The following is a 60,948-nucleotide window of genomic DNA, read 5'->3' as shown; positions in this document are numbered from 1 at the left end:
TCTCTTTTGAAAGCTAAAGGAGAATAACCAACTATATAATCAAAACTTTCTTTTCTTGACATTGTTTATATTAGGAAGGTGTTACAATCACAGAGTATAGTATTAATGCATGCCTGTACTCTTATTTCTGAGAAGTTTTATGCTCATTTGTTTGGAAGTCTGGGGAAGAATTCAAGAGTTTGATAATTCTCAGAAAAAAAATACCTTTTATTTATATCCTAAAAGAAAATCTCTCTTGCAATGAATTAAAGCACAGATACAGAAATAATTTTAAGAGCTATTTAAAAAACTATCTTTTCACAATTTTTATGTCGAATCCAGTTCCCACTACCTCCCCTCCTTCTTCTCCTTCACCTTCCCTCCATCTTACCCCCATCCTTCCCCCCATTCACTCCTTAGAGGGGGTAAGGCTTCCCATAAGGAGCCGAAACATCTAGCACATTGCTTTGAGGCAGCACCAAGTCCCTCCCACTAAATCTAGGCTGAACAAGGTATCTATCCAGAGAGAATGGGTTCCAAAATGCCAGAACAGTCTTCCCCAGCCTTACCACTGACACCCACACTCAGAGGGCCTAATTTGGTCCTATGCTGGTTCCCTCACTGTCAGGCCAGAGTTGGTAGACCCCATTAGCTCAGGAAATATTTCTTTTTTAAAATTCAAAATAATGGTAGAGAAGGCTGAATTGTTATTTGGAAGGGATGAAAATAAAAGAACACTGCTATATATTCTAAATACACTTGGTAAAATACTGCACACTCTGGAGCAGAGTCTTCATGATTTTCTACCAACAATAAAACATTTGTACTAAGAATTTACAGAAGACTAAAATTGGAAAGTGTATTAGAAATATGCTGTTTCAAAACCCTGAAAGATTAATATTCAGGAGGATGCCTGTATGTTTTTCTTTGGGTTCTCCTTCTTATTTAGCTTCGCTAGGATCACTAATTATAGGCTCAATGTCTTTTATTTATGGCTAGAAACCAAATATGAGTGAGTACATCCCATGTTCCTCTTTTTGGGTCTGGCTTACCTCACTCAGGATAGTGTTTTCTATTTCCATCCATTTGCATGCAAAATTCAAGAAGTCCTTGTTTTTTACTGCTGAGTAGTACACTAATATGTATATATTTCATACTTTCTTCATCCATTCTTCCATTGAAGGGCATCTAGGTTGTTTCCAGGTTCTGGCTATTACAAACAATGCTGCTATGAACATAGTTGAGCATATACTTTTGTTGTATGATAGGGCATCTCTTGGGTATATACCTACATTGGAGCACCAGATAGAAATCTCAAGGTCCAAATCAGGAGCAGAAGGAGAGAGAGCACGAGCAAGGAACTCAGGACCGCGAGGGGTGCACCCACACACTGAGACAGTGGGGATGTTCTATTGGGAACTCAAAAAGGCCAGCTGGCCTGGGTCTGAAAAAGCCTGGGATAAAACCGGACTCGGTGAATATAGCGGACAATGAGGACTACTGAGAACTCACGAACAATGGCGATGGGTTTCGATCCTACTGCACGTACTGGCTTTGTGGGAGCCTAGGCAGTTTGGAGGCTCACCTTACTGGACCTGGATGGAGGTGGGGGTTCCTTGGACTTCCCACAGGCAGGGATCCCTGATTGCTCTTTGGGATGAGGAGGGAGGGGGACTTGATTGGGAGAGGGGGAGGGAAATGGGAGGCGGTGGTAGGGAAGAGACAGAAATCTTTAATAAATAAATAAATTTGTTAAAAAAAAGAAAAGAGATTTATATATTTAAACCAATGAAATAAATCACTGGTTGGTTACAAGAAAAAAAAAAAAGAATGTAATGGTGGGTCCGAATAAATAGCGAGGGGACCGAAGAACACTGCTCCTCAGGGCTCTGCGTTCGAGCTAGGTATTGTGTCGTCTATAAGTTCCACGGGTTAGTGGTCCAGCCACAACGATTGAGGTCGTTTGCAATGACCATCTAGGGAAGAAAGTCCGCTTCAAGTGCAACACCGATGACACCATCGGGGACTTGAAGAAACTGATAGTGGCCCAAAGTGGCACCCGTTGAACAAAGATCGTCCTGAAAAAGTGGTACACGATTTTTAAGGACCACGTGTCTCTGGAAGATTATGAAATCCATGATGGGATGAACCTGGAGCTTTATTACCAGTAGACGGGAATTCCTTCTCCTTGCCTACTGTGCCTTCCTCTCCCACCCTCATTTGACACTAGTATAGATGTCCATTTTTAACATCCACATGAATTAAAAAACTTCAGTGCTGCTTTGTTCCTGTCCAAAAAGGAAAAAAGAAAAAGAAAAAAGAACACTTCTCCTTTGCTTGCTCCACAAACAGGAAGCCAATATGTCGGAACGGAAAATTCTAAACAAATACTACCCACCTGACTTCGACCCATCAAAAATCCCGAAACTCAAGCTACCCAAGGACCGGCAGTACGTGGTTCGACTGATGGTCCCCTTCAACATGAGGTGTAAGACATGTGGAGAATACATCTACAAGGGGAAGAAGTTCAATGCACGCAAGGAAATTGTCCAGAACGAGGCCTACCTGGACCTGCCTATCTTCCGCTTCTATATCAAGTGCACGCACTGCTTGGCCGAGATCACCTTCAAGACAGACCCTGAGAACACGAGCTACACTGTGGAGCATGGAGCCACAAGCAACTTCCAGGCAGAGAAGCTCCTGGAGGAGGAGGAAAAGCGTGTGCAAAAGGAGCTGAACAACCCCATGAAGGTCCTAGAGAAAAGCACAAAAGACTGGAAGCTGGAGATGGAGGTGCTGGAAAATCTGCAGGAGCTGAAGGACCTGAACCAGAGGCAGGCACACGTGGACTTTGAGGCCATGTTGCTGCAGCACCGCCTGTCACAGGAACAGCAGCGACAGCAGGAGGAGGAGGAAGATGAGCGTGAGATTGCAGCCTTGCTGGAGGAGGCTCGCCACCGCAGGCTTCTGGAGGATTCTGACTCAGAAGATGAAGCTCCGCCTTCCCGACCAAGCTCAGCAGCAAAACCCAACCCCACAGCCATCCTGGTCGAGTCACCGAAGGCCAAGAGGAAGGCAGAGGCAGCGCGCAGCAGGGCACAGCTGGCCGGATTGGTGGTGCCAAAGAAGGTGAAGGCGGGAGCCAACAGGGGCTCAGAGCAGCTCCAGATGCCTGCCGTGGGTGCCCCCGAGAGCAGGAAGACAGCCAACCTTGCACCCCAGACACCCGGGGCCTCCTCCCTGAGCCAGCTGAGTGCATATGGGGACAGCGAGGACAGTGACTGCTGAGCCCCTACAGCTACATCACAGACCCAAGAAACCAGAGGAGGAGATGGGATCAAGGAAGGCACCTTCAGCAAGTTCCTCTTGACCATGACTCTATTGGTCCCAACATTCTTGCTTCCGTTTCTGCAGTGAGAGAAGTCCTCTGCAAGGTCAGCAGCCTCTCACTGAGCCCTACTCCTGAGACTTTTATCTACATAAAAATCTACTTAATCTCCGTGCTGTTCTGTGTATCTGCCGCCTTTACTTTGTCTCTCTCTCCAGGAAGCCTCGGGATGCTATTCCTTTCTGTAGCTCAGGATGGTACATCGCCCACAATGCTTGCATCCTTACGTTTTTTCCCTATAGAACTCCCATTAGTCCATACATAATTAAAATTGATTTCCCCCATCAAAAAAAAAAAAAAAGAATGTAATGGTGGATCTGAGAGGAGTTACTGGAGGGATAAATATCAAAACGCATTGTGTAGAATTCTCAAAGAATTAATAAAATATTTAAAATGCACATATTTCATATATAAAATATTTCTAGATTCTAGAATATGTCAAACAGCACAAAGGCTTAAGTAAGAATCATCAAATTCATAAAATATTCACCACTAACAGGTTGTAGTAGCTTGATCTTAGCTGGCTACTGTGATCAATATTATAATAGACCTGTATGATGTTGACTAGACAGAAGTAGTGCTAGCACCTCAGAAATTTTTTCTGCATCATTTCAGCACAAATCTGTCTTGGAGGATTTGCCTCCCATTACTGGTAGCTAATCTACAGGCCGAACAAGGAAGTCTAATTACAAAGTCCTTCTTCTAGATGTCTCTTTGCCAAGACAGCCTGTCTTAATTTCTCCTTCATCTCCCTGTTGTTCTTATTTTGATGTCTGTCTTTTTCTCAGTATCTTTTTCTGACTCAAACATAAATTGTTAGTTTTATCTCTTTTGAAAGCTAAAGGAGAATAACCAACTATATAATCAAAACTTTCTTTTCTTGACATTGTTTATATTAGGAAGGTGTTACAATCACAGAGTATAGTATTAATGCATGCCTGTACTCTTATTTCTGAGAAGTTTTATGCTCATTTGTTTGGAAGTCTGGGGAAGAATTCAAGAGTTTGATAATTCTCAGAAAAAAAATACCTTTTATTTATATCCTAAAAGAAAATCTCTCTTGCAATGAATTAAAGCACAGATACAGAAATAATTTTAAGAGCTATTTAAAAAACTATCTTTTCACAATTTTTATGTCGAATCCAGTTCCCACTACCTCCCCTCCTTCTTCTCCTTCACCTTCCCTCCATCTTACCCCCATCCTTCCCCCCATTCACTCCTTAGAGGGGGTAAGGCTTCCCATAAGGAGCCGAAACATCTAGCACATTGCTTTGAGGCAGCACCAAGTCCCTCCCACTAAATCTAGGCTGAACAAGGTATCTATCCAGAGAGAATGGGTTCCAAAATGCCAGAACAGTCTTCCCCAGCCTTACCACTGACACCCACACTCAGAGGGCCTAATTTGGTCCTATGCTGGTTCCCTCACTGTCAGGCCAGAGTTGGTAGACCCCATTAGCTCAGGAAATATTTCTTTTTTAAAATTCAAAATAATGGTAGAGAAGGCTGAATTGTTATTTGGAAGGGATGAAAATAAAAGAACACTGCTATATATTCTAAATACACTTGGTAAAATACTGCACACTCTGGAGCAGAGTCTTCATGATTTTCTACCAACAATAAAACATTTGTACTAAGAATTTACAGAAGACTAAAATTGGAAAGTGTATTAGAAATATGCTGTTTCAAAACCCTGAAAGATTAATATTCAGGAGGATGCCTGTATGTTTTTCTTTGGGTTCTCCTTCTTATTTAGCTTCGCTAGGATCACTAATTATAGGCTCAATGTCTTTTATTTATGGCTAGAAACCAAATATGAGTGAGTACATCCCATGTTCCTCTTTTTGGGTCTGGCTTACCTCACTCAGGATAGTGTTTTCTATTTCCATCCATTTGCATGCAAAATTCAAGAAGTCCTTGTTTTTTACTGCTGAGTAGTACACTAATATGTATATATTTCATACTTTCTTCATCCATTCTTCCATTGAAGGGCATCTAGGTTGTTTCCAGGTTCTGGCTATTACAAACAATGCTGCTATGAACATAGTTGAGCATATACTTTTGTTGTATGATAGGGCATCTCTTGGGTATATACCTACATTGGAGCACCAGATAGAAATCTCAAGGTCCAAATCAGGAGCAGAAGGAGAGAGAGCACGAGCAAGGAACTCAGGACCGCGAGGGGTGCACCCACACACTGAGACAGTGGGGATGTTCTATTGGGAACTCAAAAAGGCCAGCTGGCCTGGGTCTGAAAAAGCCTGGGATAAAACCGGACTCGGTGAATATAGCGGACAATGAGGACTACTGAGAACTCACGAACAATGGCGATGGGTTTCGATCCTACTGCACGTACTGGCTTTGTGGGAGCCTAGGCAGTTTGGAGGCTCACCTTACTGGACCTGGATGGAGGTGGGGGTTCCTTGGACTTCCCACAGGCAGGGATCCCTGATTGCTCTTTGGGATGAGGAGGGAGGGGGACTTGATTGGGAGAGGGGGAGGGAAATGGGAGGCGGTGGTAGGGAAGAGACAGAAATCTTTAATAAATAAATAAATTTGTTAAAAAAAAGAAAAGAGATTTATATATTTAAACCAATGAAATAAATCACTGGTTGGTTACAAGAAAAAAAAAAAAGAATGTAATGGTGGGTCCGAATAAATAGCGAGGGGACCGAAGAACACTGCTCCTCAGGGCTCTGCGTTCGAGCTAGGTATTGTGTCGTCTATAAGTTCCACGGGTTAGTGGTCCAGCCACAACGATTGAGGTCGTTTGCAATGACCATCTAGGGAAGAAAGTCCGCTTCAAGTGCAACACCGATGACACCATCGGGGACTTGAAGAAACTGATAGTGGCCCAAAGTGGCACCCGTTGAACAAAGATCGTCCTGAAAAAGTGGTACACGATTTTTAAGGACCACGTGTCTCTGGAAGATTATGAAATCCATGATGGGATGAACCTGGAGCTTTATTACCAGTAGACGGGAATTCCTTCTCCTTGCCTACTGTGCCTTCCTCTCCCACCCTCATTTGACACTAGTATAGATGTCCATTTTTAACATCCACATGAATTAAAAAACTTCAGTGCTGCTTTGTTCCTGTCCAAAAAGGAAAAAAGAAAAAGAAAAAAGAACACTTCTCCTTTGCTTGCTCCACAAACAGGAAGCCAATATGTCGGAACGGAAAATTCTAAACAAATACTACCCACCTGACTTCGACCCATCAAAAATCCCGAAACTCAAGCTACCCAAGGACCGGCAGTACGTGGTTCGACTGATGGTCCCCTTCAACATGAGGTGTAAGACATGTGGAGAATACATCTACAAGGGGAAGAAGTTCAATGCACGCAAGGAAATTGTCCAGAACGAGGCCTACCTGGACCTGCCTATCTTCCGCTTCTATATCAAGTGCACGCACTGCTTGGCCGAGATCACCTTCAAGACAGACCCTGAGAACACGAGCTACACTGTGGAGCATGGAGCCACAAGCAACTTCCAGGCAGAGAAGCTCCTGGAGGAGGAGGAAAAGCGTGTGCAAAAGGAGCTGAACAACCCCATGAAGGTCCTAGAGAAAAGCACAAAAGACTGGAAGCTGGAGATGGAGGTGCTGGAAAATCTGCAGGAGCTGAAGGACCTGAACCAGAGGCAGGCACACGTGGACTTTGAGGCCATGTTGCTGCAGCACCGCCTGTCACAGGAACAGCAGCGACAGCAGGAGGAGGAGGAAGATGAGCATGAGATTGCAGCCTTGCTGGAGGAGGCTCGCCACCGCAGGCTTCTGGAGGATTCTGACTCAGAAGATGAAGCTCCGCCTTCCCGACCAAGCTCAGCAGCAAAACCCAACCCCACAGCCATCCTGGTCGAGTCACCGAAGGCCAAGAGGAAGGCAGAGGCAGCGCGCAGCAGGGCACAGCTGGCCGGATTGGTGGTGCCAAAGAAGGTGAAGGCGGGAGCCAACAGGGGCTCAGAGCAGCTCCAGATGCCTGCCGTGGGTGCCCCCGAGAGCAGGAAGACAGCCAACCTTGCACCCCAGACACCCGGGGCCTCCTCCCTGAGCCAGCTGAGTGCATATGGGGACAGCGAGGACAGTGACTGCTGAGCCCCTACAGCTACATCACAGACCCAAGAAACCAGAGGAGGAGATGGGATCAAGGAAGGCACCTTCAGCAAGTTCCTCTTGACCATGACTCTATTGGTCCCAACATTCTTGCTTCCGTTTCTGCAGTGAGAGAAGTCCTCTGCAAGGTCAGCAGCCTCTCACTGAGCCCTACTCCTGAGACTTTTATCTACATAAAAATCTACTTAATCTCCGTGCTGTTCTGTGTATCTGCCGCCTTTACTTTGTCTCTCTCTCCAGGAAGCCTCGGGATGCTATTCCTTTCTGTAGCTCAGGATGGTACATCGCCCACAATGCTTGCATCCTTACGTTTTTTCCCTATAGAACTCCCATTAGTCCATACATAATTAAAATTGATTTCCCCCATCAAAAAAAAAAAAAAAGAATGTAATGGTGGATCTGAGAGGAGTTACTGGAGGGATAAATATCAAAACGCATTGTGTAGAATTCTCAAAGAATTAATAAAATATTTAAAATGCACATATTTCATATATAAAATATTTCTAGATTCTAGAATATGTCAAACAGCACAAAGGCTTAAGTAAGAATCATCAAATTCATAAAATATTCACCACTAACAGGTTGTAGTAGCTTGATCTTAGCTGGCTACTGTGATCAATATTATAATAGACCTGTATGATGTTGACTAGACAGAAGTAGTGCTAGCACCTCAGAAATTTTTTCTGCATCATTTCAGCACAAATCTGTCTTGGAGGATTTGCCTCCCATTACTGGTAGCTAATCTACAGGCCGAACAAGGAAGTCTAATTACAAAGTCCTTCTTCTAGATGTCTCTTTGCCAAGACAGCCTGTCTTAATTTCTCCTTCATCTCCCTGTTGTTCTTATTTTGATGTCTGTCTTTTTCTCAGTATCTTTTTCTGACTCAAACATAAATTGTTAGTTTTATCTCTTTTGAAAGCTAAAGGAGAATAACCAACTATATAATCAAAACTTTCTTTTCTTGACATTGTTTATATTAGGAAGGTGTTACAATCACAGAGTATAGTATTAATGCATGCCTGTACTCTTATTTCTGAGAAGTTTTATGCTCATTTGTTTGGAAGTCTGGGGAAGAATTCAAGAGTTTGATAATTCTCAGAAAAAAAATACCTTTTATTTATATCCTAAAAGAAAATCTCTCTTGCAATGAATTAAAGCACAGATACAGAAATAATTTTAAGAGCTATTTAAAAAACTATCTTTTCACAATTTTTATGTCGAATCCAGTTCCCACTACCTCCCCTCCTTCTTCTCCTTCACCTTCCCTCCATCTTACCCCCATCCTTCCCCCCATTCACTCCTTAGAGGGGGTAAGGCTTCCCATAAGGAGCCGAAACATCTAGCACATTGCTTTGAGGCAGCACCAAGTCCCTCCCACTAAATCTAGGCTGAACAAGGTATCTATCCAGAGAGAATGGGTTCCAAAATGCCAGAACAGTCTTCCCCAGCCTTACCACTGACACCCACACTCAGAGGGCCTAATTTGGTCCTATGCTGGTTCCCTCACTGTCAGGCCAGAGTTGGTAGACCCCATTAGCTCAGGAAATATTTCTTTTTTAAAATTCAAAATAATGGTAGAGAAGGCTGAATTGTTATTTGGAAGGGATGAAAATAAAAGAACACTGCTATATATTCTAAATACACTTGGTAAAATACTGCACACTCTGGAGCAGAGTCTTCATGATTTTCTACCAACAATAAAACATTTGTACTAAGAATTTACAGAAGACTAAAATTGGAAAGTGTATTAGAAATATGCTGTTTCAAAACCCTGAAAGATTAATATTCAGGAGGATGCCTGTATGTTTTTCTTTGGGTTCTCCTTCTTATTTAGCTTCGCTAGGATCACTAATTATAGGCTCAATGTCTTTTATTTATGGCTAGAAACCAAATATGAGTGAGTACATCCCATGTTCCTCTTTTTGGGTCTGGCTTACCTCACTCAGGATAGTGTTTTCTATTTCCATCCATTTGCATGCAAAATTCAAGAAGTCCTTGTTTTTTACTGCTGAGTAGTACACTAATATGTATATATTTCATACTTTCTTCATCCATTCTTCCATTGAAGGGCATCTAGGTTGTTTCCAGGTTCTGGCTATTACAAACAATGCTGCTATGAACATAGTTGAGCATATACTTTTGTTGTATGATAGGGCATCTCTTGGGTATATACCTACATTGGAGCACCAGATAGAAATCTCAAGGTCCAAATCAGGAGCAGAAGGAGAGAGAGCACGAGCAAGGAACTCAGGACCGCGAGGGGTGCACCCACACACTGAGACAGTGGGGATGTTCTATTGGGAACTCACCAAGGCCAGCTGGCCTGGGTCTGAAAAAGCCTGGGATAAAACCGGACTCGGTGAATATAGCGGACAATGAGGACTACTGAGAACTCACGAACAATGGCGATGGGTTTCGATCCTACTGCACGTACTGGCTTTGTGGGAGCCTAGGCAGTTTGGAGGCTCACCTTACTGGACCTGGATGGAGGTGGGGGTTCCTTGGACTTCCCACAGGCAGGGATCCCTGATTGCTCTTTGGGATGAGGAGGGAGGGGGACTTGATTGGGGGAGGGGGAGGGAAATGGGAGGCGGTGGTGGGGAAGAGACAGAAATCTTTAATAAATAAATAAATTTGTTAAAAAAAAGAAAAGAGATTTATATATTTAAACCAATGAAATAAATCACTGGTTGGTTACAAGAAAAAAAAAAAAGAATGTAATGGTGGGTCCGAATAAATAGCGAGGGGACCGAAGAACACTGCTCCTCAGGGCTCTGCGTTCGAGCTAGGTATTGTGTCGTCTATAAGTTCCACGGGTTAGAGGTCCAGCCACAACGATTGAGGTCGTTTGCAATGACCATCTAGGGAAGAAAGTCCGCTTCAAGTGCAACACCGATGACACCATCGGGGACTTGAAGAAACTGATAGTGGCCCAAAGTGGCACCCGTTGAACAAAGATCGTCCTGAAAAAGTGGTACACGATTTTTAAGGACCACGTGTCTCTGGAAGATTATGAAATCCATGATGGGATGAACCTGGAGCTTTATTACCAGTAGACGGGAATTCCTTCTCCTTGCCTACTGTGCCTTCCTCTCCCACCCTCATTTGACACTAGTATAGATGTCCATTTTTAACATCCACATGAATTAAAAAACTTCAGTGCTGCTTTGTTCCTGTCCAAAAAGGAAAAAAGAAAAAAGAAAAAAGAACACTGCTCCTTTGCTTGCTCCACAAACAGGAAGCCAATATGTCGGAACGGAAAATTCTAAACAAATACTACCCACCTGACTTCGACCCATCAAAAATCCCGAAACTCAAGCTACCCAAGGACCGGCAGTACGTGGTTCGACTGATGGTCCCCTTCAACATGAGGTGTAAGACATGTGGAGAATACATCTACAAGGGGAAGAAGTTCAATGCACGCAAGGAAATTGTCCAGAACGAGGCCTACCTGGACCTGCCTATCTTCCGCTTCTATATCAAGTGCACGCACTGCTTGGCCGAGATCACCTTCAAGACAGACCCTGAGAACACGAGCTACACTGTGGAGCATGGAGCCACAAGCAACTTCCAGGCAGAGAAGCTCCTGGAGGAGGAGGAAAAGCGTGTGCAAAAGGAGCTGAACAACCCCATGAAGGTCCTAGAGAAAAGCACAAAAGACTGGAAGCTGGAGATGGAGGTGCTGGAAAATCTGCAGGAGCTGAAGGACCTGAACCAGAGGCAGGCACACGTGGACTTTGAGGCCATGTTGCTGCAGCACCGCCTGTCACAGGAACAGCAGCGACAGCAGGAGGAGGAGGAAGATGAGCGTGAGATTGCAGCCTTGCTGGAGGAGGCTCGCCACCGCAGGCTTCTGGAGGATTCTGACTCAGAAGATGAAGCTCCGCCTTCCCGACCAAGCTCAGCAGCAAAACCCAACCCCACAGCCATCCTGGTCCAGTCACCGAAGGCCAAGAGGAAGGCAGAGGCAGCGCGCAGCAGGGCACAGCTGGCCGGATTGGTGGTGCCAAAGAAGGTGAAGGCGGGAGCCAACAGGGGCTCAGAGCAGCTCCAGATGCCTGCCGTGGGTGCCCCCGAGAGCAGGAAGACAGCCAACCTTGCACCCCAGACACCCGGGGCCTCCTCCCTGAGCCAGCTGAGTGCATATGGGGACAGCGAGGACAGTGACTGCTGAGCCCCTACAGCTACATCACAGACCCAAGAAACCAGAGGAGGAGATGGGATCAAGGAAGGCACCTTCAGCAAGTTCCTCTTGACCATGACTCTATTGGTCCCAACATTCTTGCTTCCGTTTCTGCAGTGAGAGAAGTCCTCTGCAAGGTCAGCAGCCTCTCACTGAGCCCTACTCCTGAGACTTTTATCTACATAAAAATCTACTTAATCTCCGTGCTGTTCTGTGTATCTGCCGCCTTTACTTTGTCTCTCTCTCCAGGAAGCCTCGGGATGCTATTCCTTTCTGTAGCTCAGGATGGTACATCGCCCACAATGCTTGCATCCTTACGTTTTTTCCCTATAGAACTCCCATTAGTCCATACATAATTAAAATTGATTTCCCCCATCAAAAAAAAAAAAAAAAAAGAATGTAATGGTGGATCTGAGAGGAGTTACTGGAGGGATAAATATCAAAACGCATTGTGTAGAATTCTCAAAGAATTAATAAAATATTTAAAATGCACATATTTCATATATAAAATATTTCTAGATTCTAGAATATGTCAAACAGCACAAAGGCTTAAGTAAGAATCATCAAATTCATAAAATATTCACCACTAACAGGTTGTAGTAGCTTGATCTTAGCTGGCTACTGTGATCAATATTATAATAGACCTGTATGATGTTGACTAGACAGAAGTAGTGCTAGCACCTCAGAAATTTTTTCTGCATCATTTCAGCACAAATCTGTCTTGGAGGATTTGCCTCCCATTACTGGTAGCTAATCTACAGGCCGAACAAGGAAGTCTAATTACAAAGTCCTTCTTCTAGATGTCTCTTTGCCAAGACAGCCTGTCTTAATTTCTCCTTCATCTCCCTGTTGTTCTTATTTTGATGTCTGTCTTTTTCTCAGTATCTTTTTCTGACTCAAACATAAATTGTTAGTTTTATCTCTTTTGAAAGCTAAAGGAGAATAACCAACTATATAATCAAAACTTTCTTTTCTTGACATTGTTTATATTAGGAAGGTGTTACAATCACAGAGTATAGTATTAATGCATGCCTGTACTCTTATTTCTGAGAAGTTTTATGCTCATTTGTTTGGAAGTCTGGGGAAGAATTCAAGAGTTTGATAATTCTCAGAAAAAAAATACCTTTTATTTATATCCTAAAAGAAAATCTCTCTTGCAATGAATTAAAGCACAGATACAGAAATAATTTTAAGAGCTATTTAAAAAACTATCTTTTCACAATTTTTATGTCGAATCCAGTTCCCACTACCTCCCCTCCTTCTTCTCCTTCACCTTCCCTCCATCTTACCCCCATCCTTCCCCCCATTCACTCCTTAGAGGGGGTAAGGCTTCCCATAAGGAGCCGAAACATCTAGCACATTGCTTTGAGGCAGCACCAAGTCCCTCCCACTAAATCTAGGCTGAACAAGGTATCTATCCAGAGAGAATGGGTTCCAAAATGCCAGAACAGTCTTCCCCAGCCTTACCACTGACACCCACACTCAGAGGGCCTAATTTGGTCCTATGCTGGTTCCCTCACTGTCAGGCCAGAGTTGGTAGACCCCATTAGCTCAGGAAATATTTCTTTTTTAAAATTCAAAATAATGGTAGAGAAGGCTGAATTGTTATTTGGAAGGGATGAAAATAAAAGAACACTGCTATATATTCTAAATACACTTGGTAAAATACTGCACACTCTGGAGCAGAGTCTTCATGATTTTCTACCAACAATAAAACATTTGTACTAAGAATTTACAGAAGACTAAAATTGGAAAGTGTATTAGAAATATGCTGTTTCAAAACCCTGAAAGATTAATATTCAGGAGGATGCCTGTATGTTTTTCTTTGGGTTCTCCTTCTTATTTAGCTTCGCTAGGATCACTAATTATAGGCTCAATGTCTTTTATTTATGGCTAGAAACCAAATATGAGTGAGTACATCCCATGTTCCTCTTTTTGGGTCTGGCTTACCTCACTCAGGATAGTGTTTTCTATTTCCATCCATTTGCATGCAAAATTCAAGAAGTCCTTGTTTTTTACTGCTGAGTAGTACACTAATATGTATATATTTCATACTTTCTTCATCCATTCTTCCATTGAAGGGCATCTAGGTTGTTTCCAGGTTCTGGCTATTACAAACAATGCTGCTATGAACATAGTTGAGCATATACTTTTGTTGTATGATAGGGCATCTCTTGGGTATATACCTACATTGGAGCACCAGATAGAAATCTCAAGGTCCAAATCAGGAGCAGAAGGAGAGAGAGCACGAGCAAGGAACTCAGGACCGCGAGGGGTGCACCCACACACTGAGACAGTGGGGATGTTCTATTGGGAACTCACCAAGGCCAGCTGGCCTGGGTCTGAAAAAGCCTGGGATAAAACCGGACTCGGTGAATATAGCGGACAATGAGGACTACTGAGAACTCACGAACAATGGCGATGGGTTTCGATCCTACTGCACGTACTGGCTTTGTGGGAGCCTAGGCAGTTTGGAGGCTCACCTTACTGGACCTGGATGGAGGTGGGGGTTCCTTGGACTTCCCACAGGCAGGGATCCCTGATTGCTCTTTGGGATGAGGAGGGAGGGGGACTTGATTGGGGGAGGGGGAGGGAAATGGGAGGCGGTGGTGGGGAAGAGACAGAAATCTTTAATAAATAAATAAATTTGTTAAAAAAAAGAAAAGAGATTTATATATTTAAACCAATGAAATAAATCACTGGTTGGTTACAAGAAAAAAAAAAAAGAATGTAATGGTGGGTCCGAATAAATAGCGAGGGGACCGAAGAACACTGCTCCTCAGGGCTCTGCGTTCGAGCTAGGTATTGTGTCGTCTATAAGTTCCACGGGTTAGAGGTCCAGCCACAACGATTGAGGTCGTTTGCAATGACCATCTAGGGAAGAAAGTCCGCTTCAAGTGCAACACCGATGACACCATCGGGGACTTGAAGAAACTGATAGTGGCCCAAAGTGGCACCCGTTGAACAAAGATCGTCCTGAAAAAGTGGTACACGATTTTTAAGGACCACGTGTCTCTGGAAGATTATGAAATCCATGATGGGATGAACCTGGAGCTTTATTACCAGTAGACGGGAATTCCTTCTCCTTGCCTACTGTGCCTTCCTCTCCCACCCTCATTTGACACTAGTATAGATGTCCATTTTTAACATTCACATGAATTAAAAAACTTCAGTGCTGCTTTGTTCCTGTCCAAAAAGGAAAAAAGAAAAAAGAACACTGCTCCTTTGCTTGCTCCACAAACAGGAAGCCAATATGTCGGAACGGAAAATTCTAAACAAATACTACCCACCTGACTTCGACCCATCAAAAATCCCGAAACTCAAGCTACCCAAGGACCGGCAGTACGTGGTTCGACTGATGGTCCCCTTCAACATGAGGTGTAAGACATGTGGAGAATACATCTACAAGGGGAAGAAGTTCAATGCACGCAAGGAAATTGTCCAGAACGAGGCCTACCTGGACCTGCCTATCTTCCGCTTCTATATCAAGTGCACGCACTGCTTGGCCGAGATCACCTTCAAGACAGACCCTGAGAACACGAGCTACACTGTGGAGCATGGAGCCACACGCAACTTCCAGGCAGAGAAGCTCCTGGAGGAGGAGGAAAAGCGTGTGCAAAAGGAGCTGAACAACCCCATGAAGGTCCTAGAGAAAAGCACAAAAGACTGGAAGCTGGAGATGGAGGTGCTGGAAAATCTGCAGGAGCTGAAGGACCTGAACCAGAGGCAGGCACACGTGGACTTTGAGGCCATGTTGCTGCAGCACCGCCTGTCACAGGAACAGCAGCGACAGCAGGAGGAGGAGGAAGATGAGCGTGAGATTGCAGCCTTGCTGGAGGAGGCTCGCCACCGCAGGCTTCTGGAGGATTCTGACTCAGAAGATGAAGCTCCGCCTTCCCGACCAAGCTCAGCAGCAAAACCCAACCCCACAGCCATCCTGGTCGAGTCACCGAAGGCCAAGAGGAAGGCAGAGGCAGCGCGCAGCAGGGCACAGCTGGCCGGATTGGTGGTGCCAAAGAAGGTGAAGGCGGGAGCCAACAGGGGCTCAGAGCAGCTCCAGATGCCTGCCGTGGGTGCCCCCGAGAGCAGGAAGACAGCCAACCTTGCACCCCAGACACCCGGGGCCTCCTCCCTGAGCCAGCTGAGTGCATATGGGGACAGCGAGGACAGTGACTGCTGAGCCCCTACAGCTACATCACAGACCCAAGAAACCAGAGGAGGAGATGGGATCAAGGAAGGCACCTTCAGCAAGTTCCTCTTGACCATGACTCTATTGGTCCCAACATTCTTGCTTCCGTTTCTGCAGTGAGAGAAGTCCTCTGCAAGGTCAGCAGCCTCTCACTGAGCCCTACTCCTGAGACTTTTATCTACATAAAAATCTACTTAATCTCCGTGCTGTTCTGTGTATCTGCCGCCTTTACTTTGTCTCTCTCTCCAGGAAGCCTCGGGATGCTATTCCTTTCTGTAGCTCAGGATGGTACATCGCCCACAATGCTTGCATCCTTACGTTTTTTCCCTATAGAACTCCCATTAGTCCATACATAATTAAAATTGATTTCCCCCATCAAAAAAAAAAAAAGAATGTAATGGTGGATCTGAGAGGAGTTACTGGAGGGATAAATATCAAAACGCATTGTGTAGAATTCTCAAAGAATTAATAAAATATTTAAAATGCACATATTTCATATATAAAATATTTCTAGATTCTAGAATATGTCAAACAGCACAAAGGCTTAAGTAAGAATCATCAAATTCATAAAATATTCACCACTAACAGGTTGTAGTAGCTTGATCTTAGCTGGCTACTGTGATCAATATTATAATAGACCTGTATGATGTTGACTAGACAGAAGTAGTGCTAGCACCTCAGAAATTTTTTCTGCATCATTTCAGCACAAATCTGTCTTGGAGGATTTGCCTCCCATTACTGGTAGCTAATCTACAGGCCGAACAAGGAAGTCTAATTACAAAGTCCTTCTTCTAGATGTCTCTTTGCCAAGACAGCCTGTCTTAATTTCTCCTTCATCTCCCTGTTGTTCTTATTTTGATGTCTGTCTTTTTCTCAGTATCTTTTTCTGACTCAAACATAAATTGTTAGTTTTATCTCTTTTGAAAGCTAAAGGAGAATAACCAACTATATAATCAAAACTTTCTTTTCTTGACATTGTTTATATTAGGAAGGTGTTACAATCACAGAGTATAGTATTAATGCATGCCTGTACTCTTATTTCTGAGAAGTTTTATGCTCATTTGTTTGGAAGTCTGGGGAAGAATTCAAGAGTTTGATAATTCTCAGAAAAAAAATACCTTTTATTTATATCCTAAAAGAAAATCTCTCTTGCAATGAATTAAAGCACAGATACAGAAATAATTTTAAGAGCTATTTAAAAAACTATCTTTTCACAATTTTTATGTCGAATCCAGTTCCCACTACCTCCCCTCCTTCTTCTCCTTCACCTTCCCTCCATCTTACCCCCATCCTTCCCCCCATTCACTCCTTAGAGGGGGTAAGGCTTCCCATAAGGAGCCGAAACATCTAGCACATTGCTTTGAGGCAGCACCAAGTCCCTCCCACTAAATCTAGGCTGAACAAGGTATCTATCCAGAGAGAATGGGTTCCAAAATGCCAGAACAGTCTTCCCCAGCCTTACCACTGACACCCACACTCAGAGGGCCTAATTTGGTCCTATGCTGGTTCCCTCACTGTCAGGCCAGAGTTGGTAGACCCCATTAGCTCAGGAAATATTTCTTTTTTAAAATTCAAAATAATGGTAGAGAAGGCTGAATTGTTATTTGGAAGGGATGAAAATAAAAGAACACTGCTATATATTCTAAATACACTTGGTAAAATACTGCACACTCTGGAGCAGAGTCTTCATGATTTTCTACCAACAATAAAACATTTGTACTAAGAATTTACAGAAGACTAAAATTGGAAAGTGTATTAGAAATATGCTGTTTCAAAACCCTGAAAGATTAATATTCAGGAGGATGCCTGTATGTTTTTCTTTGGGTTCTCCTTCTTATTTAGCTTCGCTAGGATCACTAATTATAGGCTCAATGTCTTTTATTTATGGCTAGAAACCAAATATGAGTGAGTACATCCCATGTTCCTCTTTTTGGGTCTGGCTTACCTCACTCAGGATAGTGTTTTCTATTTCCATCCATTTGCATGCAAAATTCAAGAAGTCCTTGTTTTTTACTGCTGAGTAGTACACTAATATGTATATATTTCATACTTTCTTCATCCATTCTTCCATTGAAGGGCATCTAGGTTGTTTCCAGGTTCTGGCTATTACAAACAATGCTGCTATGAACATAGTTGAGCATATACTTTTGTTGTATGATAGGGCATCTCTTGGGTATATACCTACATTGGAGCACCAGATAGAAATCTCAAGGTCCAAATCAGGAGCAGAAGGAGAGAGAGCACGAGCAAGGAACTCAGGACCGCGAGGGGTGCACCCACACACTGAGACAGTGGGGATGTTCTATTGGGAACTCAAAAAGGCCAGCTGGCCTGGGTCTGAAAAAGCCTGGGATAAAACCGGACTCGGTGAATATAGCGGACAATGAGGACTACTGAGAACTCACGAACAATGGCGATGGGTTTCGATCCTACTGCACGTACTGGCTTTGTGGGAGCCTAGGCAGTTTGGAGGCTCACCTTACTGGACCTGGATGGAGGTGGGGGTTCCTTGGACTTCCCACAGGCAGGGATCCCTGATTGCTCTTTGGGATGAGGAGGGAGGGGGACTTGATTGGGAGAGGGGGAGGGAAATGGGAGGCGGTGGTAGGGAAGAGACAGAAATCTTTAATAAATAAATAAATTTGTTAAAAAAAAGAAAAGAGATTTATATATTTAAACCAATGAAATAAATCACTGGTTGGTTACAAGAAAAAAAAAAAAGAATGTAATGGTGGGTCCGAATAAATAGCGAGGGGACCGAAGAACACTGCTCCTCAGGGCTCTGCGTTCGAGCTAGGTATTGTGTCGTCTATAAGTTCCACGGGTTAGTGGTCCAGCCACAACGATTGAGGTCGTTTGCAATGACCATCTAGGGAAGAAAGTCCGCTTCAAGTGCAACACCGATGACACCATCGGGGACTTGAAGAAACTGATAGTGGCCCAAAGTGGCACCCGTTGAACAAAGATCGTCCTGAAAAAGTGGTACACGATTTTTAAGGACCACGTGTCTCTGGAAGATTATGAAATCCATGATGGGATGAACCTGGAGCTTTATTACCAGTAGACGGGAATTCCTTCTCCTTGCCTACTGTGCCTTCCTCTCCCACCCTCATTTGACACTAGTATAGATGTCCATTTTTAACATCCACATGAATTAAAAAACTTCAGTGCTGCTTTGTTCCTGTCCAAAAAGGAAAAAAGAAAAAGAAAAAAGAACACTTCTCCTTTGCTTGCTCCACAAACAGGAAGCCAATATGTCGGAACGGAAAATTCTAAACAAATACTACCCACCTGACTTCGACCCATCAAAAATCCCGAAACTCAAGCTACCCAAGGACCGGCAGTACGTGGTTCGACTGATGGTCCCCTTCAACATGAGGTGTAAGACATGTGGAGAATACATCTACAAGGGGAAGAAGTTCAATGCACGCAAGGAAATTGTCCAGAACGAGGCCTACCTGGACCTGCCTATCTTCCGCTTCTATATCAAGTGCACGCACTGCTTGGCCGAGATCACCTTCAAGACAGACCCTGAGAACACGAGCTACACTGTGGAGCATGGAGCCACAAGCAACTTCCAGGCAGAGAAGCTCCTGGAGGAGGAGGAAAAGCGTGTGCAAAAGGAGCTGAACAACCCCATGAAGGTCCTAGAGAAAAGCACAAAAGACTGGAAGCTGGAGATGGAGGTGCTGGAAAATCTGCAGGAGCTGAAGGACCTGAACCAGAGGCAGGCACACGTGGACTTTGAGGCCATGTTGCTGCAGCACCGCCTGTCACAGGAACAGCAGCGACAGCAGGAGGAGGAGGAAGATGAGCATGAGATTGCAGCCTTGCTGGAGGAGGCTCGCCACCGCAGGCTTCTGGAGGATTCTGACTCAGAAGATGAAGCTCCGCCTTCCCGACCAAGCTCAGCAGCAAAACCCAACCCCACAGCCATCCTGGTCGAGTCACCGAAGGCCAAGAGGAAGGCAGAGGCAGCGCGCAGCAGGGCACAGCTGGCCGGATTGGTGGTGCCAAAGAAGGTGAAGGCGGGAGCCAACAGGGGCTCAGAGCAGCTCCAGATGCCTGCCGTGGGTGCCCCCGAGAGCAGGAAGACAGCCAACCTTGCACCCCAGACACCCGGGGCCTCCTCCCTGAGCCAGCTGAGTGCATATGGGGACAGCGAGGACAGTGACTGCTGAGCCCCTACAGCTACATCACAGACCCAAGAAACCAGAGGAGGAGATGGGATCAAGGAAGGCACCTTCAGCAAGTTCCTCTTGACCATGACTCTATTGGTCCCAACATTCTTGCTTCCGTTTCTGCAGTGAGAGAAGTCCTCTGCAAGGTCAGCAGCCTCTCACTGAGCCCTACTCCTGAGACTTTTATCTACATAAAAATCTACTTAATCTCCGTGCTGTTCTGTGTATCTGCCGCCTTTACTTTGTCTCTCTCTCCAGGAAGCCTCGGGATGCTATTCCTTTCTGTAGCTCAGGATGGTACATCGCCCACAATGCTTGCATCCTTACGTTTTTTCCCTATAGAACTCCCATTAGTCCATACATAATTAAAATTGATTTCCCCCATCAAAAAAAAAAAAAAAGAATGTAATGGTGGATCTGAGAGGAGTTACTGGAGGGATAAATATCAAAACGCATTGTGTAGAATTCTCAAAGAATTAATAAAATATTTAAAATGCACATATTTCATATATAAAATATTTCTAGATTCTAGAATATGTCAAACAGCACAAAGGCTTAAGTAAGAATCATCAAATTCATAAAATATTCACCACTAACAGGTTGTAGTAGCTTGATCTTAGCTGGCTACTGTGATCAATATTATAATAGACCTGTATGATGTTGACTAGACAGAAGTAGTGCTAGCACCTCAGAAATTTTTTCTGCATCATTTCAGCACAAATCTGTCTTGGAGGATTTGCCTCCCATTACTGGTAGCTAATCTACAGGCCGAACAAGGAAGTCTAATTACAAAGTCCTTCTTCTAGATGTCTCTTTGCCAAGACAGCCTGTCTTAATTTCTCCTTCATCTCCCTGTTGTTCTTATTTTGATGTCTGTCTTTTTCTCAGTATCTTTTTCTGACTCAAACATAAATTGTTAGTTTTATCTCTTTTGAAAGCTAAAGGAGAATAACCAACTATATAATCAAAACTTTCTTTTCTTGACATTGTTTATATTAGGAAGGTGTTACAATCACAGAGTATAGTATTAATGCATGCCTGTACTCTTATTTCTGAGAAGTTTTATGCTCATTTGTTTGGAAGTCTGGGGAAGAATTCAAGAGTTTGATAATTCTCAGAAAAAAAATACCTTTTATTTATATCCTAAAAGAAAATCTCTCTTGCAATGAATTAAAGCACAGATACAGAAATAATTTTAAGAGCTATTTAAAAAACTATCTTTTCACAATTTTTATGTCGAATCCAGTTCCCACTACCTCCCCTCCTTCTTCTCCTTCACCTTCCCTCCATCTTACCCCCATCCTTCCCCCCATTCACTCCTTAGAGGGGGTAAGGCTTCCCATAAGGAGCCGAAACATCTAGCACATTGCTTTGAGGCAGCACCAAGTCCCTCCCACTAAATCTAGGCTGAACAAGGTATCTATCCAGAGAGAATGGGTTCCAAAATGCCAGAACAGTCTTCCCCAGCCTTACCACTGACACCCACACTCAGAGGGCCTAATTTGGTCCTATGCTGGTTCCCTCACTGTCAGGCCAGAGTTGGTAGACCCCATTAGCTCAGGAAATATTTCTTTTTTAAAATTCAAAATAATGGTAGAGAAGGCTGAATTGTTATTTGGAAGGGATGAAAATAAAAGAACACTGCTATATATTCTAAATACACTTGGTAAAATACTGCACACTCTGGAGCAGAGTCTTCATGATTTTCTACCAACAATAAAACATTTGTACTAAGAATTTACAGAAGACTAAAATTGGAAAGTGTATTAGAAATATGCTGTTTCAAAACCCTGAAAGATTAATATTCAGGAGGATGCCTGTATGTTTTTCTTTGGGTTCTCCTTCTTATTTAGCTTCGCTAGGATCACTAATTATAGGCTCAATGTCTTTTATTTATGGCTAGAAACCAAATATGAGTGAGTACATCCCATGTTCCTCTTTTTGGGTCTGGCTTACCTCACTCAGGATAGTGTTTTCTATTTCCATCCATTTGCATGCAAAATTCAAGAAGTCCTTGTTTTTTACTGCTGAGTAGTACACTAATATGTATATATTTCATACTTTCTTCATCCATTCTTCCATTGAAGGGCATCTAGGTTGTTTCCAGGTTCTGGCTATTACAAACAATGCTGCTATGAACATAGTTGAGCATATACTTTTGTTGTATGATAGGGCATCTCTTGGGTATATACCTACATTGGAGCACCAGATAGAAATCTCAAGGTCCAAATCAGGAGCAGAAGGAGAGAGAGCACGAGCAAGGAACTCAGGACCGCGAGGGGTGCACCCACACACTGAGACAGTGGGGATGTTCTATTGGGAACTCACCAAGGCCAGCTGGCCTGGGTCTGAAAAAGCCTGGGATAAAACCGGACTCGGTGAATATAGCGGACAATGAGGACTACTGAGAACTCACGAACAATGGCGATGGGTTTCGATCCTACTGCACGTACTGGCTTTGTGGGAGCCTAGGCAGTTTGGAGGCTCACCTTACTGGACCTGGATGGAGGTGGGGGTTCCTTGGACTTCCCACAGGCAGGGATCCCTGATTGCTCTTTGGGATGAGGAGGGAGGGGGACTTGATTGGGGGAGGGGGAGGGAAATGGGAGGCGGTGGTGGGGAAGAGACAGAAATCTTTAATAAATAAATAAATTTGTTAAAAAAAAGAAAAGAGATTTATATATTTAAACCAATGAAATAAATCACTGGTTGGTTACAAGAAAAAAAAAAAAGAATGTAATGGTGGGTCCGAATAAATAGCGAGGGGACCGAAGAACACTGCTCCTCAGGGCTCTGCGTTCGAGCTAGGTATTGTGTCGTCTATAAGTTCCACGGGTTAGAGGTCCAGCCACAACGATTGAGGTCGTTTGCAATGACCATCTAGGGAAGAAAGTCCGCTTCAAGTGCAACACCGATGACACCATCGGGGACTTGAAGAAACTGATAGTGGCCCAAAGTGGCACCCGTTGAACAAAGATCGTCCTGAAAAAGTGGTACACGATTTTTAAGGACCACGTGTCTCTGGAAGATTATGAAATCCATGATGGGATGAACCTGGAGCTTTATTACCAGTAGACGGGAATTCCTTCTCCTTGCCTACTGTGCCTTCCTCTCCCACCCTCATTTGACACTAGTATAGATGTCCATTTTTAACATTCACATGAATTAAAAAACTTCAGTGCTGCTTTGTTCCTGTCCAAAAAGGAAAAAAGAAAAAAGAACACTGCTCCTTTGCTTGCTCCACAAACAGGAAGCCAATATGTCGGAACGGAAAATTCTAAACAAATACTACCCACCTGACTTCGACCCATCAAAAATCCCGAAACTCAAGCTACCCAAGGACCGGCAGTACGTGGTTCGACTGATGGTCCCCTTCAACATGAGGTGTAAGACATGTGGAGAATACATCTACAAGGGGAAGAAGTTCAATGCACGCAAGGAAATTGTCCAGAACGAGGCCTACCTGGACCTGCCTATCTTCCGCTTCTATATCAAGTGCACGCACTGCTTGGCCGAGATCACCTTCAAGACAGACCCTGAGAACACGAGCTACACTGTGGAGCATGGAGCCACACGCAACTTCCAGGCAGAGAAGCTCCTGGAGGAGGAGGAAAAGCGTGTGCAAAAGGAGCTGAACAACCCCATGAAGGTCCTAGAGAAAAGCACAAAAGACTGGAAGCTGGAGATGGAGGTGCTGGAAAATCTGCAGGAGCTGAAGGACCTGAACCAGAGGCAGGCACACGTGGACTTTGAGGCCATGTTGCTGCAGCACCGCCTGTCACAGGAACAGCAGCGACAGCAGGAGGAGGAGGAAGATGAGCGTGAGATTGCAGCCTTGCTGGAGGAGGCTCGCCACCGCAGGCTTCTGGAGGATTCTGACTCAGAAGATGAAGCTCCGCCTTCCCGACCAAGCTCAGCAGCAAAACCCAACCCCACAGCCATCCTGGTCGAGTCACCGAAGGCCAAGAGGAAGGCAGAGGCAGCGCGCAGCAGGGCACAGCTGGCCGGATTGGTGGTGCCAAAGAAGGTGAAGGCGGGAGCCAACAGGGGCTCAGAGCAGCTCCAGATGCCTGCCGTGGGTGCCCCCGAGAGCAGGAAGACAGCCAACCTTGCACCCCAGACACCCGGGGCCTCCTCCCTGAGCCAGCTGAGTGCATATGGGGACAGCGAGGACAGTGACTGCTGAGCCCCTACAGCTACATCACAGACCCAAGAAACCAGAGGAGGAGATGGGATCAAGGAAGGCACCTTCAGCAAGTTCCTCTTGACCATGACTCTATTGGTCCCAACATTCTTGCTTCCGTTTCTGCAGTGAGAGAAGTCCTCTGCAAGGTCAGCAGCCTCTCACTGAGCCCTACTCCTGAGACTTTTATCTACATAAAAATCTACTTAATCTCCGTGCTGTTCTGTGTATCTGCCGCCTTTACTTTGTCTCTCTCTCCAGGAAGCCTCGGGATGCTATTCCTTTCTGTAGCTCAGGATGGTACATCGCCCACAATGCTTGCATCCTTACGTTTTTTCCCTATAGAACTCCCATTAGTCCATACATAATTAAAATTGATTTCCCCCATCAAAAAAAAAAAAAGAATGTAATGGTGGATCTGAGAGGAGTTACTGGAGGGATAAATATCAAAACGCATTGTGTAGAATTCTCAAAGAATTAATAAAATATTTAAAATGCACATATTTCATATATAAAATATTTCTAGATTCTAGAATATGTCAAACAGCACAAAGGCTTAAGTAAGAATCATCAAATTCATAAAATATTCACCACTAACAGGTTGTAGTAGCTTGATCTTAGCTGGCTACTGTGATCAATATTATAATAGACCTGTATGATGTTGACTAGACAGAAGTAGTGCTAGCACCTCAGAAATTTTTTCTGCATCATTTCAGCACAAATCTGTCTTGGAGGATTTGCCTCCCATTACTGGTAGCTAATCTACAGGCCGAACAAGGAAGTCTAATTACAAAGTCCTTCTTCTAGATGTCTCTTTGCCAAGACAGCCTGTCTTAATTTCTCCTTCATCTCCCTGTTGTTCTTATTTTGATGTCTGTCTTTTTCTCAGTATCTTTTTCTGACTCAAACATAAATTGTTAGTTTTATCTCTTTTGAAAGCTAAAGGAGAATAACCAACTATATAATCAAAACTTTCTTTTCTTGACATTGTTTATATTAGGAAGGTGTTACAATCACAGAGTATAGTATTAATGCATGCCTGTACTCTTATTTCTGAGAAGTTTTATGCTCATTTGTTTGGAAGTCTGGGGAAGAATTCAAGAGTTTGATAATTCTCAGAAAAAAAATACCTTTTATTTATATCCTAAAAGAAAATCTCTCTTGCAATGAATTAAAGCACAGATACAGAAATAATTTTAAGAGCTATTTAAAAAACTATCTTTTCACAATTTTTATGTCGAATCCAGTTCCCACTACCTCCCCTCCTTCTTCTCCTTCACCTTCCCTCCATCTTACCCCCATCCTTCCCCCCATTCACTCCTTAGAGGGGGTAAGGCTTCCCATAAGGAGCCGAAACATCTAGCACATTGCTTTGAGGCAGCACCAAGTCCCTCCCACTAAATCTAGGCTGAACAAGGTATCTATCCAGAGAGAATGGGTTCCAAAATGCCAGAACAGTCTTCCCCAGCCTTACCACTGACACCCACACTCAGAGGGCCTAATTTGGTCCTATGCTGGTTCCCTCACTGTCAGGCCAGAGTTGGTAGACCCCATTAGCTCAGGAAATATTTCTTTTTTAAAATTCAAAATAATGGTAGAGAAGGCTGAATTGTTATTTGGAAGGGATGAAAATAAAAGAACACTGCTATATATTCTAAATACACTTGGTAAAATACTGCACACTCTGGAGCAGAGTCTTCATGATTTTCTACCAACAATAAAACATTTGTACTAAGAATTTACAGAAGACTAAAATTGGAAAGTGTATTAGAAATATGCTGTTTCAAAACCCTGAAAGATTAATATTCAGGAGGATGCCTGTATGTTTTTCTTTGGGTTCTCCTTCTTATTTAGCTTCGCTAGGATCACTAATTATAGGCTCAATGTCTTTTATTTATGGCTAGAAACCAAATATGAGTGAGTACATCCCATGTTCCTCTTTTTGGGTCTGGCTTACCTCACTCAGGATAGTGTTTTCTATTTCCATCCATTTGCATGCAAAATTCAAGAAGTCCTTGTTTTTTACTGCTGAGTAGTACACTAATATGTATATATTTCATACTTTCTTCATCCATTCTTCCATTGAAGGGCATCTAGGTTGTTTCCAGGTTCTGGCTATTACAAACAATGCTGCTATGAACATAGTTGAGCATATACTTTTGTTGTATGATAGGGCATCTCTTGGGTATATACCTACATTGGAGCACCAGATAGAAATCTCAAGGTCCAAATCAGGAGCAGAAGGAGAGAGAGCACGAGCAAGGAACTCAGGACCGCGAGGGGTGCACCCACACACTGAGACAGTGGGGATGTTCTATTGGGAACTCACCAAGGCCAGCTGGCCTGGGTCTGAAAAAGCCTGGGATAAAACCGGACTCGGTGAATATAGCGGACAATGAGGACTACTGAGAACTCACGAACAATGGCGATGGGTTTCGATCCTACTGCACGTACTGGCTTTGTGGGAGCCTAGGCAGTTTGGAGGCTCACCTTACTGGACCTGGATGGAGGTGGGGGTTCCTTGGACTTCCCACAGGCAGGGATCCCTGATTGCTCTTTGGGATGAGGAGGGAGGGGGACTTGATTGGGGGAGGGGGAGGGAAATGGGAGGCGGTGGTGGGGAAGAGACAGAAATCTTTAATAAATAAATAAATTTGTTAAAAAAAAGAAAAGAGATTTATATATTTAAACCAATGAAATAAATCACTGGTTGGTTACAAGAAAAAAAAAAAAAAGAATGTAATGGTGGGTCCGAATAAATAGCGAGGGGACCGAAGAACACTGCTCCTCAGGGCTCTGCGTTCGAGCTAGGTATTGTGTCGTCTATAAGTTCCACGGGTTAGAGGTCCAGCCACAACGATTGAGGTCGTTTGCAATGACCATCTAGGGAAGAAAGTCCGCTTCAAGTGCAACACCGATGACACCATCGGGGACTTGAAGAAACTGATAGTGGCCCAAAGTGGCACCCGTTGAACAAAGATCGTCCTGAAAAAGTGGTACACGATTTTTAAGGACCACGTGTCTCTGGAAGATTATGAAATCCATGATGGGATGAACCTGGAGCTTTATTACCAGTAGACGGGAATTCCTTCTCCTTGCCTACTGTGCCTTCCTCTCCCACCCTCATTTGACACTAGTATAGATGTCCATTTTTAACATTCACATGAATTAAAAAACTTCAGTGCTGCTTTGTTCCTGTCCAAAAAGGAAAAAAGAAAAAGAAAAAAGAACACTGCTCCTTTGCTTGCTCCACAAACAGGAAGCCAATATGTCGGAACGGAAAATTCTAAACAAATACTACCCACCTGACTTCGACCCATCAAAAATCCCGAAACTCAAGCTACCCAAGGACCGGCAGTACATGGTTCGACTGATGGTCCCCTTCAAAACGAGGTGTAAGACATGTGGAGAATACATCTACAAGGGGAAGAAGTTCAATGCACGCAAGGAAATTGTCCAGAACGAGGCCTACCTGGACCTGCCTATCTTCCGCTTCTATATCAAGTGCACGCACTGCTTGGCCGAGATCACCTTCAAGACAGACCCTGAGAACACGAGCTACACTGTGGAGCATGGAGCCACAAGCAACTTCCAGGCAGAGAAGCTCCTGGAGGAGGAGGAAAAGCGTGTGCAAAAGGAGCTGAACAACCCCATGAAGGTCCTAGAGAAAAGCACAAAAGACTGGAAGCTGGAGATGGAGGTGCTGGAAAATCTGCAGGAGCTGAAGGACCTGAACCAGAGGCAGGCACACGTGGACTTTGAGGCCATGTTGCTGCAGCACCGCCTGTCACAGGAACAGCAGCGACAGCAGGAGGAGGAGGAAGATGAGCGTGAGATTGCAGCCTTGCTGGAGGAGGCTCGCCACCGCAGGCTTCTGGAGGATTCTGACTCAGAAGATGAAGCTCCGCCTTCCCGACCAAGCTCAGCAGCAAAACCCAACCCCACAGCCATCCTGGTCCAGTCACCGAAGGCCAAGAGGAAGGCAGAGGCAGCGCGCAGCAGGGCACAGCTGGCCGGATTGGTGGTGCCAAAGAAGGTGAAGGCGGGAGCCAACAGGGGCTCAGAGCAGCTCCAGATGCCTGCCGTGGGTGCCCCCGAGAGCAGGAAGACAGCCAACCTTGCACCCCAGACACCCGGGGCCTCCTCCCTGAGCCAGCTGAGTGCATATGGGGACAGCGAGGACAGTGACTGCTGAGCCCCTACAGCTACATCACAGACCCAAGAAACCAGAGGAGGAGATGGGATCAAGGAAGGCACCTTCAGCAAGTTCCTCTTGACCATGACTCTATTGGTCCCAACATTCTTGCTTCCGTTTCTGCAGTGAGAGAAGTCCTCTGCAAGGTCAGCAGCCTCTCACTGAGCCCTACTCCTGAGACTTTTATCTACATAAAAATCTACTTAATCTCCGTGCTGTTCTGTTTATCTGCCGCCTTTACTTTGTCTCTCTCTCCAGGAAGCCTCGGGATGCTATTCCTTTCTGTAGCTCAGGATGGTACATCGCCCACAATGCTTGCATCCTTACGTTTTTTCCCTATAGAACTCCCATTAGTCCATACATAATTAAAATTGATTTCCCCCATCAAAAAAAAAAAAGAATGTAATGGTGGATCTGAGAGGAGTTACTGGAGGGATAAATATCAAAACGCATTGTGTAGAATTCTCAAAGAATTAATAAAATATTTAAAATGCACATATTTCATATATAAAATATTTCTAGATTCTAGAATATGTCAAACAGCACAAAGGCTTAAGTAAGAATCATCAAATTCATAAAATATTCACCACTAACAGGTTGTAGTAGCTTGATCTTAGCTGGCTACTGTGATCAATATTATAATAGACCTGTATGATGTTGACTAGACAGAAGTAGTGCTAGCACCTCAGAAATTTTTTCTGCATCATTTCAGCACAAATCTGTCTTGGAGGATTTGCCTCCCATTACTGGTAGCTAATCTACAGGCCGAACAAGGAAGTCTAATTACAAAGTCCTTCTTCTAGATGTCTCTTTGCCAAGACAGCCTGTCTTAATTTCTCCTTCATCTCCCTGTTGTTCTTATTTTGATGTCTGTCTTTTTCTCAGTATCTTTTTCTGACTCAAACATAAATTGTTAGTTTTATCTCTTTTGAAAGCTAAAGGAGAATAACCAACTATATAATCAAAACTTTCTTTTCTTGACATTGTTTATATTAGGAAGGTGTTACAATCACAGAGTATAGTATTAATGCATGCCTGTACTCTTATTTCTGAGAAGTTTTATGCTCATTTGTTTGGAAGTCTGGGGAAGAATTCAAGAGTTTGATAATTCTCAGAAAAAAAATACCTTTTATTTATATCCTAAAAGAAAATCTCTCTTGCAATGAATTAAAGCACAGATACAGAAATAATTTTAAGAGCTATTTAAAAAACTATCTTTTCACAATTTTTATGTCGAATCCAGTTCCCACTACCTCCCCTCCTTCTTCTCCTTCACCTTCCCTCCATCTTACCCCCATCCTTCCCCCCATTCACTCCTTAGAGGGGGTAAGGCTTCCCATAAGGAGCCGAAACATCTAGCACATTGCTTTGAGGCAGCACCAAGTCCCTCCCACTAAATCTAGGCTGAACAAGGTATCTATCCAGAGAGAATGGGTTCCAAAATGCCAGAACAGTCTTCCCCAGCCTTACCACTGACACCCACACTCAGAGGGCCTAATTTGGTCCTATGCTGGTTCCCTCACTGTCAGGCCAGAGTTGGTAGACCCCATTAGCTCAGGAAATATTTCTTTTTTTAAATTCAAAATAATGGTAGAGAAGGCTGAATTGTTATTTGGAAGGGATGAAAATAAAAGAACACTGCTATATATTCTAAATACACTTGGTAAAATACTGCACACTCTGGAGCAGAGTCTTCATGATTTTCTACCAACAATAAAACATTTGTACTAAGAATTTACAGAAGACTAAAATTGGAAAGTGTATTAGAAATATGCTGTTTCAAAACCCTGAAAGATTAATATTCAGGAGGATGCCTGTATGTTTTTCTTTGGGTTCTCCTTCTTATTTAGCTTCGCTAGGATCACTAATTATAGGCTCAATGTCTTTTATTTATGGCTAGAAACCAAATATGAGTGAGTACATCCCATGTTCCTCTTTTTGGGTCTGGCTTACCTCACTCAGGATAGTGTTTTCTATTTCCATCCATTTGCATGCAAAATTCAAGAAGTCCTTGTTTTTTACTGCTGAGTAGTACACTAATATGTATATATTTCATACTTTCTTCATCCATTCTTCCATTGAAGGGCATCTAGGTTGTTTCCAGGTTCTGGCTATTACAAACAATGCTGCTATGAACATAGTTGAGCATATACTTTTGTTGTATGATAGGGCATCTCTTGGGTATATACCTACATTGGAGCACCAGACAGAAATCTCAAGGTCCAAATCAGGAGCAGAAGGAGAGAGAGCACGAGCAAGGAACTCAGGACCGCGAGGGGTGCACCCACACACTGAGACAGTGGGGATGTTCTATTGGGAACTCACCAAGGCCAGCTGGCCTGGGTCTGAAAAAGCCTGGGATAAAACCAGACTCGCTGAACATAGTGGACAATGAGGACTACTGAGAACTCACGAACAATGGCAATGGGTTTTTGATCCTACTGCACGTACTGGCTTTGTGCGAGCCTAGGCAGTTTGGATGCTCACCTTACTGGACCTGGATGGAGGTGGGTGGTCCTTGGACTTCCCACAGGGCAGGGAACCCTGATTTCTCTTTGGGCTGACAAGGGAGGGGGACTTGGCTGGGGGAGGGGGAGGGAAATGGGAGGCGGTGTCGGGGAATAGACAGAATTCTTTAATAAATAAATAAATAAATATAAATAAATAAATTAATTAATTAATAGATAAATACCCTGACAGAGTACTTGATCAGTTTATTGGATTTTACCTATTATGAAAGGTTTTCTGATAAAGGAAAAAGTAATCTCCCCATGTCTAACAATAAAATGGCCAATTCTCATTTACTTAAAAATCAATTATTTATATACCCCACTGGAGGTTACTCAATTTATGCTTAGGCAGCACTTCAGAAGGTGGCACACTTATTTATAATAGCTTTTATTCTGAATTCAATGAGCTCTTTTCATTTAATGTGGAATAATATTGACATTCTTCACCTTGCATGTTGTATACAGCAGTTCTTCAATATCACAGAGCAGTAGTGAATTGACTTCTACAAGGATGTCATTATTTGAGCAACACAAATAGAGCAAAAATATAACACAAAACTGAGTGAGAAACAGTAACTGTGGCCTATAATTATGCTTTAGACTTCAATCAGTTTCCTCTAGGGTTCTGTTACCATTTGTAAATTTCCTGGGTCTTCCTCTTAACTTTCTCTCTCTCTCTCTCTCTCTCTCTCTCTCTCTCTCTCTCTCTCTCTCTCTCTCTCTGTCTCTCTCTGTCTCTCTCTCTGTCTCTCTCTGTCTCTCTCTGTCTCTGTCTCTCTCTCTCAACATATGCTTGGTGGAAACTGAAGGAAGTAACATTCTATATATTGAAGAGAATAATCTTAAAGGTTAGACATCCTCTGGGTAACACATTAGAGTTTTCAGGGTACTTTGCTCAAAGGTATGCAACTACCATACCTAGCTCATTAAATAGAAGACACACAGATTTTCCCTCACATAAACCCCTGCTTATTCTCCTGATGCAGTTACTAGGAAAGATGTATGTTGAAATTCTTTTAGTCTTCTCAGCTCAAGGCCATTTATTAGTTATGCCCTGCTCTCCTGGCACGAGCAGGTTGGTCCCCAGCAATAAGTGCAAATGAAAGTAAAGCAGAGACCAGCAGACATTGCAGTTGTTCAAAACAGTGAGTTTCGTTATTTCATGTTGTGGCAGAATGTATTTTCCTCATTTATATGAGAAGGAGAATTGTGACGACTTTGATATTTTAGACCATATCATTACTTATAATTTTCATATTTTAGTTTTAAAATTAAATGCAACTTAATGAATTAATGGCGTGTTGGTGAAAGTAGCAGATACATGGGAGTAGCTTGAGTGCCTAGCTGGATTATCTTTGCAGCAATATGCTTCTGGTATAGTTAGGAAAACTATCCTAAAGGTCTGAATGATTTTCTTGCATAGTAAAAGTTGCTACACTTTAATAAAGCCAGCAATGGCACCATTCTCCTGAGGGTTTGATTTGGAAACTTAATGTTCTTTTTTTTTTTTTTTTGTAAAAAGAAGACTTTCAAATTACCAATCTAGAAGATTTCTTTATTTGATATTTTTATTATTTTAAAAAGGCTTTCATGCATCTCAGGCTGGCCTAGAATTCACTGTCAGCAAATGTTGGATATATATATCCCTATAATATATAGGTCATATACTATATGTTTAGGTACATCAGTGTTTTAGAGGTATCATAAGTATAAAATTTCTTAATTTAAAATTGAAAAATGATTTGATGTGATATAAGAAAGGTGCTGACCTGTGGGCTTATTAAATTTGCTCATTGTTATAAGGGTTCTGTTGTTTTATTTTTAAAAACTGTTGCAATTTCTGTAAAGAAAATAAGCTTCACACCATGATACTATAGATTCCTTACCAAGCTATATAGTTTTTTTTCCCTTTGTCTTTACACAAACTAAGGCTTATAAGACAATATTGGGAATAGATGATGAGTCAGGCTATCACTTCCATTTTACTGAATTTCATTTTATTTTAGATTTTTTTCATAATTTCATACATGAATTCTTCATTTTAATCATTTCTTTCCATCCCTTTCTTATTTATTCCCCTTATAAACTCCTTCTATGTGCCCATACTCCCTTTCAAGTTCATTACCTTTTATAGCTATTTTTATTAATTATAATTTTATTATTGTTATATATTATAAGTTTTACATATCTACTTGTAAATTTATAATTACAATCTATTTAGTCAATTTAGTGTTACTCATATGTATATTCTTAGGGCTGTGGCATTGCATAACATATTAAGGGTCTTGTCTTTAATGAAGGCTCATTCTCTGTCACTAGCCATAGTAAAATTTCTCATGTGTTTATTGTTATGTCAAATGGAGCTGTCATTCTACATGTCTTGTTTAGAAATCCATATTAGTCAGGTTTAAGGAGAAGAGAGTAGCCTTGGTGCATATATACATAAATACAAACACACACACACACACACACACGTATATATAAAATCTCATAACAGATTTACTTGTGTTCTGGCTCTTACAATCTTCTCTATGTGCCTGCTTTACCCTTCCTCTATGCTACTATTTTAAATTCCTCTTAACTATTCTACCTGTAGTACCTGTGTCTTATTACCTCCCTTTCTAGAGATCCTCCTCCACACACCTCACATGGTCACTTTCTACCTCCTTTGCGTCTACAATTAGTACAATTATAAATCACTTTTGAAAGCAATGAAATTATTCTTTACAATTTTATTTCATAGCATACAATCGTGGTACACTCTGAATATGCTAAATACTGCTTATAGTGGGAATTATGTATTCAAATACAGTGATGAACAGCCATGAAGATCATTGAGTTTACTGATAAAATTCTTTCAGTGTCATTTGAGTTTTTAATCTTTTTCACTCTACCCAGTACTTCAATTGAGATTTTTTAAATTAGTATCTTATGGATATACTGATGTATATACTATAAATGTAATTGGATTCAACGGTTTTTGTTTTTTGTTTTGTTTTGTTTTGTTTTCAAACAGAACATGAAGTTGGGAGTGGGATATATTGGACTAAAAGTCCTAGGAGGAATCGGTGGGAGAGATAGGAGAAAAGATAAAATCTTTTGTTGTATACATCTGTGAACTCCTCAAAGAATAAATAAAAAAGACAACAACATTTCTACTCTTCTTAATATCCAGAGTAGTTTTCCTTCCATTTTTATCCTTCCCTTGTGCTTAATTGAACCAAGTGTTATTTGTGGTCAAAATGAATCCACACAATTTCTTTCTTAAAAATAATGCAGCAATTTGCATTAGTTACCTTTCCAGTCCTTTGGAAATTATTGTGAGATGAGTCAATTGCTGCTGAGCAGCTGAGGCTACATTCCTTCCCCATCATCCAGACAGCATTGTGTGTAGGTATACTATATGTCAAGAGTCCCCAGAGTCAAGGTTAAATTCAGTATATTTCCTCAATAATAAATTGTCCTATGTGCTCGCTCTCTCTCTCTCTCTCTCTCTCTCTCTCTCTCTCTCTCTCTCTCTCTCTCTCTCTCTCTCTCTCTCATATATATCTCCTGGTCATTTGTATTTAATTCATTCAACAATAAGTTTGAGGCAATTTTTGTTTCCCCTTGCATGCTTGCTTTTAGTAAGATTCTTAGCCTTAATTCTTTGAAAGAAGCACCAATGAAACATGTCCTTAGATTTCTATCAACTTTATTTCTTTTTGAAAAATAATTTTGAAAAAGAGGAATTTCAGGTGAAGTCAGTCTTTCTAATTTTCTAGCCATCATGATGGGATTTGGGTGATAGTTGGGTTAAGTCTTTAAGTTTGTATAGTCTGACAATTCTATCCAACACTTAGGATAAACAAAACTGTAATTACTAAAAAATCAAAATAAATAAATGAAAACTCAACCTCCTCCCTAAAGACTAGCTTTGATGGTTCCAGAAAGTGCTTTAAAATTTGCCAAATGAGAAGACAATCATACTCTGCTATGACAGTTAGGGAACTTTGGGGCAAATACGATCAGACCAAAGGAGTCTGGACATGCCCAGGCATGAATAATTGGGCATGTACAGGATTAACCTCCCCAAGTGCCAGTCTAGGTCTGCCCAGAGGTTCCAACACATCCAGCTGAGTAATAAGAGAAGATGACCCAGACCAATCAGAGGCTGCCATGATGATGGCCTCGATACAGCACTACTTGTTCCCCTCCCTTTGTGGGTGGAGGGTATATAAGGTTTTCCTCCTTTCCAAGATAAACAGAGATTTTTGATTTTTAACCCGATCTCCGGTATCTGAGTTATTGATACCTGACTCTTGCCCCCTCCTCCAGGGTCCTAACAATGGAACACAGCAATGACCAGAATAACAATATATTCCTAAAGGTACAAAAGTGATACTTAGATCTTGATGATAAACAAAAGCTCTCTAATTAGACTTAAGGTCTGCTTGACAAGAGGGAATTCATGGCTAGTACTAGAAACCAAGACAACCACACAGGACTAGTAAATTGGTTGATCTTAGAGGAGACTCTACTCCCCCCACATTACTAGGCCAGGATACTTTGTAACTTCATTCTAAATAAGTATCCTTATACTTACACTTGACATTAACACCTACCCTTCAACAAATAAGTTTCTCTTTGCAAAAGATAGAGACCATTATAGAAAACCCCAACTGGTCAAAATGAAAAGAACAACTGATCATGGTACCCAGCGCTATTGGATACATACATACAACACAGTTTATCATCTAAGGGTCAGAGAATATGACAGAAGAGGAGACAGAGAAATTGTTAGAACCAGATGTTCAGAAAGTCTGCTGTGAGATTGTTTCCCCTAAAAATAAGAGGAAAACATTATTCATAATACTTCAACTATATGACTGCCTAACTAAAACCTAAATAAGTATAATACCAAAAGACAAGCTAAAATGGAAGTGAAGAATACCATGGGGCCCCAGCCCTAGACATTTTTTATTGAGTCAGTTTTAAATAGCGATTTAGGGAGTTTTAAATGGGAGCTCATTGTAAAAGTATGGCTATCAGATGGCAAACAAACTTTTTGCGTTGGGTAACCAGAAATGTAACCAATATAATCCTGCTTATCTGAAAATGTCACACAGAAGAAGCTATCCTTTGTAAATGCCAAACACATTACTCCAAACAGGTTCAGTTTTCAGCACCTACTAAGTTCAAGTAAATTGACTTATGTACTAATTGGGGACAAATGGTGGGATTCAAGAGCTGAGCAACTAAGAAGGGATAGAGGTATATTTATTTCGTTCAGTCTCCTATTAGTCTTCTATTAGTAAAAAACCAAATGTACACCACAACCAATTTCCTAAGGTATTAGACTTTATTAGGTAAGTTACATAAATTTTCCTATTTCCCAACCAGGACACCCGAACTATACAATTACTATATTTTATAGCTACATAGTTACAGGCTTAAAAGTTTTGTCCAATGTCACACAGTAATACTAATAGAAAAATGCAAAATCACTTCTGTCTGACTCTATATCTTACAAATTTCAAATACTTTGTCAGCTTAATGATATGATCACAGAAGATGTACAGAAATTCAATTGACATGCATTTTAAGATGTGTGGAAGTCATAAGGAAGTCTGTTTAATACAGTATCAAATTAGCTGTACTGTTTCCATTGTTTCTTGTTTCTTTGGGATCTATTTCAGTGCCAAAGGAAATACTGACAAATTAGCTGTAGTTTATCTTTTGCAAAGTAGATGTGTAAGTGTACATAATAAAGCCTTTTCTTAGTCCTTTACTTGCTCTCTGGATTTTTGCCATTACAAATAAATGCCTTGTAATGCTAAGTTGTGGAGAAATTAATAATTATGACTGAAAGGTTTTCATAAAAATACTGTGGTTTTATGGAAAAGCATAAATTCCTGTCGTGTCTGCTCTAAAATGACAAGAAAATAAAGTATTTAGGAAGAAATTACATAGAAAGTATTTTAGTTAAGGTTTCTTCTGCTTTGAAGACACAACATGACCATGGCCACTTTTGTAATGGAAACTATTTAATTGGGGCTGACTGACAATTCAGAGATTTAGTCCATTATCATCATGATAAAAAGTGAAAGAGGACTCAGGTGACATGTTTCTGGAGAGGTATGTGATAGTTCTGCATCTGGATCCACAAGCACAGGAAGAAAATGGCACACTGGGGCTTGTTTGACGTTCTGAAATTTCAAAGCCCAACCCCAGTGATACATTTTCTCCAACAAGGGCACAAGTAATCCAACTTTGAGATGCCATCTTATACCTGTCAGAATGGCTAAAATAAAAAAACACCAATGATAGCCTTTGCTGGAGAGGATGTGGACTAACAGGAACACTCATTCATTGCTGGTGGGAATGTAAACTTGTACAACCACTTTAGAAATCAGTGTGGTGGTTTCTCAGGAAATTGGGAATCAATCTACCTCAGGATCCAGCAATACCACTCTTGGGAATATACCCAGGAGATGCCCAATCATACTACAAAAGCATTTGTTCAACTATGTTCATAGCAGCATTATTTGTTTGGTTTTTTTTTCTGTGAATTTTTTTTAGGTTTTTTTTTTCTTTTTTTTTATTGAGAAAATGAGAAAAAAAAAGTTTTCACCTCCTCCCAGCCTCCCATTTCCCTCCCCCTCCTCCCACTCTTCTCCCCCTCCCCCCACTCCTGTCCCCCTCCCTCTCCAGTCCAAAGAGCAGTCAGGGTTCCCTGTCCTGTGGTAAGTCCTAGGTCCTCCCCCTCCGTCCATATCTAGGAAGGTGAACATCCAAACTGGGTAGGCTCCCACAAAGCCAGCACATTACGTAGGATCTAAACCAATTGCCATTGTCCTTGGCGTCTCATCAGCTCTCATTGTTCGCCATGTTCAGAGAGTCCAGTTTTATCCCATGCTTTTTCAGTCACAGTCCAGCTGGCCTTGGTGAGCTCCCAATAGATCAGCTCCACTGTCTCAGTGGGTGGGTGCGCCCCTCGTGGTCCCAACTTCTTTGCTCTTGTTCTCCCTCCTTCTGCTCCTCATTGGGACCTTGGGAGCTCAGTCCAGTGCTCCAGTGTGGGTCTCTGTCTCTATCTCCATCCATCACCAGATGAAGGTTCTATGATGATATGCAAGATATTCGTCAGTATTGCTATGGGATAGGGTCATTTCAGGTTCCCTATCCTCAGCTGCCCAAGGAACTAACTGGGGACCTCGGCTTGGGCACCTGGGAGCCACTCTAGGTTCAAATCTCTTGCCAACCCTAAGGTGGCTCCCTTAACTAAGAGTTGTGCTTCCGTGCTCCCCTATCCAACCTTCCTTTATCCCAATCCTCCTTTTCCTCCAAGTTCCCCCTTCCTCCCCTTCTCCCTTTTCTCTCCCCATCTCCCCTTACCCCCATCCCACCCCACCCCCAAGATCTCAATTTTCTCCCCGGCAACTTTGTCTACTTCCCATAGCCAAGAGGATAACTATATGTTTTTCCTTTGGTTCACCTTCTTACTTAGCTTCTTTAGGATCACCAATTGTAGGCTCCGTGTCCCTTGTTTATGGCTAGAAACCAATTATGAGTGAGTACATCCCATATTCAACAAATGGTGCTGGCATAACTGGACGTCAACCTGTAGAAGAATGAAAATAGACCCATATCTATCACCATGCACAAAACTCAAGTCCAAATGGATTAAAGACCTCACTATCAGTCAGAACACACTGAACCTGATAGAAGAGAAAGTGGGAAGTACCCTACATCAGATGGGCACAGGAGATCGCTTCCTATGTGTAACCCCAACAGCTCAGACATTAAGGGCAACATTGAATAAATGGGACCTACTAAAACTGAGCAGCATTATTTGTAATTGCCAGATCCTGAAAGCAACCTAGATGCCGCTTAATGGAAGAATGGATAAAGAAATTGTGGAATATACACACATTAGAGTACTACTCAGCTGTAAAAAATAATGACAATTTGACTTTTGCATCCAAATGGATGGAAATACAAATCACTGTCCTGAGTGAGATAACCCAGACCCAAAAAGATGAGTATGGTATGTACTCACTCATTATTGGACTCTAGCCATAAACAAAGGACATTGAACCTATAGTTCACAAGCCTAGAGAAGCCAAATAACAAGGTGAACCCAAATAAAAACATATATGGATCCACCTGGAAATTGGAAGCAAACAAGACTGCCAGGCAAAAGTTGGGAGCAAAGGGGTGGGAGTAGGTATGAGGGTATGGCTGGGGGAAGGGGAGAGGGGGAGAGAGAAGGGAGGAGGGAAAGACTGGAGAGAGCTTGGGGGAGTGGGAGGGTAGATGGTAGAAGGGAATATAGGAGCAGGGAAGAAGATATCCACATTAAGGGAGCCATTTTAGGGTTGGCAAGAGATTGGCTCTAGAGGGGATCCCAGGTGTCCACGGGGATGTCCCCAGCTAGGTCTTTGGGCAGCAGAGTAGAGGGTGACTGAACTGGCCTTGCCCTACCATCACACTGATGATTATCTCGAATCTCACCATAGAATCTTCGTCTGGTGACAGATGGAGATAGAGACAGAGACATCATCAGAGAAATGAACTGAGCCCCCAAGGTCTAGTTGAAGAGCAGAAGGAGAAAGAATATGAGCAAGGAAGTCTGGACTGTGAGGGGTTGGTCCACCCACTGAGACAGTGTGCCTGTTTTAATGAGAGCTCACCAAATCCAGCTGGACTGGACTGCATGAGCATGAGATCAAACTGGACTCTCTGAATGTGGATGAAAATGAGGGCTGAGAAGTCATTGATAAAGGCACTGGGACTTGTTTCTGCTGAATGTACTGGCTTTGGGGGACCCTAGTCTATTTGGATGCAAAGCTTCCTAGGCCTGGATATAGGGGGCAAGGCCTTGGACTTCCTACAGGGCAGGGTTCCCTGTCCTTTTTTAAGGAGGGAGAGGGGGAGCAGAAGAGGAATGGAAGGAGGGGAGGAAGTGTAAATTTTTGAATGGAAAAATAAATAAAATTTAATAAAAAAAAATTAAAAAATTTGCCATTAGAGTTCACCAAATTTTGAAGTAATATTTTACATAAAAACATATATGTAAATTGATTACATTTGGGGGTTGTTTTGTGCAATAACTAAATATAATAAGTCAGAATTTGTGTATTTCTCTAATATTAGCTATGAAAATTTTAGACTAAATAGATAATGAATTGATATGAATATGGAAAGGGAAAAGAAAATTAAGGAATATAAACAAGGTGGTCTTCAAGAAATTCAGATGATCTTCTTCTGACATTGTTTTTCTCAATTTTGAGAATATTTTAAAGTACTCTGTTTTATGACTAGAAGAATTTGCATTGTGTCACATAAATAATATTTTTGGTAATCAAAAAGAAGAATTCAAGTCTGGGTGTCCAACAAAATCTAAAAGAAACACTTATGTAGTCAATATTAGTTTTACTTAGAATACTGAGGCCAATGAGACTATAATTATGATGGAATATTGGGACATCTTAGCAATGGAATGTTTGAGAAACGATGCTTATGCATTGGGACTTGATCTTAGCAGTATCAAGAGAAATATGTAATCATAACTTGGCCTGGTACTTGTAAGAAAGGAGCAGTTCGAAAATTAGAGGGTCATTAATCTCTGTTTATGATGTAGGGAACCAAAGTTTGCTTGAAGATTTTCACTCGGTGAAAGGAACTGTTGATCACTTTTTAGCTGTAGTGTAGTCTGTGTATAAACAGGTTTTTTTTGCAGGTGGTATAGTCAAGTAGTGCATTTTTTTCTTTTATAAAGCATATGAGCCACAGACATAGTATAAAGAGTTCAAATAATCAACATAAGCTCACTATGTTGAGACATGCTTTAAGCATCTACATGGTTAAATTTGCAAAGCCCTGCTGATTACAAAGAAATATGATAATAAAATATCAAGTTTCAGACTAGAAAAGATCAGGAACAGGAGCAAGATGAGGAGATAGGAGAATCAATAAAAATAAATTTTGTTTGAAAACCTGAAAAAAACCTAAAGCTATGTAAACTAGTTTAAAAATACAAATAGATAATGTTTTTAAAAGTAAAAACAGCATGCAGAGCAAAGCTTCTTCCTCTAAATTCAACTTTTATGTCTTATTTCATTTTCTTTGCTCACTTTCATGTGCTTTGTGATTAACCCCAAATAGTTCATTCAACCATGTGTTTCTTGATTTTATTATAAGTTTTGAATAAAATGATGCTTTATACCATGTATAGAATACATTCAAACATATAATAATACTTTCTTCATTGACATTAGTATTTGGCTCTACATTCTGAATTATTAAACACTTAAGCTTCAAGATGAATGAAATATAGAACTAGAAAGCATAGCTTTAAATCATTTAACTTAGGATCTTCAATGGTACATTTAACATATGCAATTCAGAATGACTGTGATATATGGCAAGTTAAAATTAAAACAGAGTTATTAGAAGTAAATATAGCTTCTAATCACAGCTCCTTCTAATAAATTCAACTTTCCCTGAAACTGTAACATAACAATTATCATTGGAAACTTCCTCTATGAAGAAGAGTAAATTTGAGTATTAAAGCAATTTTCAGTTACTGACAAGAAAAATCAGAGGGCATATTTTCCATTTGACTTTTGAAATAAATTGATGGTGATTATTTCATCTTATAAAACATCACACTATATAGTGATGAGCTGCAGGCAGGCCTGCTTTTCATCCCGCCGGGCTCCCACACAGCTAGTTTAGCCCCGGAATAACAACACACAAACTGTATTCATTTAAACACTGCATGACCCATTAGTTCCAGCCTCTTATTGGCTAATTCTCACATCTTGATTAACCCATTTCTAATAATTGTGTAGCATCACGAGGTTGTGGCTTGCTGGGAAAGATTCAGCATGCCTGACCTGGCAGCTGGCTCCATTGTGTCTGCCTGAATCTGCTTCTTTCTTCCAGCATTCTGTTCTGTCTACTCCGCCTATCTAAGTTGCTGTCCTATTAAAGGGCCAATGCAGTTTCTTTATTAACCATTGAAAGTAACACATAGACAGAAGACCCACCCATATCAACACGACACAAAGTATATAATTTGACCATGACACTTTATGTTGAAGCAATTAATACTGAAATCATGTTCATTTCATAATATCTAATCACAGTTTCATTTTTGTGCATCAGAAGACAGGTTGTAGCAATTTAATTTGCAATGATTGTGTGTCCATGCAGAGATAATATGTCTTAACTGACCATCACCTGCTTATCAGTACATAGGGGTTTAACAGGCATATAACAATCTATTATCTGAGATAATTTCTCTGAGGACTATGATTTATTTATTCTATGTCAATATAAGGAATGAAATAACTGTAGAGTAAGGTGCACTTAACAGCTCACTGGCTTTTTTAGGAACAGAAAAGAACTTGGACAAAGATTATTTAACATCAGCACTAACTGATGTTTTGACTTGAGTCTATCCTATGATTCTCAACCTTCCTAATGCTTTAATACTTTTAATACAGTTCCACATATTGTGATGATTCCTCTAATCATATGATTATTTTGTAGCTACTTTATTATTTCTAATTTTTCTACTGCTATGAAACATGATATAAATGTAAAAAATATGTTGTATATCAGATATGTGACTCATGAGGAGTCTTAATTCACAGGTTAAGAACCAATGGCTTAGACAATGTTTTCATTTTCATTATTATCCTGAGTGCTATAGAATCTTTAGTAGCATCCCTGCCTATACTACTAAAAGGACCACATGAACCCCTCCAGTGTTGACAACATAAAATGTCTACAGATATTATCAAATATGTTCTGGGCCTGGGATAGAAAGTAAAACTACTCTAATCTGAGATTTACCACCTTAAGAAATATTTGGTCCACTATTCATTTATCAAAGAAGAAAAATTAAATCCAGGTACATGAATGTAATTATCTTTGATTATTAAAGAACAGTGTAACCATTATGCTAAAGGAATATTCATTTTAAATTATCATGTATAGCTCCATAATTATAGTTTAAAAGGATCATATAGTAAGCAGGTAATCATGAAATCTGAGTACTTTCAAAACTGCTGCTGTGATTATTTTCTGTGCATTTATCTTAAAAAATAAGTTATATTATTTGTACTTTTCATACTAGTTGAGATAATAACACACTTCTTATATACAAATGTTAGGATATTGGATTGTATCTGCTTTTGACCACTTTCTATATTAAGTAGAAAATTACAGATAACACAAAAACTTTTTAGGGAGTTGGTCCTTATTTAAGAATCATCCTTTACTTTAAAGAAGCCTCTCAGTTTCAGGAGGTCACATTTATTAATTGTGACTCTCAATATCTGTGATACTGGGGTTATATTTAGTAAGTGGTCTCCTGAGCCAATGCATTCAAGTGTATACCCCACTTTCTCTTCTATGAAGTTCAGTGTGGTTGGTTTTATGTCAAGGTCTTTTATCCATTTGAACTTGAGTTTTGTATATGGTGATCAATGTGGATCTATTTTCATTCTTCTAAATTATGATATTCAGTTATGCCAATAATATTCATTAAATATTCTTTCTGTTTTCCATTTTATATATTTAGTTTCTTTGTCAAAAATCAGGTGCTCATGGTGTGTGAATTTTTACCTGGGTCTTTGATAAAATTCCATTGGTCCTTCTGTCCGTTTTTATGCCAATAACAGGTTTTTTTCATTACAGTAGTTCTATAGTAAAGTTTGAAGTCAGGTACTGTGATGCATCCAGAAGTTCCTTTGCTGTGCAGGATTGTTTTGGCTACCCTGGTTTTCTTCTTTTGCCGTATGAAGTTGAGTATCATTCTTTCAAAGTCTGTGAAGAATTTTGCTGGATCTTGTATCTGTAGATTGATTTTGAAAAAAATTGCCATTTTTTACTATCTTAATTCTACCTACTCAAGAACATGCGAGATCTTTGCATTTTCTTGTGTCTTCTTCAGTTACTTTCTTCAAAGTTTTAAAGTTATTTTCATACAGGTCTTTCATGTGTTTGGTTAGATTTACTCCAAATTATTTTTTTGTTATTTGTGGATAGTGGTAGGGTGATATTTCTCTGATTTCTTTCTTTGCCTGTTTATCATCTGTATAAAGGAGGTCTACTGATTTTTTTGAGTTAATCTTGTATTGTGCTACATTACTGAAGGTGTTTATGAGTTGGAGGAGTTCTCTGGTAGAATTTTTCAGGTCACTTATGTAGATATCATATTATCAGCAAATAGTGAGAGTTAAACTTCTTTTCTGATTTGAATCCCCTTGATCTCCTTTGTTGTCTTATTGCTATAGCTAGAACCTTAAGTACAATATTGAATAAATATGGAGAGAGTGGACAACCTTGTTTTTTCCCTGATTTCAGTGGAATTGCTTTGAGTTTTCCTCCATTTATTTTGATGTTGGTGTTATCTGTTGGCTTGCGGTTATTATATATTAGTGCTTTTATTATGTTAGGTATGTTCCTTGTATCCCTGCTCTCTCCATGACTTTTATCATGAAAGAGTATTGAATTTTGTTGAAGCCTTTTTCAAAATCTGTTGAGATGATCACATTTTTTATTCTTTCAGTTTATTTCTTTAAAACAAAGGACATGGTCAACAAGACAAAATGCCAGCCTACAGATTGGCAAAAGATCTTCACCAACCCCATATCAGACAGAGAACTGATCTCCAAAATATACAAAGAACTCAAGAAACTTGACATCAAAAGAACAAATAATATAATAAAAAAATGTGGTAAAGACCTAGACAGAGAACTATTAGCAGACACTTAAGAAAATGCTCAGCATCCTTAGCCATCAGAGAAATGTAAATCAGAACAACTCTGAGATTCAATCTTACAACTCTAGGAATGGCCAAGATCAAAAACACTGATGACAGCTTATGCTGGAAAAGATATGGGATAAGGACAAATCTCCTCCATTGGTGGTGGGAACACAAACTGGTACAGTTGCTTTAGAAATCAGTATGATGATTTCTCAGAAAATTAGGAAACATTCTACATTAAGACCCAGCAACACCGCTGTTGTGTATATACCCAAAAGGTGTTCAATCATACCACAAAGGCATGTGCTCAACTATGTTCATAGTGACATTATTTGTTATAGCAAGATTTTGATAACAATATATCTAAATGAATGGGCAAAGAAAATTTGGTACATTTACACCATGGAGTAAACCTAGCAGTAAAAAATAATGACATCTTGAAATTTCCAGGCCAATAGATCTAGAAAAAACAATATTGATTGAGCTAATCCAGACTCAGAAAGACAAATATAATATGTATTCACTCATAAGTGACTTTTAGACATAAAGAAAAGGAAAACCAGCATACATTCTACAGCCCTAGTGAACCTAGCCAACAAAGAAGTGAAGCATAATTAATAAAATATCAGAGACAGATATTGTGGTTCAACCTGAAGATCAGGAAAACAAAGTAGCCAGTCACTAGCTCTTATCTGACCTCAGTCTGAAAATGTTGATACAGCCTCCAGGAAATTTCAGAATGAGACTGAGAGCTGTCTCTTTCCACTTTATAATTCTCTCTAGTTCTGGGATTAATGGTGTGTACCACTACTTCCTAGATTCTGTGGCAAACTAGTGTGGCTTCTGAAATTAAAGGAGTAGGTCCCTGTGGCTACTAGGATTAAATAAAGGTGTGTGACATTTCTGCTTGGTCTGTAAGGCTGGCTAGTGTGGCTGGTTTACTTTTCTGACCTTATGGCAAACTATTTTTTTATTAAAATACAAATGAAATGCCACTACAAAGAGGACCCTAAGAGAGAAATCTAGGTAGGAAGGTGAAAAAGGCAAGATCTCCTGATTAAATTGCAAATGTGGTGGTCACAGAAGAAGTTAGGAGGGTAGAAGGGAGGAAGAGATGGGAGTGGAGAAAAAATATAGCTCAATAAAAACAATAAAATGTCTAACTGCCACAGTAATCCATTCAGCTCTTACAAAGCCTGTAGCATTTGGCAATTTCTGTAAGGTTACTGGATATATTAATTAAAAAAAAACTCCCGTGATTTACATTTATCACAGTTATACATAGTATTAGTTATCTCAGAGATTCAGAATACACACACACACACACACACACACACACACACACACGCACACACGCACACACACAAACAGGCAGACTAATTGTTATCTTCCATAGTTACAGAAGATGCTTTGTAAGCTGCTTTGAGAAAATCATAAAACTGCATTTTTGGCTGTATACCTTGTTTACAATATACAATATTTTTTAATTTATTTACTTATTAAAGATTTCTGTCTCTTCCCCGCCACCGCCTCCCATTTCCCCCCCTCCCCCAATCAAGTCCCCCTCCCTCGTCAGCCCAAAGAGCAATCAGGGTTCCCTGCCTTGTGGGAAGTCCAAGGACCACCCACCTCCATCCAGGTCTAGTAAGGTGAACATCCAAACTGCCTAGGCTCCCACAAAGCCAGTACATGCAGTAGGATCAAAAACCCATTGCCATTGTTCTTGAGTTCTCAGTATTCCTCATTGTCCACTATGTTCAGCGAGTCCGGTTTTATCCCAGGCTTTTTCAGACCCAGGCCAGCTGGCCTTGGTGAGTTGTCGATAGAACATCCCCATTGTCTCAGTGTGTGGGTGCATCCCTCACGGTCCTGAGTTCCTTGCTCATGCTCTCTCTCCTTCTGCTCCTGATTTGGACCTAATATACAATATTTTTGTGTAATATTATTGTATACAGTATTGACTGTATAAAGTAATGGTAATCATGGCAAGATAAGCCTATGCATGCAGTGGTGGCATGAATGCTACAAGAATAACTAATTGTTTTCAGGTTGGATTTAAGCCTGGGTTTCCTGGAGGAAACACATGCCTATAGCTGTAAATGTAGCCATGAAGTCATGGTTTGGAGGCTCAAAGTCTCTAGGGTGACCCTACTGTGGCAATTTCTGCTAAATGAACATAGTATCAGACTAACCTCTAAATTTCCATTGGCTGTACCCACAGATTGATGCAGCTTTCACACCTCATCAAACTTTATTTTTTAAATGGAAGGTGATTATCACAGGATCCCACAACTTATGGCAGTACAGAAAATAAGTGTCAATGGACTTTCAGCCACAAAGGGACATCTGTAACATACAACCCAAACCTGAGAAATCATTGCCATAGATGGAGAAAAAAGAATGTAAGATTCATAAGCTGAAAAATATTGAAGTGGAACTCTAACTTCTGGATATGACAGATCTACTGCATTCAGGAGTTCACAGCAGCTGTGGTTTACTTGCTAACACATACACAACAGCAAGCCAATCAACATTCCAACATGGAGATCACTAAGGCTCTCGTGCCTTCACTCCTATCTGAAGATCTGTGGACAGCTCCTGGAAAATGAGTAAGTTTTCTTTAAGGGTTTAGCTGCATATATTAATAATGGTTAATTATTTATATGTGGGACAAAGGCAAATAATGAACTGCCTATATAGTTTCTTTCTATATATTTTGTAAGTTACTGAAAAAACAAACATGGCATTTAGAAGTTTCAACAAAGTCAATATATTATAGTAGACAAAAATCACATAGAAGTCATGTCTTGTATGTGTTGAAAGCATCTGGCATTCATAGATGAAGTCTATGTCTCAGGGAGAGACTTCTAACATTGGGTATTCTCACCATTGCTCAGCAGACACCACAGAGTTATTAGTGTTTCAGAGTCAATTGCCATAAGGAGAAAAAACATGTGGAAGATATGGAAACAAGTGTTTGAGGTAACTGATCATATAGCATCTTCAGTAAAGAAAGATAGAAATGACTGTTGGTGCTTCACTCACAATTTCCTTTTTTTTTAGTACAGATACTAATGCAGGATTCACCTCTGTAGTAATATGGTCGGCGGCTGGGCTGCGTCCCCAAAACCCCAGCCGCCTGCCTTGCCCGGCTAGCTTTACCCCGAAATAATTACACAGACACTGTATTCATTTAAACACTGCTTTGGCCCTTAGCTCTAGCCCTTACTGGCTAATTCTCACATATTAATTTAGCCCATTTCTAATCATCTGTGTAGCGCCCCTAGGTGCGCTTACCGGGAAGATTCTAGCCTAAGTCCATCCTGGGTTGGAGCTTCGTAGCGTGCGTCTTCCCTGGAGCGGGCAGCATGGCGTCTCTCTGAAGTGTCTGCTCCGGAGAGGAGAGCTGCGGAGTCTGACCTCACTTCCTCTTCCTCCCGGCATTCTGTTCTGTTTACTCCTCCCACCTATCTCCTAACCAATAGAGCCAAGCAGCTTCTTTTATTTTAACCAATGACCTTCCTCCATCATTTCCCCTTTTTCGGTTTAAACAAAAAAAGGCTTTAACTTTAACATAGCAAAATTACATATAACAAAACAGTTATCAAGTAAAAGTTACAATAATCTTTATCATAACTAAGGAAAACTATAACTATAACTAACTATTCTTAACTCCATCAAAGTTTCCAGAAAGATACAATACTACATAAGCAAACAAGAAAAAAGCAACTTTTAAAACTCTAGAAATGACAGAGACATCTCGCTGCCTGGACAGTCACCCAAAGTTCCTCTGTACCGTTGGGGCATCCATCTTCAGCCTTCAGGCCCATGGTATCCAGCAGACATTTCCATAAAGCAGGAAAATTCAAAGTCAGTTCAGTCACTATCTGTTGTGTCCTGCAGAATGTCTCGCAGACTCTTTCATGAATCAGGAACCCCGAAAGATCATCTCACCTTAGGCAAGTTCAGTAGTCCTCTCTCTGTGGGTTCTCTGTGTTCAGTTTATGCAATAGTCCAGGCAAGAGCAGTTTCTCGCCCAAATGGCTATCAAACTCCATAAGGTGCCTCTTCGATGCCCATCTTCCTCTTGAAGTAGATTGGTGCTGCCAGAAGCAGAGTGTCTCATTGTCATGAAAAATCCTAAGTTATTAAAACAGTAAATGTCCTATTCTGTAATCTTTGAAAGACATGAAGAATGTCTATCTAAAATATATCTCTATATATCTAGAAAATCTAACCAACATGACTACAAGCTTTACAATTATCAATGCTATCAATAAAGCAAAATCTATACTAATGCAAATTATTCATATCTATATCATATCCCCCTTTAAATGTAAAAGAACTTATAAACCATATTTGGGAACATGGGCGCAGTTTTTTTTTCTCCAAACTGCTTCCTGCTGAATGGGGGCGTCGTTAATTAGGTCTTTCATGGTATAACCTGTGTGCCAGGGTCATCTCAGTTGGCAGTCGAGCGAAGCAATTTTCTGAAGGTGTTCACACCAACCCTTCAGGAGGACGTGGTCCATCATACCAAATCGGAATTGAAGAAATCCATAGAGTCTCATCCTCTGTGAAAACAAAAGAAGAATCTCTTTTCCAAAGTATCATATCCTTAGATCCAAATTCTGAAATCATACCCTCATGATATCCGTTCTGGTTCCACTTGGCAGCACATATAATGAAATATCTCTCTGTACTTAGCTCCTTCACAGTCAAAAATTTTAAAGAAAACACAATAATACAAAGAATCCAGACTCTCTGTGAATTTTCCATCTTTACGCGGCTTATTTTTATTTATATCTATAACTATCTGTACTTTGTCTCTTTAAAGACTTTACTTTTACTTTTTTTTTTAAATCATCAACTTTATTCTCTATATTCTTTTTCTTCTCTCTCTCTCAAGCCTACGTACATTCATCCAACAGTGTGACTCGTTTAGTGGTCTGAATCTGTCCTATTGTGAATCTGCAATTTTTTACTATCCAGGAGCACTTTTGATTTGCGCCTTTAAATCATTAGGCGCTTAAGAATCTAAGCTGCGACATTTCTAGGTTAACTTTTTGCTTTTTGAGCGTATATCTGTAGACCAGGCTGTCTTTGAACTCTCAGAGATCCGCCTGTCTCTGCCTCCCAGGCATTGGGATTAAAGGTGTTTGCTACTACACCTTGAACTCACAGAGATCTGTTCGTCTCTGCCTTCTAGGCACTGGGATTAAAGGCGTGTGCTACCACACCTTCAAGTCACAGAGGTCTATCTCCCTCTGCCTCCCAAGTGTTGGGATTAAAGGTGTGTACACACAACAACTGTCTTCCTTTTCTTTTTTACTTTAAGAACTTTAACTTTTAGCTTGCATATATTTTTAACACACTTTAAACCATTCAGAATTTTTCTCTGTCTTTGAATCTCTCTTTACTGTATATCTCTTTTTCTGACCACAAGAGCCTTTAATTTACCAAGCAATATCAGTAGGACTAAAGGCGTGGCTTTGCCAGCTAGATCCAGTCCATTCCTTAGCTTTTCAGCCTCTTGGCTGAGGTACTGGCTGTAGCCATGTTTATAGCATTTCAAGGTCCCTGCCAGCCAGCGAACTACAACAGACAACACTCAAGTCCTCTCTCTGTAGCCGGCCCTCCTGCCTCAAACAGTCAGAGTTTGCCCTGGCAGGATGGTCCAGAAAGCCGGCATTTTAAAACGGCGCAGCTTTTTTCCTGCTACGACTGAAAACCGAAAAGCATGTGTTCAGCTTTTCATCAACACCGTTTAAGTGTTTCGTGGCAGGACCTCTTAATGAGCTGCAGGGATTTGCAGCTGAAGCTGAGTCAGGAAGCCTCTTGGGGCTACCAGGTAGGAGCGGCACTCAGCACTTTAATTCTGAGACTGAGCGTGCAGCACAGAAATTCTTTTCATCCAAGTAACATCCAAATCTGACACGCAGAGCACTGCGCAGTCTGAAAACACGTCCCTGTATGGCGGCAGGAATCCGCCATGCTCTTCCGCCTGCCTAAGCCTGATTCTGCCTTCTGCCCAGGAGCAGGCGGGGAGCTCTGAGTCATCGTCAAGGTCTCAGAGCACTCTCCTTCCTATCCCAAGCGGGAACACAACATAAAGCCAGAGTTTGCACTGGCGGCATAGCCCCAGGAAGCCACGCTTTGAAATGACACAGCGTTTTTTCTGCTGCTGTTGCCGAATCAGGAAATCTCTCTACAGCACACCACCAACAAACAGCAAAAATCTGTGTTAAACTCTCTCTCCCTTATTTTTAAGCCTTCTCAGGTTTTTTAAGTGGGTTTAGTTAGCCACACGTCTGGGCGTCATTTGTAGTAATATGGTCGGCGGCTGGGCTGCGTCCCCAAAACCCCAGCCGCCTGCCTTGCCCGGCTAGCTTTACCCCGAAATAATTACACAGACACTGTATTCATTTAAACACTGCTTTGGCCCTTAGCTCTAGCCCTTACTGGCTAATTCTCACATATTAATTTAGCCCATTTCTAATCATCTGTGTAGCGCCCCTAGGTGCGCTTACCGGGAAGATTCTAGCCTAAGTCCATCCTGGGTTGGAGCTTCGTAGCGTGCGTCTTCCCTGGAGCGGGCAGCATGGCGTCTCTCTGAAGTGTCTGCTCCGGAGAGGAGAGCTGCGGAGTCTGACCTCACTTCCTCTTCCTCCCGGCATTCTGTTCTGTTTACTCCTCCCACCTATCTCCTAACCAATAGAGCCAAGCAGCTTCTTTTATTTTAACCAATGACCTTCCTCCATCACACCTCTGTATGCTGTGAATACCATTGGTGAATAAAGAAACTGCCTTGGCCTGTTGATAGGGAATAATTTAGGTATACAGGGAAAACTAAACTGAATGATGGGAGAAAGGAACCAGAGTCAGAGAAGGAAGCCATGGAGCTGCCGCAGGAGAAAGACATGCTGAATCTTTGCCAGTAAGCCACTGCCTCATCGAAGTACACAGATTAATGGAGATGGGTTAAATTAATATGTAAGAGTTAGCCAATAAGAATCTAGACCGAATGGGCCAAGCAGTGATTTAAAAAATATAGTTTTTGTGTGATTATTTTGGGACTGAACAGCTGGGAACCAACAAACAGCCCTTAATTCAACAAATTGGCACCCACAAGGCCAAATGAAATTCACATAAAACCTGAGAATCTTAAAAAGGAAACCTAGAAATAAAAGCACAAACTTAAGCATAATTTAATAGGAGTGTTTTCTTGGGTAGGCTCTGTTTGCTAGAAGCAAGCAGATGCATGGCACTTTTAAGAGCGGTTCTCCTGATTCAGTGGTAGAAGAGGAAAAAAAGCCATGCTGTTTTGAAACTGTGGGTGCCTAAGCTGTGCTGCCAGCACAAACTTTGACAAGGTTGGGCTATGGAGCATTTAAAGAAATTTTGTGAGCAGAGTGCTATAACATCTTAATGGCTCTACATAGACATGCTGCATATTTGGAACTGGGGCAATGTGCATGGTTCACAGAGGCAATGAATGTACTTCCATCATATTGGACTGTGCAAAGCAAGCAGGCAGAGCAGTACTGGTTAGAAAATAATTATAAATACACAATAAAGGCAAATTCAGATGGAAAAGACCTCTAAAAGGATCACAGTGTTCGATAAATGTAAGTAGGCTTGGGAGAGAGAAGAAAAAGAGTATAGAGAGTTGGAAAAGAAAGTAAATTGTTTTTTTAAATGAAACAAAGTATTTAAAAAGACAGAGTAGATACAATCATATATTAAAGGAGTAAAGATAATAAAATACATATTAAAAAGTAATGAATTTTAAACATATAAGCCACATAAAGATGGAATATAGAAAGAGAGTCTGGATTGTGTATATTCTTGTGTTTCCTTGAATTTTTTGACTGCAGAGAGACATTTCATACTGGGGATGGCTAAGCTAAGTTAACATATATATTTTAAAGGTATCTTAAATTCAAAATATGGGTCTAAGTATATGTTGCTTTGGAAAAGAGGTTCTTCTTTTGTTTTCACAGAGGATAAGAACCTGTGGATTCATTTCAGGTTAATCTGGTTTGATGTACAAAGACCCACGGAAAGGTCACCTTGAACACCCTTAAAAATTACTTCATCCAATATACAGCAGAAAGAAGATTAGAAAGAATTATGCCCATATTCCTAAATATTGTTTAAAAATGTTTTTTTTTTACATTTAAAGGGGGAATATGATATAGATATTTGCATTGGTATGGATCTTGCTTATTGATATAAATTTAATATCAATTTTGATATATATATATATATATATATATATATATATATATATATATATATATCTGCACTTGATTAAGGTATTGTGTTTGTACAGCTCATTTTAATAGGTTAATAGATAGTCATCTATAATAGTCAAACTTTTAGTAATGTTAGGTTTTCTAGATATATTTCAATTCGATAGGTATTCTTCAAATCTTTCAGAGATCTTCATAACATGGCATTTCAAATATTTTAACAAGTTAGGACTTTTCATGACAGTGAGACACATTTGATCCTGACAGCACCAATCTACTTCAAGAGGATGATGGGCATCAAAGAAGCTCCTTAAGGAGTTGATTAACCATTTGGGGAAAAAAAACCCTGCTTTTTCCTGGACTACTTGACTAGACATGTAGGACCCACAGAGAAATGACTGCTGAACTTGACTAAAGTTGAGATGGTCCTTCAGGGTTTCTGTGTCATGAAAGATTCTTTTAGATATTCTGCAGAATACAGAAGAAAGTGACTGACAAACTGCCAAAACAGGCAGAACTGTCTTTGAAATTTCCTGCTTCATGGAAAAGTCTGCTGGATACTGAGGGCCTGTAGGCTAAAGGTAGATACGCCAATGATACAGAAGAACTTTGGGTGACTGTTTAGGCAACAAGTTGTCTCTGTCAATTTTAGAGTTATGAAAGTTACTTACAATGCATTTCCTGTTTACTTAGGTAATATTATATCTTTCTGGAGCACATGGTAGAGTTGAAGAATAGATAGTTATTATTATAGTTTTCCTTAGTTATTATAAAAGATAAAATAAATATAAATATTATAACTATAATTATTGTTTAATACCTGTATTCTTATATGTAATTTTACTATGTTGAAGTTAAAAATCTTCCTCTTCATTTAAACAGAAAAGGGGAGGTAATGTGAGATTCCCCCTCTGTATGCTTGAATACCATTGGTAAAAAAAGAAAATGCCTTGGCTTGTTGATAGGGCAAAACTTAGGTAAGAGGGGAAAACTAAACTGAATGCTGGGAGAAAGGAAGCAGAGTCAGAGAGAGAATACATGGCGTTGCCACTGGAGACAGACACGCCAATAAGCCACTGCCTTGTGGTAATACACAGATTATTAGAGATGGGTTAAATTAATATGTAAGAGTTAGTCAATAAGAAGTGACAGCTAATTGGCCAAGCAGTGATTTAAATAATATAGTCTCTTTGTGATTATTTCAGGGCTGAACAGCCAGGAACCAACAAGCAGACCTTATTTCAATAAGATACTGACCCTGCAATGGGTGCTGTTCACACTGAGGGTGAGTTTTTCAGCTGAACCTTTGTGGAAATATGCTCACAGGCATGCTCTAAGATTTACATCCTAGATGGTTACAAATTCTGTCAATTTGAGAATCAAAATTAACCATCAGGGTGGCCCAAGATAACAGAAAATTGAAAAATTATTTTCATTTCAAAACATATTTACTATGTTATACCAAGCATAAGCAATAATTATAAAAAGTTAGAAACACATGATTTAAGAGACCTTAAAAGAGGAAATACTTAAGGTTGACAAATTTGAAGGTGAGTACTTGAGCACTTCAGAGTCTTCCCTGTGTTTACTACACCTTGTACTGTTTTAGTTTTCTATGGCATTTACAGGGGAGGAAATGGAATATATAATATTTGTATCTATAGCATTTGATTTTCCTTCTAATTATGGTGTCACATATTTTCATATGTCTTTCTTTGTGTAACCTAGCATTATCTATATTACAATCCCCTCTTAAAGTAAACAAACTTATATTTTTCTCATTCCTATTAGCTTTCATCCAAAATCACTAATTCGTTGTTTATCTCTACTGCTTATTAAAAACAGTGATTCATTCCCCATCTGTCTGTTTCTGTTTCTCTCGTCCACTCTCTTGTCTACTCATCATTTTGTCACAATGATGAAAGTCTAATGTGAGTGTGATTTGCCAGAAAATATGAAAATAAATAGAAGTGACTTCCTTGTTTTTCAGTTTTCTTGGCCTGAAAATGGCAAATATTACTTGTATTCCAATGTTGGTATAAAGAAAAATATGAAAAAATTCATAAACAAAGTTGTTTTCCATAATCCTGTTAAAGAAATCTAGTTAGGATATGGAAGGGCACCTGCATCCATTCCAGTATAATTTTTACTTATTCATCTCCACTAGCAAATGTAGGCCATTTCTAAAGTTTTCCAAACAATAGTGAACACAATCTATTGAAAATCTTTTTTTTTTTTTAAATCTAGGTGGTGATGGTGGCACATGCCTTTAATACCAATACTCAGTGGGTAGAGGAAGGCCAATCTCTGTGAGTTCAAGTCCAGTCTATTCTACAGAGTGAGTTCCAGTACAACCAGGGCTATTCAAGAAACCTTGTTTCAAAAGTTAAAAAAATAAAGTCTTTTGATTCATTGTATTTTTATTTATTTTTTGTTTCTATTTCTTTAGATAGAGTGAATCTGAATCTTCTAGCCTAAAGAGTTTTGTTGGGGGAAAAAGGGGGCAGAAGTTATGTAGAAGCAGTACAAATGTATGATGTTCTCAAAAACCTATTTCAAATGGATAGAAGACAAAAGACTTTATTATTTTAACTATAGCAAACTCTTTGAATATGATGAGTATAAAACAATGTATTATCCTCAGTCAAGGACAATAATACAAAAAACTTTTCATTCTTATCTCAGGTGGGATTTACTTTATAATCACTTCAAAGTATCTGCTACTCAGAAGAGTTTTACATTTAAGTCTAGGTCTTAAATGTTGAAATTCAACATTTGGCTCCCTACCAACACTTCTTGGGACTTACATAGTGCAGGGTTTCATAAATGTTTTCCACTCATGATCCTTTTATTACTGAGAAATTTAAGTCATACTCTAGTTACATACTTGTATAAAATAGATATGCAAATGAAGCATTCATTATTAATATCTAAAGACATTTATATTAAGCAATTATTTAATATGCTCATATTTTCCCACATATAAAAGACAACAAATAGAATCTGCATGTCAATAAGATAGAAGTATTTGATTTGTTTTTCCATAAAGAATTAAATCTAAATGAAATATTTGATACTACAGGAGAGTTGATCCTCAGAGTTGATCAAGATTTTTATTTTATATTTGCCAATGCTTGACATGATTATGTAGTGCAAAAGAGCAGAATTAAATTTAGGGCCATTTCAGGTATCATGAAAATTCTTTTCAAAATTCTTCATTATACCCTTCACTATTTCACCTTGTAGTGAGTTAATTTCCCCTGCTACATTTAACTTTTTCATAAATTAAGTTTGAAGGAACACAAATGCTCATTTAATTTACATATAAATGGAATAATAAAATACACATTGTTTCACTTTTTGTTTGTCCCTGCTATATAGTCCATTGATCACTACAATAAAATATGCAGTAGTGTAATAGTGTATTCCAAAGCATATGCAACATTTTATAATATGGTCCTGATGCTCAAGAGCTCACAAAAACTAATTCAAGGACCAGTGGGGGATTTTTTCCATTTGTTTTGTTTGTAAATTCATTATTTGTTTGATCAGCTGCTTTGAGGTTGTACAATTATATTAGCTAACTCACATTGGTATGGAATTGTTTTGTATTACTTTTAGATTTATTTGGTTTGTTTATCTTATTTTATTGAGATAGAATATGTCAGCACAACCAAATCCAATTTCAATAATTTTATTTATCTACTTATGCTATATAAACATAAGATATATGTCATTTCTTTTATCTTACATGTCTGGGAAAGGGAATTCTCATGGCCTATGTCAAATTAATGTTTTCAACATGTTAATGCTGCCTTTTTCATAGTTTCAATATTTACATTTGTGCCATGTCTCATTTTAAAAAATGTTCTTTAATTCATTCATAAAATTGTGTATACTACCGAAAACGATGTTGTAATAACATGTTAAACCCAAAATATTGATACCATGAAACATGAAATTTGAAATTTATGACCTGGTAATGCTGCAATATGCATGGGCAGCACATATATGACAGTTCTGCTGAACTTGTCCATATTGGGTTTCATGGTCTAAGTTGATGAGGATGACTGACCAGGTCTCTTCCTCAAGAGGGCACCAGATTGATGGAGGAAGGTCATTGGTAATAAACAAACTGCCTTGGCCCATTTTGATAGGCCATCCCTTAGGTGGGTGGAGTAGGCAGAACAGAATGCTGGGAGGAAGAGGAAGTGAGCTCAGAGGCCATGCTCCCCTCTCCCTGGCAGACACAACCGATGAAACATGCTGCCAGGTCAGACATGCTGAATCTTTCCTGGTAAGACTGACGCTACACAGATTATTAGAGATGGGTTGATCGGAATATCAGAATTAGCCCGTAAGGGCTAGAGTTGATGGGCCAAGCAGTGTTTTAAAAGAATACAGTTTGTGTGTTGTTATTTCGGGTAAAGCTAGCCGGTGGTGGGAGCTGGGTGGCGGAATGCAACTCGCATCTCCTACTACACCAGATCCTATTATAGATGGTTGTGAGCTGCTATATGGTTGCTGGGAATTGAACTCAGGACCTTTAGAAGAGCAGGCAGGGCTCTTAACTGCTGAGCCATTGCTAAATCAAAATGCAAAATATGATTTTTTAAAATTGTAGCTAGTACTTTTTCATTCATAGATATTTTAAATATTGTTTTCCATTTTATAAAACTATAAAGTGACTATTGCTACTAGAGATCTCCTTTACTAACCAAAGCAATATAAAGCATTAGGTAACTTTTCTTGGTTCTTCAGATTAGTATAAAACATGATCATTTTTCATTTACCTCAGTATTTATACTATTTGTAGTTGCTTTATACCATAAATCACATGGCACGTATTACATTTAATCACACATGCCATTTTATTTTTTAAAAAAAGTGAAAGAAAATAAGAAACAGGGAATTCATTGCAATATTATGTCTCCTTGGAGTATCAGAAGCAGAACCTATAAAGTCTCACTAATAACAGCTTACACTTGAGCTGAACAAGGGGATCAATAGATATGTTAATGCAGAATGAGAAAGCTCAAGAAATCTCAGTCCTACAAAATGTAGTACACACAATGCTGAGAACTGGAAATATAATCTTACCCAGAAAAAAAGCATAACAATTGGTTATGTGATACTAAGCAATCAGCCCTGAAAACATGCATACAAGTAACAATGTACACACTGGACACGTATTTATGCATTTATAAATGTATATATACACATACACATGCATGTATTTAGCAACAGTTAATGAAAAAGAGGTCAGGAATTTGAAAGAGTAATGAGAGATATATGGGAAGATTTATAGGGAGGAAAGCGAAGGAGAAATGATGCAACTATGTCATATTCACAAAATATAAATAAAATAATTAAAAGCAAAAATAAATCTAGAACAAAAGACAGGGGATCAGTTATTTTTAATTACTATAAAGGCTAACCTTGGTTGTCAACTTCACACATGTAGAAATTGGTGATATCAATTTAAGAACTTGCCTCCATTAAATGAACTATGGAAAAGTCCTCCACCAATAGAAGAATAATATACAAAATATATAGAAAACTCAAGAAACTGGATATGAAAACAAACAAAAAACAATTTAAAAGTGGGTTAGAGATATAAAGAGAAATCTCAGTAGAAGTAACTCAGGTGGCTGAGAAATATTTTAAGAAATGGCAAACATTTCTACCATCACAGAAATGTGAATAAAAAATACTTTGGGATTCCATCTTATTCCTCTCAGAAAGCCTAAGTTCCAAAACATAAGTGGCAGCTCATGCTGGCAAGGATATGGAACAAGGAGAACATTCCTTCATTTCTTGTGCCAGTGCAAATTTGTATAACCACTATGGAAAACTAGAATTTGGTTTACCTCAAGATTCAGCCATGTCACTCTTGGACATATATCCAATGGACACTCTATCCTACCATAAGGACACTTGCTCAGCCGTGTCCAATTGAAATCTATCTACAATAGGCAGAAACTAGAAACAACTTAGATGGCCATCAACAGAATGGATAAAAAAATGGTACAATGAGTTATTACTCAGCTGTTAAAATTGGCATCAAAAATGCATAGGAAAATGGATGGAACTAGAAAATTTCAGACCCAGAAAGATACATGCAGCATATATTTACTTATAAGGTGACATTAGCGGTTAAGTAAATGATAACCAACATACTATAGAGTCAGTGAGATTAGGTAAAGAAGAAGGGTCTAGGAAATATGCAGGGATCTCACTGGTTAAGGGAAAGTGAATAGATTTCATGGGTGGACTGGGAGCAGGTGAGGACAAGAAGGAGGGTTATCTGGTGCTGGGGAGATGGGGTGGAGGACAGCACGCAGGAAAGATGTCTGAATTTGTTGGGGACATTTTGGGGTGAGTGTGGAAGTCTAGTGCATTGGAAATTCCCTAAAATATATAAAAGTGATCCAAGTGAGTTCTTCTAATAATGTGGGAGACAAATTCATAACAGTGAACATTTGTCACCAAGCACGGCTTCCTGTAGCAGGACTTGGTTTGCATTCAATTGATTTGTTGGCCAAGGAGTTCCCATGGAAATACCCAAAAAAACCAGGGTGTTTCTCAGGTTATGGTTTGCTCTCCAAAAACTGACAGTAGTGCCACATTGCCTAGGACAATACCCACAGAATTCATTGATCATCTATAAGTCAAGCTGTTGCCTGTGAGGTACCTTCATCCCTACCTTCTAGTATCTTTTGTGAGGGAAGATACTCTGAAAGTTACCTACAGAGAAACATAAACATCAACTCATTCATAAAGCTTTTGACCTAAAATCTGTCCTGCCTGCAAAGACAATGGTGGCACACAAGTTTTGATCAGAGACAATCAATGTCTGATTTTACTTAAGGTCCACTCTGTTAGATGGAGCCCATACCAAACACTGTTGGGTGACAAAGGACCCGAGACTAGATAGCCCACTGTCCTAGTGTAAAACAAAAACAAAAAAAATGTATCAATAACAATATTTGAAGTAGAAAAAGACAAGATCTCCTGATTTAATTAGGAGTGTGGGAGTAACAGGAAAGGGTAGAAGGGGAGAAGGGAGGAAGAGAAGGGAGTGGAGAAAAATGTATAGCTTAATAAAAACAATGAAAAATATTTTTAAAGTATTTATAAAATTACTCTTAATGATATTCTTCTATACTCATAGGTCAGTGCCTTATTCAGTGATCCTCAGAGAAGCTTCCTGTTGCAACAGATGGAAACAGATACAGAGACCCACAGTCAGACATTATGGAGAGGGAGGGAGGGAGGGAGGAAAGGAGGGAGGGAAGGAGGGAGGGAGAGAGAGAGAGAGAGAGAGAGAGAGAGAGAGAGAGAGAGAGAGAGAGAGAGAGAAGTCCTTGGGACTTGGGGAACATGTGTGTTAATCAAATCTTCCCATCAGAGTTCAGGGAACCCTGTTCTACAAAGAGGAGGCAGAAATAGTCTAAGAGTCAGAGGGGAAGGAAAATACCAGGAGAAAAGAGCTCTCATAGTCAACAGAATAAGGTTCATATGAGCTCACAGAAACTAAAGAAGCCACAAGTAAAGCACCTACATGGGTCTTCACCAAGTCCTTTGTGTATATATTATAGCTTTTAAGAGTAGTGTTTTTATGGGGCTTCTGAATGTGTGGATGATTTTGCCTTTATTTCCTGTGTCTGCTCTTGGGGTTCTTTTCCTTCTGTTATGTGACTTGTTTAGCATCTATGTTATTGTTTATGTTTTGTGTTTCATATTTATTTTGCCAAAATATTATTATAATGGATAATAATCATGGTTGTCAATTTCATACATCTAGGAATAGAAAAAATCAATTGAAAAATTGTCTCCACCAAATTGAACTATGAGGAAGTCTCAGAGACATTTTCTGGATTGATAATTGATAAAATGGTATCACACCTTTGCAGACTTATAGAAACAAACCGGTTAAACAAAAGAAGTGAATGAGCTAGTAAGCACTGTCCCTTGGTATTTTCTAATTCTCCTACCTCAGTTCGTGC

The 60,948-nt window shown here is 40.4% G+C and overlaps 14 pseudogenes; all 14 read left to right on the top strand.

The window, feature by feature from the left end:
- Positions 1–665: 665 nt before the first annotated feature.
- On the top strand, positions 666–2,224 carry LOC142840467 (ubiquitin-like protein 5 pseudogene; annotated as a pseudogene).
- Positions 2,225–2,340: 116 nt separating this feature from the next.
- On the top strand, positions 2,341–3,282 carry LOC142841114 (splicing factor YJU2 pseudogene; annotated as a pseudogene).
- A 1,575-nt stretch (positions 3,283–4,857) lies between these two features.
- LOC142840466 (ubiquitin-like protein 5 pseudogene) lies at positions 4,858–6,416 on the top strand (annotated as a pseudogene).
- Positions 6,417–6,532: 116 nt separating this feature from the next.
- LOC142841136 (splicing factor YJU2 pseudogene) lies at positions 6,533–7,459 on the top strand (annotated as a pseudogene).
- An 84-nt stretch (positions 7,460–7,543) lies between these two features.
- LOC142840465 (ubiquitin-like protein 5 pseudogene) lies at positions 7,544–10,608 on the top strand (annotated as a pseudogene).
- A 117-nt stretch (positions 10,609–10,725) lies between these two features.
- Positions 10,726–11,667, top strand: LOC142841144 (splicing factor YJU2 pseudogene; annotated as a pseudogene).
- Positions 11,668–13,245: 1,578 nt separating this feature from the next.
- On the top strand, positions 13,246–14,804 carry LOC142840464 (ubiquitin-like protein 5 pseudogene; annotated as a pseudogene).
- Positions 14,805–14,914: 110 nt separating this feature from the next.
- LOC142841124 (splicing factor YJU2 pseudogene) lies at positions 14,915–15,856 on the top strand (annotated as a pseudogene).
- Positions 15,857–17,429: 1,573 nt separating this feature from the next.
- LOC142840463 (ubiquitin-like protein 5 pseudogene) lies at positions 17,430–18,988 on the top strand (annotated as a pseudogene).
- Positions 18,989–19,104: 116 nt separating this feature from the next.
- Positions 19,105–20,031, top strand: LOC142841137 (splicing factor YJU2 pseudogene; annotated as a pseudogene).
- Positions 20,032–20,115: 84 nt separating this feature from the next.
- Positions 20,116–23,180, top strand: LOC142840462 (ubiquitin-like protein 5 pseudogene; annotated as a pseudogene).
- Positions 23,181–23,290: 110 nt separating this feature from the next.
- LOC142841123 (splicing factor YJU2 pseudogene) lies at positions 23,291–24,232 on the top strand (annotated as a pseudogene).
- Positions 24,233–25,805: 1,573 nt separating this feature from the next.
- Positions 25,806–27,366, top strand: LOC142840461 (ubiquitin-like protein 5 pseudogene; annotated as a pseudogene).
- Positions 27,367–27,482: 116 nt separating this feature from the next.
- LOC142841214 (splicing factor YJU2 pseudogene) lies at positions 27,483–28,424 on the top strand (annotated as a pseudogene).
- Positions 28,425–60,948: the final 32,524 nt, after the last annotated feature.

This window comes from Microtus pennsylvanicus, chromosome X (assembly GCF_037038515.1).
Source record: "Microtus pennsylvanicus isolate mMicPen1 chromosome X, mMicPen1.hap1, whole genome shotgun sequence".
Lineage (NCBI taxonomy): Eukaryota > Metazoa > Chordata > Mammalia > Rodentia > Cricetidae > Microtus > Microtus pennsylvanicus.
Note: the sequence above shows the minus strand (reverse complement) of the source record. Positions and strands in the feature narration are given on the sequence as shown.